Below are 69,502 nucleotides of genomic sequence, written 5' to 3' on the forward strand. Positions count from 1 at the left end.
CCTGGAATATCCAGAATATTGAGTTTTAAATGTAACAGAGACAGAGAGCAGACAACTCTGTGAAGACTTAAGCTCTTATATAGAGAAGAGATTTTTCCCGTATTAGAAAGGAAAATCTGATGGGTTACATCACGGACTTCTGTGTAAATATTTGAATTTGTGTTTATGTATTGCGATTGTATAAGAGGTATTGATATGTTTCCGGGTTGTTTTCAACTGAAGATTTGTGGTTCTGTTTGTTAGGTATGTTTTCCCGAAGTTTGAACTTTGCTGGGCGACACTGCTAGGTCTACCTGTCCGTGTTCCGTGTCCAACATCACCATACATAGAGGCTAATTATGGCAAGGATTGGTTTACACCCAACCAGAAGTGGGATTGGAGTCGAAGCCCCAACAATGTACAGAAAAATGGCTTCTGGCCCAAGGACCAATGGAAAGATGTTATACGGGTTTTTTTCTAAGCGATCTCGGGGCATGGAGTGCGAGATGGATGCAAGAAACTAAGACAACATATATCTTGTATAAATGTCTTTAAGTCATAATTACGAAACTACTTACTTATAATTACGATATAATTAACTCGTAATTTGGAGATATCTATGTCATAATTACACCATGATAAATCGAAATTATGAGATAATTCGTAATTACGATATGTCAAGTCGTATTTACGATAGTGGCACTAACTGGTTCCGAAGAATGCTGTATGGGTGTGCTCTTATACAAGTATTATAACAGGAAGTGCACCTTCCAATCTGGATTTATTTTTTATTACAGCCAATTTTGATTTACATGTACCTCTGTCTCATAGATTTCAACTTTTAAGGTACATAACATTACTAACAAGTCCTAAAAGGACAAAGCATGAGACGGCTTTGTGGATTGTATGTTACTCTTAATTTATATTGAAAGGTGTTTTTATTTGCTTCAGAAATTTAAGGCTTATTATGTATCAATCGTGATGAAATCATAAGTGTTAATGTGATTTGACAAATTGTTTAAAGAGATGTTATATGCACATAGCATATTTTGATAAAATCTTTGATTTGTCTGAAATACATAATATTTCATCCAATATACAGCTATCAAATACAGATATTTCGATAGAATATCGTCCATATCCTGCAAAATATCTGATAGAGAAATTAATTCCAGGAAGTGTTACACGTAATTAATTAATATAGAGGTTTAAAATGTGTTTAAGATATATTTGTTACCTGTATCCGATGCCTTATTTTACATAGAATATAATATTTCTACCATGCCTTGGTGCCTGCCTTTCGTTTTGAACGATGTAAAGAACATGAAAGGTTGTTTTGATATCAAATCTGTAAAGACGGTGATAGAATTAGTCTAAATCAGTAGAAACCATCAAACGCAAAGTATTGCAACTGAACTCTTTGTTCCTTCCATAGATTGAATTTTGCCCTTCGTTCTGTTATTTATTTGATTTTTCAGTTTTTTACCCACCAGCTGACAGTGATTCCCATCTTCATTGACAGCAGCATAGCAGTTTTTTTTCTGTTTTTTCGTGATGAAAATTTGGAGTAAGTTTAATGAGAGCGGCCTGTAAAATTCATTACATCCTCCTGACTTCTTTTTGAGGTTTTTGGATATTAGTCACCATGTCAGGAAAACAAGTCAAAATAAATACAATATAATGTGTGTATTCAAAAAGTGACCTCTGGAGGACTTGCAGTATTTATCTAATGACGAAAATGGTAAAACCAACAAAAGAATGGGTGTAACAATTTTATTTTTCAACTAATAATGCACATAACTTTCATTTTATATATAATATACATAGAGTAACTATAAATATAAACATGTTGTTAAAAATAAGCAGAATCTGCAAGAACACACTTTACAACCATCACAGGAAAGACTTATTTGTGGTCTTTTAGTTATTATATATAACTATGATATTGACAAATAACAGTTGTTTTACTTGAATGTATATTGTAACACCATATATAGACACAGTTGCACTTAACTTAATTGTTCTTTGTCAGTTTCTTTGTATATATGTAACTCTAAACTAAGAGGAGAGACAGAAAAAATAATTTTCATCAATCATGAGTTTAAATCATTAAGAGGCAGAACACTTAGTCAAATGTCATCAAAAATAAAATACATTGGAACATGTCTGTTAAATTGCTCTATCGAATAAGGCACACTTAAATTGGTTTCATGGTAAAAAATCATCTTGTTCATATTTCTGTGCAACAATAGTTGTTTATATTGCCAATAAATTATCAAACACTTGACTTTGGTTGTCCAAATATCAAAATAACCAAGATATGAGCAGTATTATTTACAAACTGTAGTAGTTATGAAACTGCTTGAAAATGTGTGAGATCACATCAAGTTAAGATTCTTCAAATTATCGCCCAACTGATAACAGCAGGGTCTCCGTTTAATAGCAGATGCCTACCTAACTGACCAACATATTGGAGGCCCATCACACGTCATTCAGAGCCATTGGGAACCAGTGTCCCACCAAGGGACATAAACATGTTAGCACAGACCAGTCTGTTTCTTGATCAGCTTCAATGTGTATTGAATTGCACCCCTCTGATCTTCACCTGAGGTTACATAGACCAAAGCTTTCACACTGTGAGCTATCATGATCCCTAATACTGGAGGATCTATTGATGATGCAGCTTATACCTCCTGTTAGTCAATAGTCCAACACAACTATTACTCAAATACAACAGTCTGACTCAATATAGCTCAATACAAACACTCCAAACAAAAGGTAAGAAGAAATCCTAGCACCTAGGTCATTACAGATAATAAAAAAAGCAGTAAAGAATACATATGTGTGAAGCATTAAAGGTCATTATAGACATTTGTGCATTTAACAAAAACATAATTTCATTTCTCCAAATTTTCTGTGGTAGAAAAGACAAAATAGGAATAAACATATCAGTAAAAACAGCACAAGTACAGATACAACAGATTTCAGAACATAAAACGTGCAGGTCCAAACAGGCAGGTTATTATAGAAATAATTATATATTAAAAAATAATATCAGAAATAATTATTGGTGCATAATGCCAACAAAATCATATACTATTTATAGTTAGTTTTTGTTACTTCAAAATTCTCAAAATATGACAATAACACATCAACAGCAGACCAAGAACATCAAACTATCAGCTGTCCTAGGGCCCCACCAGTCAATAACATTCATCCAAGGAACAAAGGTGAAAGGTCAAGGATGTTTTGCTCCTGACAAAATTAACCATTTCATACACCATCAAAATTGAACAGAAAAAAAAAATTTAAGAAAATAAGTTCCCTAGCAAGTCCTCTTGGAAAAATGGACAATCTATTGTTAAGTCGGAACTGCTCATATTAAAGTTTTCATGAGTGAAGAGAACCCATAATCATACATACAAAATCAGGTATGAAAAACTCATTGAAGCAATCTTTATCATTTCTTTTTCAAAGAAGACAATTAAGTGCATTTCTTATTGAATTCATCAAAATCAAGGTACATGTTAGACTAGATATTTCTGGTTCACAAAGTTTAATGCTTAGCTTTTGAAAATACTCAGAACACTGGTTGGTACTGATATAGGGAAATGAACACACTGGATTTCACTGAAGTATTTTACATTCCAGGACAGAATTAACAACTGTATAAGAGAACAGAAATATTTATACTAATATCGTAAAGGAATCTATCTGTATAAACTACAATTTGATACCATGGTTCATCAGGTTTGCTATGCTTCAAGACACATTGCACTCTACTTAGAAAACATGATACAGCTACAGTATATTAGAATTCCTTTTCAAACCATGTGCCAGGTTTTATGCATTGTGGTTTAAGGTGGACATGAATTGTATTGTCTGCGAATCGGTATGGTGTATCTAGGCATGGACAGGGCAGTGCTAATGATGATATCTCACAGGGCTGGAAGTTGATATTGTTTTATGTGTAAGAGTCCATCCTGATTTGTATTGTAACAGAAATCCTGTTTATAGATAAATACTTCAGACAGCAAATTCATCGGAGTTTCTGACAGCTGTGACTTTCTGTGTAATTTTAAAGCAATCTACTTTCATGGGATCAGGCACTCACTCCCATGACACATACTTTATGAGAAAAACATACACTCCTGTACTACAATATCAGACATAAAAAACAGGCCCAAGGGGCCTGCATCACTCTACTGGCTAATTCAGCTATTTAGCCATTCAAAAAAGAATTTCAAATATGATCAATAATTTTTATATGATTTCCCAATTTGGTTCCATCCCTGTGGTCAAACAGAAGTCAGATTTAATATTAATAAAAATTGCTTTACACCAAACTTGGACAATACATTTGTACTGAAGAAGGAATTTCATTTTAAGAAGTTACATTTCCCCAATAAGGCCTCCACGCCAGGGGGCTGGGATGAACCATTCATACAGAAATGGTTCCCTTTCAGTTAAGAGTACTTCAGGCCAAATTTTGGAAATATCCATTCATTCCTACAGAGTAGGATTTTAAATAAGTTACTCTATTTCTTCTGTTTGGCCCCATCCCTGCCACCTAAGGAGGCCAAGACCATAGGTCTGTATAAAACTGATTCCCTTCCTCCGAGAATACTTCAGACCACATTTGGGTAATATCAATTCATTCTAACAGGAGCAGTAGAATTTTTAAGAATTTTTGGGCCTCATCTCTCCTGCCCAAAAGGGGCCGAGACCAATAGTTTCCACAAAACTGATTACCCTTTACTTAACAATGCTTCTGACAAAATTTGGTTAAAATCCGCTCAGTTGTTCATGACTAGTAGCAATTTGTAGAAAAAGTTGACAGATGGACAGACGATGGAGGCCGTGGTATGCTAAAAGCTCACTTGGCTCTTTACGCCAGGTGAGCTAATAACAATTACATTACCCTGTCAATACACTTTACACTTACAATGAATAATTTCTGTCTAACATATATTATTGATATACTCATTTGATAAAACTGATTATTCCAATATACAAATTCATAAAATATGATTGATTACGCAGCATGGACTTATCACAGTAGTTGTTAGTACTGACACAAACAAATATGGAGAGAAATAGTATTTTTTAAGATTTTACCCCATTTCTTTCACCTCCTGACAATCTGACAATCCTGACAGTTGATTTAGGGACACTGTTCCTGATTGAAATTTAATGTCATAATTTATGAACCTTGTTTTTCTTTTTCTCAGTGGTATCTTTTTGCAAATAATAACTTGAGACAATATTTCATAGTGGTCAAGGATGGCCTTTAACATTTAGTAAAATGATTATAAATTCTTATCTGGTATAGACCTTGGTGGTATGATGCTATGATGTGAATATAAACCAAATCTTTTCAGGAACTCATGAGAAATCTTGTACAAAACGTTATCACAGATACACACACTCAGGAGATAAAGTGATTACTATATACCCCTATTACCTAAGTGGGACTTATTAATGACCATAATGAGTTTCAAGACAGGTCATAATTCACTCTAGCTGGTTTGATATTTTCTTTTTTAAATACAGTACAAAAGTACAATCAAATTTAGCATCACAAAACTTGATATAAAATGAGATATGTTATAGATTTGGTCTAAATCTCAAGCAAAATAGTTGCCATGGTCCCATCAATTTTCTAATGAAAATATGCATTCTATAGCGACCTTATTTACTTTTTTGTGCTATGATGTTATTAGAACTACTTACTGATAGCTTTCTGTGGTGTATAGGTATAATAATCTTCAGTGAAGCGTGCTTGAAAAGCATCAAAATCTACAGAATCTACGATGCCTTATTCTGTCTTCATCAGCGGTAGCTCTCATAAATTGTTTTTGGTATCCACACTTGAACAGTACTATCACTTCCAGCAGTGGCCAAAGTTCCATTTTGATATGACAACTGAAAAGTTCCAAAAGTATAAAGATCAGTGTATCTTCTGTATACATATGATGAGTTGAAATTATATCTCAAACATTTCCTTGAGAAAAAAAAAAAAACATAGAATAGCAAAATACTTGAATGTGACTGTGTTTAACATCTATGAATTTACATCTACATTTAAATGTTCTTGACAATAATATGAACAGAAAAATATTCTTTATAATGAAAATGACATCAGAATGAAGAAAACTCCTCAATGAACAAAGTGAAGAACAAGAATTTATACAAATGATTATACGTAACATTACACGACTGTTTATCATTTACCATTTGGCCGTCTCGGCTCTGACTCGTGTCTGATAAAAAGATCACTTACCCTTGCCACTTCGCCTGTGTGGCTGTCTAGTGTTGTGATAACATCAGGGTTCCTGGTCGGCTCTAGTACTTTCACTGTTTTGTCTGTAGAGGAGGTGAATAGTGCTCCAGTTGAGTACTGTATACAAGTCACCTTACCAGTGTGGCCCACATCATAGGACTGACAACCCAAGAAATTTGTTAGTAATAATGAATACACTTTAGCAGTCTATGGTCATATCACAAATAAAGACTGCAAATCAATCTGACAGACCTCTATCTGAAATACTTGAATGATAATAAATTTATTGCAATGGTTATTAATTCTACACTATGTTATTGACAAAACTTACATGTCAAGTATTGTAAATCCTAAGTCAACTTCTCCCAAAAGTCTACCAAATACTGTAAAGTTGGTAATATTCATGAGAGACTTAATTTTGCTTTATTCACAATCAATTGATGTGCTTAATTAAATACCAAGCAAATATATCTACAGTGAATGAAAATCACCAAACTATCTGTTATCCCTGTATATATTGACACCAGCTCACAGACATACACAAACTCCTTGGGAACCACCTCAAACCTGGGCAACCCCACAGTATTATACAATCATTCAATTAAAGCTAGCTGTAAAGTCAGATTCAGTACACTAAGTAGGCAACATCTGATGATAGATATTTGGGAAAAATTAACTTATAAATGAAATCAAACAAGATTTCATTATTACTTAACAATACAACATTACATTTCTCTATATCCAATGATTTCACATCTAGAAAGCATCAACACAATATCTTAGTTACCCACCTCAACTTTCTCAAAACTTCCATATGTGGTGTCAAACAGGTGTACCTGTCCTTCTTTATCACCCATCCACAGCTGGTTGTGTCCATAACTCAGGCCCATAGCATAGCTGTCTGTCTGTATAATTCAATACAATCATGCTTATAATAATGATAGCTTCTGTTAATATACAGCTCTGACAACATTATAATTGTTATTATACTGTATTGTCTAGAGCTACAAAGTGCCAAAATGCCTCTACTGGAGAACAACCAATAGTGTTCATTCTAAACATTTTTTAACATACTAGTAATTATCGGTATTGTATACATGATACACTGTTTCTGTACTGCAATAAGCCCAGGGGCCAACATGTTACTTCCTACTCAAGGAATGGACATTTTACAGGAACAATGAAATGGCATATGTTTTATATACTTAGGTACTTTAGATGATCAACATGCACTTGGATGGGTTTTTTGGCTTACTGTTGAGTGCTGGAAATAAATAAATGACAAGAGGCCCATACAGCTTGTATCGTTTACCTGTATTTGCTTGACTGAAATTGCTTCATCAAAACTTAGGAAACATATCTATTTTCACATTGTGCCCCAAACTCTCTGTGGGGGGAGAGAAGGTGGTTCAGTAAAAAAACATTCATGCTTCAGACCAAACTTGAGACAGAATCCACCCATTCCTACAGAAGAGGGACTTTAAAGATTTGTTCTCTCTCCCTAAAATGGGTCCTGCCTCTCTTGCACTAGGGTGTCAAGACCCACTATTTATTCTTATTCAAAATCGATTCCCCTTCACCCTTCAGACCAAATTTGGACAAAATCCAACCATTCCTATCAGAGGAGTAGGATTTTAAAGACTTTATTCTATTTCCCCTATTGAATCCCACCCCTGCAGCCCAAAGGGGCAGAGACTCACAGTTAATACAAATTAATTCCCCTTTACCAAGGAATGCTTCAGAAAGTTTTTGGCAATATCCAATGATTCCTATAGGAGAAGTAGGAATTTAACGAATTTGCTCTATTTCCCCTATGGGGCCTCACCCCTCAGGCCTCTGGGGGATGGCCCCACAGTTTATACAAAATTTGCTCTGTCTTCCCTCCAGGGTGCTTCTGTCTGACCAACTTTGGTCAAAATCTGCAAAGTGGTCCACAATGACTAGTAATAATTCGTAGAAAAAGTTGACAGATGGTCAAACTGATGCCTGTGATATGGTATATAAGCTCACTGGTCCTGTGGATCATGTGAACTAAAGATTATCTATTATTTCAAAAATGCATGAAACAAACCTGTAATTGATCAGTGTTTTCAAACAATCACCACTGAATTAACCAATGATCAACAGTTTTTATTTCCAATAACCTATAATAAAGTAAAACCTTAACCCTAAAGAAAATTATTTCATCAGTAAGAGTGAGTAAGTATCACTCATTGGACATGTACTGTTCTCAGCTGCGTCCAAGGTGAACATCAATAGTCAGAACTGATAATGAATACTGGTGATCACCATCACCTTAGCACTAGTCCAAGGTATGTCCATGGTAAGTAACCTAGAACATGCAGCTACTATATAGTGATGACAAGGTATGTGATGGATGAACAGACAGACTTACTGACAGATAGTGGGACCTTACTGGCAAAAACATTACCTGCTTCATATTCTATGGGTTATCAACATACTGTATTTTAAGTACACCTCTTTCTTTAATACATAATCAGAACTCATGTATATATCAGAGTTTTCAACTACTATGGAAAACTACACTGAACAATATAAGTAACTATATAATTTAGATTCAGTTTACAGCATACAGATGCCTACTAACCTGAATAGTTTTGTAAACACGACCAGCCCTTCTATCATAGATTGCCATGGTTTTGTCTTCACTGCCGCTAATTACATATTTTTCATCTGCAACCACACACAACACTGGACTACGATGAAACTTTTTTTTCTCTCCACTTCCATTTCGGGGGTCGATCATATATAGAAACTGATTGTACCCAGCACCCACCAGCCAATTGGGCTCTGCATGGAGGCCAAGAATAGCAGACTTGCACCTGTAAAAGTCCAATTACAATTACTTGTAAACTAAGTCCTACATACTCCCACGCTACAGAAAAGTTATATCTTCTGCACTGCTAGGCAATATTTCTAACACTTTGATGATGGTAATAAAAGCAATATATAAGTAAATTATGTTTTCATGAATGAATGTGGTGTATGTAAATATGTTCCTATGGTATTTTATGTTCTTCAACTTTAAAATCGATTAGTTATATTGGTATATGTACGACTCATTACAAACAAATATTCTCTTAATCTCACCATGGAAATACTTGAAGCATACAGCTAAGACTCATACAATCAGGCTACATTGTAAGTTCTTCATAGAAAGTTTGTAAAATAAGTGTACCATTTTGTATGCAATGAGATTTTTTCTTGTTTACAAATTATTGTTCTTACTTGAACTTGTTGATTTCTGCCAAGTCAGCATTTAAATCCCACATCTTAATGTAACAATCCCAGGATCCTGAACACAAAGTATCATCATAGGATGCCAGTGACCAAATCCATCCCTATAACAAAGTTCCTTATTGTTTTTTATCCAAGTATAATAATTTTTTTACAGAGCAATTCTTCAAAACTATAACATATGTATAGTTTAATTAATTTCTTGTTTTATTGTTGTATTTTACTTTGAAAAAGCAAGATTTCACAATGCTATACCTTAAATGAGCATTTTAAATTGGAATGACAAAGGAATTGTATTCATATAAGTCATCTAGATTTTTGTGAAGTTTTTAAGTTAGAACTTTTTCTCATCACCATGACCTCACCATGGCACAGACAAATGTGACTAGTATACGATACACTATCTTAATCCTAATGCACATATCAACAAAAAAATGCACAATGTTCTACACAATTCATAAGTACTATTCAAGATAAGATCAAAATGGTTAAATGTATGAAGTGACTGTTATATTTACTGTCACTTTTTAGCAAACAATTTATGCTCCTAGCAAGGTGATAGGGACAACCTGCTGGTGTGTATATGTAAGCCACTAAAAAAAAACTTTTCTCACTTCAATCTGGGCTGATAAGAGTTATACTTGTTTTGCAATTGTTGTAAAAGAAATAAAGTTCATAGAAATTTTGCTCATATGAAACTGAACAATAAATCAATAAAGTTTCTCAAAATCTTGTTTTTTATAAATATGTATATGAAGATATTTGATATAATTCATGATTGCATATATATTTAGACTTATATATATATATATGAAAGACTATAGCAAAGACTTGAAAACAATATTAGTACTTAGTCTAATGATAAATTGTGCAAAATTGAAATAGATCTACATGCATGATGGCCTGATTGTTTGTCAATTCAATATATTATATGGATTTATCAACGGAAATCTTATTCAATACCAATTATTCTGCTCTGACGGATTTAACTATGTAAAACTTACTGCAAACCTGACATCAGCAGTTGCTAAGTATTCATCTTTTTCTTTTACCTAATGTTAACAACAGAAAATCTCTTTGCCTGCATTCATATAAAAAGAGTCTAACAAATTTAATACCTTATGTTTTTTGTCACTAGAGACAATGCTCATTAACTTCTTGCTTGCTGCAGGGTCTTCTTCATCATATTTGGTCAAGTCTAACAAGTTGAGGAATCTGTCTCGTGATCCAGTAGCCAGAAGTTTCCCTCCCTGTTCACAATCAATCACTTATGAAATGTATACATCTATACAATCAATCGCAATGTAAAACAGACTACTATACAGAAATCTATACAACAGTGTTAAAATGAACTCTGTATTTTAATAAAAAAAGACAGAAACGGTACAGAGTCAAATAATTCCTGAAATAAAATTTTCACCGATCCTACCATTCCATACTAGAGATGCAGTACCTTCATCAGATGAACAGTGTCCACAGAGGCATATATTTCCTCTTTGTAGGATATATGGGCACATGTTTCCTTTGCCTTGTTCCAAATCCGGTGTTGTTCCTCACGTTCTACACATGCCTCAATCCAGTTAAAATTTTCCTCTGAAAAAAATATAAAACACTTTTTGTTCCATATTTTAAGGGTTCGAAATCCCTATGTCTATGTTGGTATTTGAACACAAGGTTACTATCCTCTATAGTGACACTCTGAAGAAATAACAACAATGGTGATGTAATTTAAAACAAGGAATAGTATATCATAAATGATTAGGATGACAGAAAATGAAAATTATATACCATTTTCACATTATCATTACCTCATCAGTAGCAATATTTTGATATTAATCATATTTTCATCAATACAATATTGATAACTAAATACGCTGTAATTATTTTTTATTTACCATAAACTGGAGGATATTGTTTTGGCCATCTTTTACTTATTCTTGTCTTCCAGTAAGTTTCTCTGCTGAATAGATCCTTAAAGCGAACACAAACATTTCCAAGAACTTCAACAATGACTTTGGCATCAAGGAACTGGAAAATGTGCATCAGAATTTCAGCAGGGAGAGTTTCTAGTGTAAGGCAACCAGCCTCCAAATCTTTCAATAGTGTAAAACTGTCATTCTGATCCCCATCTTCACCAACAGATTCTTGTAACAGTTTACTAATTTCATCATTTTCATTCTGTTGAAGCTGTGCATTCTTTATAGGACATTGAGAATTTGATTTTGTTGCATTGATCTGGTCTCCATAAGCTGATTTTTGACTTGATGCCATCCTTAAGGAAGCTCTGCAGAAAACATTACACTGTTTTCAAAATAGAAATGTAATTCAATTTTCAAAACAAATGTAATTCATTGTGAGCAATCAAATGTGAAGAGTGCATTGCATAAGTAATATTTATAATGAACACTAAAGAAAATTTCTAATTAGGTAAATAACAAACAGTAATGAAAAATGTACTAAAGTCTTATTACTTTAATGAGGAATGTCACATCACATTGCAATGTATACATACTGTACATGTACCTGTCAAAATAATATGTAGGGATATTGTGCACGTTCATAGTCTCAGTAATAATCTTTTGCAATGTGATGTGGTGAAATTAAAATTCTTATGATATGTTTTCCAGATTACAATAATGGCCACAATCATCAAATCCCATGCCTTTGATCCTGTGCGACAACATCATCTGATTGTATCACAACAGTTATAAACTGCTGGTCAGAGCTACGTGTCTGGGATATTGAGACACAATAACAAGTACTACTCCTTGCATTTGTGTTGCTTTGACGTTGACATAGCATGTAAAGACATTGGATAGGTAGATACGTACAGTGTGATTACTTGTCAAGCAGACGACTACCGACTGACTGCAAAATCTAAAAAACAAGTTCGTCAAAATGTGTGCTTTTCTTTATCTACGACGTTTCAGGTTTCCATCAAGAAATATCAACCAGCTGCTTTACGAAGCTCGAGCACAAAATATATCAGGTATAACAGTTTTAGGAATGAAAAGTCTTCAAATGAATAATTCACGAATATATCTTATTACTCATCCGTCTATTTGTTGCTGGAAGTAAACAGAATTAAAAAATTGTTTCCGGAACTAGAGATCTTTGTAAGGGAGATAATTCTTCATTACCAGGATATTGAATTAAAGATTAAAGATGCATGAGCATTAGCATACTCTCTCTCTCTCTCTATATGTGTGTATATATATATACTCAACAAAAAAAGAAAGGTTAACATGTTTCCTTGGGAAATACCTGTAAATGAGTGAAAACAAAATGACGTTCGTGCAATATTAGAAAATGGTAATGTTTTACATTACAAAATCCAAGGGGGTTACCAAAATCATTCATGCGTAAAAGTCTGTATTAGCGAAAGAGCTGCCGAGGTTTTCTGCGACTAACTTGAATCTTCGCTTGAATTTCATAAACATTCAAACTGACAACTGTTCCTTAGATCCTTAGGACTTAGAAATCACCGAATCTTGCTATCTATCAACTTTATCATTATGCCCCGGCTGTCACAAGTACAGAGAGAAAGGGCTGTAGGCATGATCCAGGCTGGGAAGTCTCGCCGTCGAGTTGCACGGCATTTTGGTTGCAGTGTTAAGATTATTTGCCAGTTGGTAAGTCGTTTAAAGCAAACTGGGTCAACATCCGATCGTCCCCGAAGCGGCCGACCCCGTAAAACGACCGCCAGGGATGACCGTCGTATACGATTGATACACTTGCGCAATTGATTCGTAACCGCAGTAGAGACTACAAGGACATTGTTTGGGCGTCGTGTGTCTCCCCAAACAGTCCGCAACAGGTTGAGGGCCTACCAATTGAAAGCGCGGCGTCCCTACACTGGACACAATTTATTGCGACGTCACCGTAATAATCGGCGTAACTGGACCCGTGTTCACCGTCGTTGGACCTTACGACAATGGAACAATGTTCTGTTTTCAGATGAGTTCAGGTTTTGTCTGCAACACGGTGACGGAAGGCGCAGAGTGTGGAGGCGACGAGGGGAGCGTTTTGCGAACTGCTGCGTCGCAGAACGGGATCGCTTTGGCGGCGGAAGTGTAATGATTTGGGGTGGTATTTGTGGGGGGACTCGTACCAGGCTTGTTATGTTAAATGGCAATTTAACCGGCATTCGATATCGGGACGAAATTTTAAGACCAGTGGTTCTGCCATTCTTAAGACGCCATGGCGTTGGCGCCATTTTTCAACAGGATAACGCACCAGCGCACACCAGTCGCGTCAGCAGAACTTTCTTTGCAGCAGAATAACGTACAGGTGTTAGATTGGCCATCTAAATCACCTGATTTGTCACCGATTGAGCATGTCTGGGACGTTCTTGGGCGACGCGTGAGAGAACGTCAAAATCAGCCGTCAAACTTGCAAGAGTTGGCCCAAGCCTTGATCACTGAATGGAACAACATCTCTCCTCGAATTATCCGCCGGTTTACGAGTTCCATGCGACGACGCTGCAATGCTGTTTACTTCGCAAACGGTGGCCATACCCGTTACTAATGATGTTACCTTTGAAATTGACCCCAACGTCCTTTACAGTCGAATAAAATCAACTGAACGCAAAGTTTTATAATGAACCATGACTGCAGTTTTATCAGAATTGATCAATTACTTTATTCGTACATGATTGGTAAGGATTTATGAAGGGGTTAATTAATTAATCACAGAATAAAGTAGTGTTACCTTTCTCTTTTTGTTTAGTATATATTTATAATTTTAAAAGATAAAAAAAACTTTGTGTATCGTATAAGTGATTAATTTTCTCTGTATATACGATACACAAAAAGTGATTAATTCTCTCTCTCTCTCTCTCTCTCTCTCTCTCTCTCTCTATATATATATATATATATATATATATATATATATATATATACCACTAACCACAACACGCAAGAATATTAGACATGGACATTTAAATAGCCAATAAAAAAATACTATCGGTCGTTTTAACAGCGAGTTAATTTCTTGTGTATAAAAAATTGCACTAGGCTATTTAAAAATTATGCCAAGAAACGTTTCATTTAAATTTCATAATATTTAATGACAAACGGCTACTTTAGGTTTCGACAATGCAAGTGTTCTTATCGTGATTTCTTGGAAATTCTAGAGTGGGTTTTTTTTTCTACAATTAGTATGACGGTTCCCTCGGTGCCAATAAAGTTGTAACATTATGATTTTGGGACCGATAAGGAAAAAAAAAAACAGATCGCTGACGAACGACTTTCTTGGATTTGGATAATAAATGTTAGTATAGCTGTTCCTTAAGAAGTATTTTATAGTTCTTTATAAAATTTAATATGTACGTTCCGTTGGTTATAAGTTTTGATTTTGGAACTGATCAGTTAAAAACAAAATGGCTCACAGACAGTCGTCTTGGACTTGATGGTTTATTTAAGCTTAAGAGGAATTTTCACATATGAGACATGTTTCATCAAGAAAAAAACAAACGGGGATAAAACAATGATATTGGACGCCAGTATATATTGTTTAAGGATAACGAAACCAAATGTATGTTTACGATAATTTGTAAAAGAGATATAGACAAAAAGGACATGCCTCAAAGATTTCATATTTGCCCCCTGTGTTAGGGATGGTGGAAGGGAATTCGAGTCAATAATGATCATGAGAAAGAAAAAGAATGGTATATCAATCTTATCTGGAACAAGTTGTTTTAACTTTTATCCTCTCATGCCCCCACCCACCCTCTTTCTGTTTATACCCAACAATCTGTTTATGCCCCAACCTCACCCTCTGTTTATGCCCCTCTCCTCTTTCTGTTTATGTCCTCACCCATCCTCTGTTTATGCCCCCACCCCACCCTCTGTTTATGCCCCTCTCCTCTTTCTGTTTATGCCCCCACCCATCCTCTGATTATGCCCCCACCCATCCTCTGTTTATGCCCTAAACCATCCACTGTTTATGCCCCCACCCATCCTCTGTTTATGCCCCCACCCCACTCTCTGTTTATGCCCCTCTCCTCTTTCTGTTTATGCCCCCACCCATCCTCTGATTATGCCCCCACCCATCCTCTGTTTATGCCCTAAACCATCCACTGTTTATGCCCCCACCCATCCTCTATTTATGCTCCCACCCCACCCTCTGTTTATACCCCCACCCATCCTCTGTTTATGCCCCCACCCATCCTCTGTTTATGCCCCCACCCATCCTTTGTTTTTGCCCCACCCATCCTCTGTTTATGCCCCCACCCATCCTCTGTTTATACCCCCACAGCTGTTTATGCTCCCACCCCATTCTCTGTTTATGCCCCCACCCATCCTCTGTTTATGCCCCCACCCATCCTCTGATTATGCCTTCACCTCACCCTCTGTTTATGGTCCGTAGTTACCCTCTGTTTATACCCCCACCCATCCTCTGTTTATGCCCCCACCCACCCTCTGTTTATGCCCCCACCCATCCTTTGTTTATGCCCCCACAACATCCTCTGTTTATGCCTTCACCCCACCCTCTGTTTATGCCGCCATCCCACCCTCTGTTTAAGATATGGATGGCTACATTAGATAATCACTTGCTGCTGTGTATAATTGTTTAGAAGATAAATTTGTAAACAGTCTGGTCTGAATTTTAAAGAGAGTTGGATTGGAATGGAAAAAGAACTTGGTACACAGACCAATAAAACATTAAAGCTTGCTATCATTCGAAAGGAGTATGCAACTTCCCATGTCGTTATCTTTTGAATAAAATGGCAGAGGTACGATTTTTTGTTCACATTTGATTCATAGACCTTTATCTTAAACAATGTATCTTAAACAAGTAAGATTTCTTGAAACAGTTTTGTATTTCGTTCCGTTACAATATATGAAGGTAGTGATGGGATTTGGACGGTTGTTAGCAATACTGACATTCGACCGACCAATATACAATAATAAATTGTAGTAATCTCTCTAATGACATCAATACAATTCACGAAACCAACATCTGCAAATGATAAATGGAAATAACATCACTGAAATTTACATGTATAACGTAACGAACATCTGTATACTCTTTATCATTAATCAGCTCTGCTATTTGTCACAATGTTGACGTTTAGGCAGAATTGATATTGTTCATAAAATGTCTTCAGTCTTTATAACTTAGTTATAGGATAAGATTAAGAGTATAGTTATGGTCTGCAGATACGATAAATCGAGTCGAATTTTCCATTAATAAAAGACTTATAATGGTAGAAGATTTTATTGCCATATAGCTACTCTATACGTCCAACGATTATGCAGTAGCTTAAAAAAGAACGAATAAAAATTAAAAGGATTTTATGCGGATCTCTTCACATATATTAGACGATTATCAAAAATGGATGTAAATATCGAAATTTATTTAATTGTTGGACTATTGAACCTTTCCATCTAGATGTTTTCCCAAGTCGCCTTTAAGGCTTTAAAATTTAGACCCCTAGTGTCAATTCCATGTCCAAGAAGGGCGAAATAGCTGTACTGTGTAGCATGCTTCTTTAATTGACTCTACTGTACCTAATTTTGTTTTTTGATACGTATTTGATTGTTTATAAACAGAAAAGACCCATTTATTCTTCTCTTAAATAAATACATATAGTAACATTTTACAAAAGAATCTGAAAACAACAAAATATGCAAATGACGAATGTAAAGTTGATATGACAAATATAGATTGTAAATGATAAAAAAAACAGGAAACAGAGTGCCGGGGATAAAGAGGTGAGATAGGGACAGGGAAATAGAATTTATAGAACATAATTAAGTTATAAATGTATTAAATATGTATATATATCTAAACTGCTGTTCAATATTGTATCCGTTCCTCCAATTCATCCAGTCTACCTATCAAAGTCTATAATATTTCAATGCCATCATTCCACGTCTCACTCAGCTCCAGTGAATCCAGTCTACCTATCTAAGTCTATAATATATCAATGCCATCATTCCACGTCTCACTCAGCTCCAGTGAATCCACTCTACCTATCTAAGTCTATAATATATCAATGCCATATTATTCCACGTCTCACTCATCTCCTCCGTAGTAATTCGATGTACTTGTATCACAACGTTGCACAGCCAATATAGCATAATATTACAAAAATACAGTATTTTAGAACGAAAAACTATGGGATATTGAGATTTTGGATTTTTGGATGTTTGTGATACCAGTGTAGCCCGATCTCTGATCAGGGAAGGATTGAAATATTGTGATACTAGTGTAACATAATCTCTGATCTGTGAAGGGGTGAAATATTGTGTTAGTAGTGTAGCTCAATCTCTGATCAGAGAAGGGCTGAAATATTGTGTTACTAGTGTAGCGAAATCTCTGATCCGAGAAGAGATGAAATATTGTGATACCAGTGTAGCGCAATCTCTGACCAGTGAAGGGCTGAAATATTGTGTTACTAGTGTAGCGAAATCTCTGATCAGTGAAGGGCTGAAATATTGTGTTACTAGTGTAGCGAAATCTCTGATCAGAGAAGGGCTGAAATATTGTGATACCAGTGTAGCTCAATCTCTGATCAGTGAAGGGGTGAAATATTGTGTTAGTAGTGTAGCTCAATCTCTGATCAGAGAAGGGCTGAAATATTGTGTTACTAGTGTAGCGAAATCTCTGATCAGAGAAGGGCTGAAATATTGTGTTGCTAGTGTAGCTCAATCTCTGATCAGTGAAGGGGTGAAATATTGTGTTACTAGTGTAGCGAAATCTCTGATCAGTGAAGGGCTGAAATATTGTGATACCAGTGTAGCGCAATCTCTGATCAGTGAAGGGCTGAAAATATTGTGTTACTAGTGTAGCGAAATCTCTGATCAGTGAAGGGGTGAAATATTGTGTTAGTAGTGTAGCTCAATCTCTGATCAGAGAAGGGCTGAAATATTGTGTTACTAGTGTAGCGAAATCTCTGATCAGAGAAGGGCTGAAATATTGTGTTGCTAGTGTAGCTCAATCTCTGATCAGTGAAGGGGTGAAATATTGTGTTACTAGTGTAGCGAAATCTCTGATCAGTGAAGGGCTGAAATATTGTGATACCAGTGTAGCGCAATCTCTGATCAGTGAAGGGCTGAAAATATTGTGTTACTAGTGTAGCGAAATCTCTGATCAGTGAAGGGCTGAAAATATTGTGTTACTAGTGTAGCGAGTGAAAATCAAAATAAGTGAACTTCCTCCAAGCTTGTGGTGAAAAATATTCAATTTTCTCACGCTAAATTTATAAAATAGATGACGTTTATTGGGAAGAAATGATAACTGAACTGGTTTATCGCTGGCTTGGTTTTTTTTTAAACTGGAGATAAATTATTCCACAGATTGCATATACTTGGGGAAATAAGGAACTTGTAAGTTGCAGTCTATTGAAAAATAATGATTATGATTTCGATTTCGTAAGTTGTATCTCGAAAACTCTGAGATAGTAGAAGGTAATAAAGACAAAGGATATTTCGGGGCATTCCCGGCGTGGATATAATAAAACATGGTAAAATTTCTGTTTCCCTATCTCTATTCCAGGGATTGCCATTTAAGTTCTTTATAACGAAAACCTTTTGTAGTAAAGCTTGGAAGTACAGCTACAATACGGGGATGTCACATACTGAATATTTTCTAGTTTTGTTGCATTTAAAATTCCACAATTATCCCAGATTTCACATGCCTATTCAAGTATATGGCGTATGTAAACCTGGTCAGAATTTTCCCCAGTTTTTTTCTGCTAAAGATATAAACTTAGTGGTGTTTTATAACAATTCATCATCCATATTTATTTATATGAATATTCCACTTTGCATCACTGTTGATTTAAACACCAAGATGTTTGTGATGATCTTCAATAGGCGCAATGGTATCAACACAGTAAAAATGTAGCATGAAATATAATATTTTATAAGCATTGTTTCTGTTTTCTCGAGATTAAAATTCATGAATCACTTTTAAGACCAAATGTCTACCTCATAAAGATCATTATTCACGACATGGAATGATCTAGTGTAGTATCATTGACAAAGAGTCTCGTAATAGAAAGGAAAATGTCAGAAACACTATTTAAGGAGCGGCCCAATGACAGAGAGCCCTGGTGACACCAGCTTTCTGTTTCAGACGAAAGGGTGTTGTTCAGAACAACCGACTGAGTTTTTTTCAATTACATTTCAACATTTTCATTTGTTTATCAAGTTTAATAACATACCTCTCTGCCAAACTGATCAAATGCCTGGGAAAAATAACAAAAAATCAATACTGCATTATGTGTCTTTAGTACACTCTTCAAGATTAGAGACGAGCTTTCAGTCTCCACGAGTTTCTTCAACCTAGTTGGCTACGTTTCAATTTATAAACATGTACACAATGTACATGACGTTCTCCAGAAATAATCTGTTATGTAAAAATTACGAAACTTAATGAATTATGGAGCTAGTGCACCTCCCCATCTAGTTTTCTATTGATACTTCTAATTTTCTTCTTAAGCACTTCACTGAAGAGTCCTACAAGTACGAAACAGCTGTATGATAGTTTAATTAATTTTTGATTCCGTAACTTTTGCCAATTTATAAGTGAATTTGACCACAATAAGACATGCCCTTTATAACAGAAAAAATACATCAGGTTACGTATGTACTACGATATAACATGAAATTTCACTGTAGATACAACATGGAGGGGATATGCTTTCTTTTCTTTGGAAATACAGATATAACAAGCTATATAAAGTATCATTACTCAAAAGTATGTTCATCTTTGACATAAACAGCAATTGAAAACTGTTTTGACAAGATTTTGAGAACGTCTGGTCTTTCCCTTGTTAAGCAGAGATTGAAAATGACAGTTCATTATCGTGTTTTCGTCCTAATAGCGCCCTTCTTCAGACAGTCTGTTAACATACAACAAAAGGTGAAGCTGAAGGGGACGAAGAGTCATGATATGTGAAACTTGTACGCAATGGTGCCTTAATTTATTGTAGAGTAATGAAAACCCGGTGGATAGATGATGTGCCACATAGTCCATACCATGCAGGACGTTGTTCGCTTATTATTGAAACTTCAATACAAACTTGTTTCTAAAAAAATGAAAGTTTAATATTCAAAATCATCGTCTGCACTATCCATTGTGAATGAACATATGACGCTTGGGGTACAACTACGACGGGTAATTAAAATCTGGACCCTTCGGATCAACAACATAGCTGTATGCCATGTATTGTGTTAATGTATTGAAATTTTGGACATATATTTATACTGAAACTGTAATATCGTACTGACAAATATATTTTAAAGGAAACATACTGAAGTTTGAAGGAGGTCAAATAAAGGAGCACAGTTTGATATCTTTCAATATACCACTAAGTAACGTAAAAACCACCCGTTCGAGCCTCCTTGCTTAAGTTTCACCTCAATGTTCTGATTTTTATTTCACTCTACGTTTATAGACAGTGAGCCTCCCTTATGTACATGAATATGTAAAATAGTTGAATATCTTCACTTTATAGCCGAGATCAAAGTCACTCTATTTTATGCGCGGACAATAGAATTGATATCGTAGCCTTTCAGAAGTCAATGGATATGCAAATTAAGATAAAATCCCCCATGGCAGATATAAGAACTATCCTTTGACACTGACATATCGATTGACAATACCAAATGCAATGTTGCTGTCCTAGTGTTTCAATACAGATCAATATTACTTTCATTTAGTCTCTCCAGGATAAAATTGTTCACAAAATTACCTGAAATATTCATCTACTTCCTACATGCATGTCTGCCCATTTCTGATAGGTTTTGTTTAATGCCATATAAAGCATTATCATATTACGTTTGATTGGATGGTTAAAAGTGGGTTTTTTTTTCTGTCACCCTAATTACTTGTGTTAATTAACGATGGGTATTGTATTCGTGAGATTATTTCGCAAGTTGGTTCTTATTACGTGCTGAAAAACACCACATGACATTGTATTTATGAATCCATGAGTCTTATTTCATTTCTTTTAATTATGCTGTTTACTAAAGATTGCAGGAAACATCACGAATGAGTCCGTCAGCCACCACAAATAACATGAGCAATAACGACTGGTAGAAATGCTGTGTTTACAACGCGAGCTCATTAATCTGTTAGTGGTGCGATAATAGTGATCCTATGACTTAATATACATACTAATTTGTGATGGAAACAACCCATGTTTCATATTGACATTTGTAAATTACTTTCCATGTCGATTTGATGAATTATAAATATATCATTACCGTCTTTATCGCAGGATTATACGACATCATCCAATTATACGTTGGGATGAGTAGAAATTATCACAGTGAGTTCGGAGATCATATTTCTGGCAACATTTCATAATTCTCAGCTTTTGTCATAACAATATATAATGATGGAAATCTCTACATCTTGACTGATATATCGATAGGCTTAGCCAATGGAGATATTCTAACTTGGTAAAATGCTGGTATCGGCAGGTTCGTCGATTCCAATCACTGAAAAATAATAGCCTTAGTTAGAATAGGGATATTTGAAGTGATGTGGGACTGATATTTCATGCTAACATGTACTTCAACGATCAACAACGAATTATGTGTGTTCTTATCATGGTATTCTTTTATACCGTAGAAATAAAGTGTTCACGAACAATCGTTTTTTTATACAGTAAACTGTTGCACTTCCTTTCCGCCCCGATTCCAGATACAACAGCAACGGAACTTCATGAGACATCTGCTCTGGAGTCTAATCACCATTATACTAACAACATGTACCTATTAGTCTTGGGTGTATATGTTATGTTGTAGGATTAGCATTACTGGAGTCAGTTTCGATGTGTTTACAGAGATATATATTAATATTGATGTAATTCTCTGCATGAACACTGTGCCCCTGTGCGCAAGGTATATCAATCAGACCGTGATGAATCATTGACAAGCATGTTAAGTAATACTTTTATTTTTCATTTTAATTATGTGACTTGTTTATGAAAAAAATAGTCATTTGTGTACAACATCAACAAATCATGTCTGAATGGTTTCAAACTGTAATCTGACAGACGATATAAATAAAGCGGCGGTTTGGTTGTGAATTGAATTGTTTTACGTCATGTAAATAGCTATGGTCAGAGAGGAAGGTGGAAAGATGCGATATGTTGTTGTAAGCTGCCCTGTGATAGATTGGAACTAAACCCGATATCATAGTGCTAGCACACCGAATTGTACTGCCGGAAAACCCAACAAAGCTCTTTATCATGACAACAGACAGAGTACTCATTGCTACCACACTTAACTCTAGATTCTTAAAGACTCTGGTATGTCATACCCAGGGGACTGAACTAAAAAGCTTTCCTCACAACTACAGACGCTCAGCTAAAGGCCCAAAGTGAGGCAGTGTCAATAGAGACTTTAGGAGAAATCCCAAATTTAGTCGCCTATTACCATCATACAATGGGACAACTACCCTAACAGCAAGTCATGTAAAAGGTATCGTTTATCGATTATATGGAGACATTCTCTCGTGTATTGCAGGTTTAGAATATGACAGTTATTAACCTGTAAACAATCAGATGTACATTACAACATACCATTAATGGGACATTTCTGCTGTTAAAGTTTGGATGGTGATTGATGGGAAATAGCTACATTGTACAAGGGTATAATATCAATAAAACGATTTTAAGTTACAAACTGAATGACACACAACACTAGTTTGCACGTAATGTTTATGCCGATTGATGGACGTCCTGATCCGGAGTCGTCAACTGAACTATCTCTGCCATATTAGAATTGCTTCACCTTGCATTTGATAGTTACAGAAGAAAGAGAGAGAATCTCGCTTTCGCTCTTCAACTCATTTGGCAGATAGGATTGCGATTAAAAATTGAATCCAGCGGTATGATCCTACATTTAATCTGTGGCTAAGGAAACGACGTACACATGTACTAGGTGTGGTGCTTTTACCATGACTGGAAAATGCATTAAGTTCATTTTTAATGGTTCTGGTATCCATGCAACAAATATTTGGAAAGACAACATTTGAACACTTTTTTTTAGAAAAGTATTAACCAAGCACAATTTGTGTAATAGAACGACTACACAGGTGTGAGCAAGGCGAGTGTAATGAAATAATATCCCATATTGTCTTCGTGTTAAAAGGCGGTTTTACCGTTCCCCTTATCATTATCTCACCCTGGAATACTAATAGAGTCAATTATCATGAGAACAAAGCTTATCGGAATATTGGTTAGTCTCCAAATAGCAATACATGTACATGTATATAACTCCGCCATATTGAATTATAATCTTTATTGGACGACATAGAACATTGGAAAAATCAATAAAAGTCTATCAACTTTCTGATACAAAACCAGAATATGGCTGTCAAATTGATGGATTTGATGATTTAGGAAAGGGACTAGTTTAAAATGCGTTTGTCTCTCTTGCACTAGAAGTAAATAATTAGTGCTAGTCCAAATGATTGATGTTACAAGCCCACGTGATGGAAGTTCTATATGCACATTTGGAGACGATCGTTCGGTTTAATGATGTCTAATAATAACAAGGATCCCGGTACTACCTACCTGGGTAGATATTCGGTAGTAATATTGAACTATTAATCAAATACATTCTTCTAAAGACGAAAGTCGTTAGACATTAAGAACAGTTGAACCTTGATAGACGAATTATAATACAATACTGCATCATGGGAAACCCACGGGACTGCTGTCTTTGACCTAACGACAGTCTTGTGGGTTTCCGACGATGGCAATGCTGTTGCCGAACTACTTTCTTAGTCTTAGGACATCGGCATAACTTCTGTATTTTTTGTAGTGAATGTTTCATCACCTAAATATTGTGCTGTGATATGGAGATAATTACTGAGATATCCTGGTAGTCGTTAAGAGATCGTAGTCTAAGATATCAAACTGCCAGTTATTTTCGCAGGGATATGTTCGCCATTTCATGAAATTTCACCGCAAAAATTTATTCCGTGACATAAATAAGACATGTGTTTATTAAAATGTCCTTCATATCGTTTTAAATTAAAATCGCGAAAATTTGAACCGTGAAATCTACCCGTTGTACGGTATAATGAGTCCCTACTGAGAAAATGACTCTTTCGTAGTTTAATTGATTTTTTTAGAGGCGAAACGACATGAAAATACAGTTTTCTAAAAGGTGACATAACACGGCAAAGTTTTTTTTAAAAAGGATTTTGTTCAACTTTTAATAGTTATATCATGATGATAATGAAATAATTAATCATGATATAAAGTGAAATATTTTTTCATCCGTAGTTGATAGAACATCGCCATTGACGTCACCAAACATCCTGAACACTTTGAAAAACGCAATGTTTTATCGACAAACCCTGAGCTAATTTTCTGTTCGTCTTATAACAACACAAACCTGTTATGACGCAATCAGGGCCGCAGGAATGTTAGTAAATCTATCTTGAGGTATATGATTTCCATAATAACTTTAGTAGATGATTTTGTGCAGTTTCTTTTCAATAGCATCCCATGAAATCCTAACTGGTGCTGCATTCCCCTTTAACTGCTCTGTGGTTTACGATGTGTTGGAAAATGTGTGATGACGCACGCAACGTCCTTGTGATCTTCATACAAAACAAACACGTTGATGCAGTATAAGATATGGCAATGTCTTAATTAGCAATCTAATGTCATTTTTACTATGCGCTGTTAAACCGCGGCAGATTGATAATCTCGGCAGCCAGTGGGATTTTCACTAAACGTCATAATCTTTTTTCCTGTCAATACCAGGTACACGCGAACGTAAACTCAAACATATACAAGGTCAGAGCCAAAGTAGGAGTCTGCGAGCAACTGACTGTCGGTAAATATATATCGATCCTACAATCTTGTTGTGGTTATGTAATTTCGTAAAAGGGAAGCAAAGACAACCGTCCTAGAAAATATTCTAGAGTTAGAGATCAAAATAACTAGACTTGTTGAAGGACCCGCCTTTATTATCATTTCGTGTAAAATACTAGCGTAAACAAATGATCAAGTGTAGCAGAATGAAGCCACAAAATCTATAAACATCAATATCCATTTAACAGTATTTCACAAATACGATAGAATAACCAATAAGAACACTATGACCACTACTTATTTAATTAGAAATATTTATAAAAAAAAAAAAAAAAAACGCTGTTTTTTTTTGACACCAGTCGTTAATTGCCCTTCAGGCAAATCGATGAGCACAAAAGCACTAATTCTTTTACATCCGTTACACTTCGTGTAAAAACATTTCCGGTTCCGTTCTAATTGTATGCCTGTTTTCCGTCTTGGAAATAGCAAAACGAATCCAAAGAATGGAAACATGTCTATACTGAACTCGACACAAACACATATACTATATATTATACTTTGTACCGACTTAATGACAATATTTGTCAGTAACTCTCAGAATTAAAGATTTCAAAGAGGAACGTGCAATTTTCGAGAAGAATATGCAACTATCAGGGTATTGTGTTTACAATAACGATAAAAACAAAATATTCATACCCAAGGAAAATGAGGACAGAAAAAATATTTAATAACACTAAAGATTCTTGTGAATATTGATTATTTAGTAACTGGCTTAGTCAATGAAGAATTGTCGAAGCACGATGACCAACTGACAGAGAACACCAGATTGGGTATGAGGTTCCTATTACATGTGTATCATTAGGTCTCTATTACATGTGTATTATAAGGTCTCTATTACATGTGTATTATTAGGTCTCTATTACATGTGTATTATTAGGTCTCTATTACATGTGTATTATTAGGTCTCTATTACATGTGTATTGTTAGGTCTCTATTACATGTGTATTATTAGGTCTCTATTACATGTGTATTGTTAGGTCTCTATTACATGTGTATCATAAGGTCTCTATTACATGTGTATTGTTAGGTCTCTATTACATGTGTATTGTTAGGTCTCTATTACATGTGTATTGTTAGGTCTCTATTACATGTGTATTGTTAGGTCTCTATTACAGGTGTATTATAAGGTCTCTATTACATGTGTACTATTAGGTCTCTATTACATGTGTATTATAAGGTCTCTATTACATGTGTATTATTAGGTCTCTATTACATGTACTATTGGGTCTCTATTACATGTGAATCATTAGGTCTCTATTACATGTGAATCATTAGGTCTCTATTACATGTGTATTATTAGGTCTCTATTACATGTGTATTATTAGGTCTCTATTACATGTACTATTAGGTTCCTATTACATGTGTATCATTAGGTCTCTATTACATGTGTATCATTAGGTCTCTATTACATGTGAATTATTAGGTCTCTATTACATGTGAATTATTAGGTCTCTATTACATGTGAATTAGTAGGTCTCCATTACATGTTATCATTAGGTCTCTATTACATGTGTATCATTACATGTGTCTAGGTCTATTACATGTGTCTCCATTACAATCATTAGGTCTCTATTACATGTGAATCATTAGGTCTCTATTACATGTGTATTATTAGGTCTCTATTACATGTGTATCATTAGGTCTCTATTACATGTGTATCATTAGGTCTCTATTACATGTGTATCATTAGGTCTCTATTACATGTGTATCATTAGGTCTCTATTACATGTGTATCATTAGGTCTCTATTACATGTGTATTATTAGGTCTCTATTACATGTGAATTATTAGGTCTCTATTACATGTGAATTAGTAGGTCTCCATTACATGTTATCATTAGGTCTCTATTATGTGTATCATTAGGTCCTATTACATGTTAGGTCTCTATACATGTGTATCATTAGGTCTCTATTACATGTGTATCATTAGGTCTCTATTACATGTGAATCATTAGGTCTCTATTACATGTGTATTATTAGGTCTCTATTACATGTGTATTATTAGGTCTCTATTACATGTGTATCATTATCTATTAGGTCTCTATTACATGTGTATCATTAGGTCTCTATTACATGTGAATTATTAGGTCTCTATTACATGTCTCTATTACATGTACTATTGTCTCTATTACATTATTAGGTCTCTATTACATGTGAATTAGTAGGTCTCCATTACATGTGTATCATTAGGTCTCTATTACATGTGTATCATTAGGTCTCTATTACATGTGTATCATTAGGTCTCTATTACATGTGTATTATTAGGTCTCTATTACATGTGTATTATTAGGTCTCTATTACATGTGTATCATTAGGTCTCTATTACATGTACTATTAGGTTCCTATTACATGTGTATCATTAGGTCTCTATTACATGTGAATTATTAGGTCTCTATTACATGTACTATTAGGTCTCTATTACATGTGTATTATTAGGTCTCTATTACATGTACTATTAGGTCTCTATTACATGTACTATTAGGTCTCTATTACATGTGAATTATTAAATTTGCTACCTGAATTCGTTATCAATTGCGAGAGCACAGTGCGTTTCCCCTAATATATTAGACCGTGCAGATTGGTGGTGTGACGTCATTCAACGGTTGTTGCATATTTTCTTATAGAGTAACATTAAATATATAATCAATATTTTCAACTACTTGATACAAACAAGGCATGATCATGAAGATCGGCTTTGTCCATGTTTGTATCGGTTTTGTTAATGTCATTCTGGATATTTGAATCGGCGAGTTACTGGCTGAAGTAATCGATGTCATCCTCCATGACATGCAAAATAGCAAATACAGATTATCCAATCAATGCTAATGACGTCCACATTTAAGCCATCCCCCAAAATGTGCGTTTCCTGTCAACAATATGTGATGCTACTGCTTCCGGAGCCATCAACCGATCAAATGCTGAAAAATGATATTAGTTCTTGGTTTGGAAGTTTTGATTTGCCAAAGTTTTAAGATGAGGTTGCAGTAGAAATAACACATTGGAAAAAAAAACCAACAGCATTTCTATCAGTGGGGAAATGTGGTATAAAATTGTTTTATTATTGTACAAAATATGGAAAAACGGTAATCTGTTTGGTGAATAATCTGAATTGAAATGCAGACATGTTTTACAATACCTGTATTTTGAAATCGATCCAATATGACTCCAATGAGAGAGATGCAATATTTTCGATATCTTTGCAAATGAGTTGTTTCACAATATTTAATATGTCGACATATCAATTACGCTTTCTCACTACTTTAGGGATGAACGTCTTGTAACACAAATTTCCATTTGGTACAACGTCCTGACACTGAACATTTGACTATCTATTATATATTTCAGTGTTCAAAATCTCCACATTACTACGACCACGTCGTGCTAATATTTTATTTGACAAATCAAACAGGATTGGACACATGTTAACAAAACTTGTCAACGTCCTCTCCCATTAACGTAAGTACAGGTGATACAAATGACAGCAAAATGCACTAATGCACATTAACACGATGTGGTTTTACAGATAAATATAATATGAAGTGATTGATGCTAGCACCCAAAGCACCTGTTATCAATTTTGAGAATGACGCAGAAAGTACAATAGTAATACAGTTCTAAGATTTTAGCCCATGTATACTTACGTTAATATTGAATCTGTATCTATTGAAACACGATGAAATCCACGTGATTTAACAACAACTAACCTTAAACGTTCTATCTAATCAAATGTCCGTAGCACCACTCCTCATCAACAGGTTATCCTTAGGTCATCCTAATCATCTTCTGACATCTGACAGATCCGATCCAAACTGACCCAATTCAAGAGATAATTATATTGATCTCGTTATAGCCTGTGTTTTTATCAGCTTCCTCCTTCTAGTATAACCCGTGCTATCATCATCTTCCTAACTGAATATACACTGATAACAACAACTTCCTCATTGTAGTATAATCTTTCACTATACATGTTCTCATTCTAGTATAGCCTGTGTCACCATCAGCTCCCTCATTCTAGTATAAACTGTTCAACATCAGCTCATTCATTCTAGTATAGCTAGTGTTACCATCAGCTCCCTCATTCTAGTATAACCTGTGTCACCATCAGCTCCCTCATTCTAGTATAGCCTGTGTCACCATCAGCTCCCTCATTCTAGTATAACCTGTGTCACCTTCAGCTCACTCATTCTAGTATAACTTGTGTCACCATCAGCTCCTTCATTCTAATATAACCTGTGTCACCATCAGCTCCCTCATTCTAGTATAGCCTGTGTCACCATCAGCTCCTTCATTCTAATATAACCTGTGTCACCATCAGCTCCCTCATTCTAGTATAGCCTGTGTCACCATCAGCTCCCTCATTCTAGTATAAACTGTTCAACATCAGCTCCCTCACTCTAGTATAAGCTGTGTCATCATCAGCTCCCTCATTCTAGTATAACCTGTGTCACCATCAGCTCCCTCATTCTAGTATAACCTGTTTCAACATCAGCTCCCTCATTCTAGTAAAGCCTGTGTCATCATCAGCTCCTTCATTCTAGTATAGCGTTTGTCACCATCAGCTCCTTCATTCCAGTATAACCTGTGTCACCATAAGCTCCTTCATTCTAGTATAACCTTTGTCATCATCAGCTCTCTCATTCTAGTATAGCTAGTGTTACCATCAGCTCCCTCATTCTAGTATAACCTGTGTCACCACCAGCTTCATCATTCTAGCTGTGTCACCATCATCATTCTAGTATAACATGTGTCACCATCAGCTTCATCATTCTAGTATAACCTGTGTCACCATCAGCTTCATCATTCTAGTATAACATGTGTCACCATCAGCTTCATCATTCTAGTATAACCTGTGTCACCATCAGCTTCATCATTCTAGTATAACCTGTGTCACCATCAGCTTCATCATTCTAGTATAACCTGTGTCACCATCAGCTTCATCATTCTAGTATAACCTGTGTCACCATCAGCTTCATCATTCTAGTATAACCTGTGTCACCATCAGCTCCCTCATTCTAGTATAACTTGAGTCACCATCAGCTTCATCATTCTAGTATAACATGTGTCACCATCAGCTTCATCATTCTAGTATAACCTGTGTCATCATCAGCTCCCTCATTCTAGTATAGCCTGTGTTACCATCAGCTCCCTCATTCTAGTATAACCTGTGTCACCATCAGCTCCCTCATTCTACCATAACCTGTCACCATCAGCTCCCTCATTCTAGTATAGCTAGTGTTACCATCAGCTCCCTCATTCTAGAATAACCTGTGTCACCATCAGCTCCCTCATTCTAGTATAGCTAGTGTTACCATCAGCTACCTCATTCTAGTATAACCTGTGTCACCATCAGCTCCCTCATTCTACTATAACCTGTGTCACCATCAGCTCCCTCATTCTAGTGTAGCCTGTGTCACCATCAGCTCCCTCATTCTAGTATAACTTGAGTCACCATCAGCTCCCTCATTCTAGTATAGCCTGTGTCACCATCAGCTACCTCATTCTAGTATAAACTGTTTCACCATCAGCTCCTTCATTCTAGTATAACCTGTGTCACCATCAGCTCCTTCATTCTACTATAACCTGTGTCACCATCAGCTCCCTCACTCTAGTATAAGCTGTGTCACCATCAGCTCCCTCATTCTAGTATAACCTGTGTCACCATCAGCTCCCTCATTCTAGTATAACCTGTTTCAACATCAGCTCCCTCATTCTAGTAAAGCCTGTGTCATCATCAGCTCCTTCATTCTAGTATAGCCTTTGTCACCATCAGCTCCATCATTCTAGTATAACCTGTGTCACCATAAGCTCCTTCATTCTAGTATAACATTTGCCATCATCAGCTCTCTCATTCTAGTATAACCTGTGTCACCATAAGCTCCCTCATTCTAGTATAACCTTTGCCATCATCAGCTCTCTCATTCTAGTATAACCTGTCACCATCAGCTCTCTCATTTTAGTATAAACTGTGTCACCATCAGCTCCCTCATTCTAGTATAAGCTGTGTCACCATCAGCTCCCTCATTCTACTATAATCAGTTTCAACATCAGCTCCCTCATTCTAGTATAACCTTTGTCACCATCAGCTCTCTCATTCTTGTATAACCTGTGTCACCATCAGCTACCTCATTCTAGTATAGCTAGTGTTACCATCAGCTCCATCATTCTAGTATAACTTGTGTCACCATCAGCTACCTCATTCTAGTATAACCTGTGTCACCATCAGCTCCCTCATTCTAGTATAACTTGTGTCACCATCAGCTCCCTCATTCTAGTATAGCCTGTGTCACCATCAGCTCCCTCATTCTAGTATAACCTGTATCACCATCAGCTCTCTCATTCTAGTATAACTTGTGTCACCATCATCTCCTTCATTTTAGTATAGCCTGTGTCACCATCAGCTCCTTCATTCTAGTATAACCTGTGTCACCATCAGCTCCTTCATTCTAGTACAACCTGTGTCACCATCAGCTCTCTCATTCTAGTATAACCTGTGCCACCATCAGCTCCCTTATTCTAGTATAACCTTTGTCATCATCAGCTCTCTCATTCTAGTATAACCTGTGTCACCATCAGCTCCCTTATTCTAGTATAACCTTTGTCATCATCGGCTCCCTCATTCTAGTACAACCTGTCATCATCAGCTCTCTCATTCTAGTATAACCTGTGTCACCATCAGCTCCCTTATTCTAGTATAACCTTTGTCATCATCGGCTCCCTCATTCTAGTACAACCTGTCATCATCAGCTCCATCATTCTAGTATAACCTGTGTCACCATCAGCTCCTTCATTCTACTATAATCAGTGTCACCATCAGATCCCTTATTCTAGTTTAACTTGTGTCACCATCAGCTCCCTCATTCTAGTATAGCTAGTGTTACCATCAGCTTCTTCATGTTGGTATAATAAAATATATTACCTGCAACTGAAGGAGATTGGGGTATCTCAGTCGAGGGCTTAGATCCTGTAATATAGTCCCAGCCGAGGTGTTGGTATGCTAAACATTCTAGATTTGAACTGCTTCTTAGGAAGACACAAGTACATGTACTTAAAACCTAACAAATTTCTAAAAAAATAAGCCTATCACACAGGAAAACTTAGGAACAAAAGCAAAAGTAAATGAATTCACAGACAATGTCATGTAATATGTCTTACCACATTATTGAAAAACATGAAATGAAATGACAAACCACAAATAAATAATATAAATATCTTTATTTTAAAAACTAGAATTTCAAACTCCAGATATCCATAACATATACATGGTGTATGCAAACTATTTATACAAATTTCTGAATTTGCAAGACAAGTTAACATATTTATGACTAGAAACTTGTTTCCTTCAATCATCACATATAAGTTCTGCAAGTAGGATTTCTTGAGATATATGAAATAACTAATACCCATATCAATTACACAAACTGATATACCTGTAAGATATCAGTAAGTTCTGATTACCACTCTTTATAATGTACATGTATTACCTGTATTGTACATTCTATACAAATTCATTCATAAACCCTATCTTGTGTTTCATAGGTTGACATCTTTTTATAAAAAATACCTTTGAGAGGTAATTGTAAAATGAAAAAAATCTATTAAAGAAAAAGAGTTCCTTCTAAAATGGGCATTATTCAATGAAAATAAGTTGCTCTCGAGCCTCAGAGCATTTATATAACTTTTCTCTGCTTCAAACACCAGATTGTTTCCTCAAAATAAGAAAATATCATACTGAACATTTAACTGTTTTCAAATTCACAGAACAAATATTTTATGAGCACATCTATTTACTGAAGCATTTATGTTTGAAATACTTGAAATAGGAGGAATTAATTACATTGTAGGAAACTGACTCATGATAATGGTTGAAAAATTGTAGCATCTAAAAGGTAAATGTACATAAAAAAAAGAAAAAAAAAAGAAAATGAAGACATAACCAGGACTACCTGTGGTAATTTAAGATAATTCTGAAATGATTGTAAATCACAATTTTTTTTGTAAATGTTTTCTTCTGGGTGATTGCCATTTAAATATATTTGTGAACAGTTGAATTCATGAAAGGAACAATTTGAGATGCAAATGTAGGATTACATATGTTCTCTTATTTTGAGAATGAAATAGAAAATATGCAAGTTTCAAAAATATGTTAGACGTTAGTACTATAGCTATATCTATGAAAGGAACATCATAATTGCCAGGGGAAAGTTTATTGGTTTAAAAGCCTGTGAACAGCCAGTGTCACACAAGGTCTCTTTGTATAGTGACTACCATCCTAAACATCATGCTGGAGGCATGCTGCATGCTTCCCAGAGCATTCAGAGCAAACTGTCTTACTGAAGGACACAATAGAATTCCACTGGATGGTCAGTGATCTCAGCTTCTCAAGAAACACAAACCATTGAAAATCAACAAACTATCAGATTCCAGCAAAATCAATGAAGCAAGGACTTATGTAAATGAAGTCATCACATTAATCTTTGTACCTGTTTACCTGCCGTCATTAAATAACAAATAAAAACAGTATTTTGGCATCATAAATATACCACAGCTACTGATACTAGCATTTACCGGTAACAAGATTCCAGTGGCACCCACAATTCAATGATCTTCATCAGTCCTATGCAAGACCGATTTTTTTCCTTTCTTTTCCCTTTTCCTCTTTTAAATCATTTGATAACAAGGGAACCCTTTATATAAAATCTAAGAAAGACCTAACAATAACTGGAAAATAGTGAAAACAGACTTCAACTGTCAAAATCCAAGATGATCTCTGGTTAGCCATTTTATTTCTCCACCAGTAGCATAGCATTATAATTAGCTTAAAGATGGACAATGGATGCAGGACAATATGAATAGCACATCATCTGATGATGGTAGACTAAATATCAAGTTAAAAGAAAAAAACACTGTAATATTAATTAATAATACTGAAAAAGTGTTGTAAACTTGAAATACAGGATTTAAGAAAAATTTCTCAACATAAGTATAACTAAACTGCCAACTCTTAAATTAAAGAAGGCAGATTTTCAACGAGATATGGACGGATTCTAGCAAAATATAACCAGATACGATAATCATGAATAAAGCATTTACCAAGTGTATAAATATGTTCATGGCTGTATTAGAATACACCTAATTACTCAATACAGCACTAATTTCACGTGGTCATTTTCATCAAAAACCTTTCAATCTTAACAGTGAAGTGCACTATTTCTTATGGTTTTCAGCCAATGAGGACTTCTCTAATGTGCACATTAAGGGGTCGATGAATCAGTCTGTAGTAACTGCTGTTTCCTGGAACCTTACAATTCTAAAATAGTAAAAGGTTTAGTTAATGTTCCGCAGCAATCTTAATTTTTTACTTTTCATAATGACGGGACAATAATGGGATAAAACTGATTATCTCCCTGATCTTTTAACCTCATCTGATGCAATGATTGCTTATAATCTGAAATACTCAATCTTCTGTACAAAATTCATGTGATAAAGATGCCATTTGCCAATGATATTCATTTTTATATAATTTACAAGTGATCTATGAATATTGAACACACAGCCAGCTGAGTATGTATTCAATTAACTATACAGCCAAAAGCCCTACCCAATTTTAACCAATAATCAATTGCAGATTAAACCAATTTCCCACCATGAACTTTTCATGAAAATACGTGAGGGATTATATCTTTGAATTCATATAGTTTGACTTCAATTAAGCTTGTGCAATCGAATGATTTGAACCTGCAGCCATGTAGGTCTTTGAATATAGTAACAAATGCAGTGAGTTAGATTTTTATCCAAAGACAATAAAAGAGTTACATTTTTTTTTAGAAAAAATAAGTCCTACTGAAGTAAAAAAAATCAATTACATATTCACTACATTTGATTATAAAAAGAAAATCACTTTTAGTAATCACACTGAAAACATTTACAACAAAGATCAACTTATATATTATCTAACAATTCCATGATCCAAAATAACATCTGTATTTTGAAAAAAATCTGTTTTCTTTATTCTCCATTTCAAATGGTGTAAAATATAAACTTTGGAAAATCTTTCCATGCAGTTTTGGTTTGTTATTCCCAAACCATTTACATTTGTAATGTACAAAACCATAAGAATATAATATCTACATAACATATCTATAACCATTATGTTGTGTCAACCTGTGTCAGGGTCAATCACACTCATAATATCTAGAACCATTATGTTGTGTCAACCTGTGTCGGGGTCAATCACACTCATAATATCTATAACCATTATGTTGTGTCAACCTGTGTCGGGGTCAATCACACTCATAATATCTATAACCATTATGTTGTGTCAACCTGTGTCGGGGTCAATCACACTCATAATATCTATAACCATCATGTTGTGTCAACCTGTGTCGGGGTCAATCACACTCATAGTATCTATAACCATTATGTTGTGTCAACCTGTGTCGTGGTCAATCACACTCATAATATCTATAACCATTATGTTGTGTCAACCTGTGTCGGGGTCAATCACACTCATAATATCTATAACCATTATGTTGTGTCAACCTGTGTCGGGGTCAATCACACTCATAATATCTATAACCATTATGTTGTGTCAACCTGTGTCGGGGTCAATCACACTCATAATATCTATAACCATTATGTTGTGTCAACCTGTGTCGGGGTCAATCACACTCATAATATCTATAACCATTATGTTGTGTCAACCTGTGTCGGGGTCAATCACACTCATAATATCTATAACCATTATACTGATATGTCAACGTGGGTGGGCAATGTCATACTATCTATAACCATTATATTTATGTGTCAATCTGTGTGGGCAATCAGTCATAATATCTACAACCATTATACTGATATGTCATTGTGTGTGGGCAATCAGTCATAATATCTATAACCATTATACTGACATGTCAATATGTGTGGGCAATCAGTCATAATATCTATAACCATTATACTGATGTGTCAATCTGTGTGGGCAATCGGTCATAATATCTATAACCATTATACTGATGTGTCATTATGTGTGGGCAATCAGTCATAATATCTATAACCATTATACTGATATGTCAACGTGGGTGGGCAATGTCATACTATCTATAACCATTATACTGATATGTCAATCTGTGTGGGCAATCGGTCATAATATCTATAACCATTATACTGATGTTTCATTATGTGTGGGCAATCAGTCATAATATCTATAACCATTATACTGACATGTCAATATGTGTGGGCAATCAGTCATAATATCTATAACCATTATACTGATGTGTCAATCTGTGTGGGCAATCAGTCATAATATCTATAACCATTATATTTATGTGTCAATCTGTGTGGGCAATTAGTCATAATATATGTAACCATTCTATTGATGTGTCAATCTGTGTGGGTAATCAGTTATAATATCTATAACCATTATACTGATGTCTTGATCTGTCTCAGTAATCAGTTATAACCATTATACTGATGTCTTGATCTGTCTGAGTAATCAGTTATAACCATTATACTGATGTCTTGATCTGTCTGAGTAATCAGTTATAACCATTATACTGATGTCTTGATCTGTCTCAGTAATCAGTTATAACCATTATACTGATGTCTTGATCTGTCTCAGTAATCAGTTATAACCATTATACTGATGTCTTGATCTGTCTCAGTAATCAGTTATAACCATTATACTGATGTGTTATCTTTATGTCAATTTCAATTTTTTTTCAAGAGACTGATCATCTACATTTTATAAGTTGATAAAACTTCAATTATTGACAGCCCTGAAGAATGGGATTTGAGTTTTACCTGTGTACCCCATTTTCCACATCTTTCTTAGCCTGTTGATGAAAACTTCTTTCTCCCTAACACCTTACCTGGCAATGCCTTTCTATAGAGTATGCACCCAAGTGAGGAAAGTTGTCTAAAAAACTAGCGTTTGAATATACAGCACATAACACTACCAAGCATATTCAAGTCTGGAAAACAATTATGCCCTGACCAAACAAACTATTCTCTATATTGAAATCTAAACCAATGTCCTTGACCTTGGTGTCAGTGTCGTCAAAATGACCAATGTTTAAGTGACTAGTAATGGTTGATATTACGTTTTATAAAACCAAACCTTAACACAATAAGCACTGTAAAGGGCTGACGGTTCATTGTAGGAGTTTGAAATATCAGGTTTAGTTTAGGAATTCTTTCACAACAAGAAAATATGAACAGGTGGGATAGAGTGTCTTGTCAAAATAGGTACACAATATATATTAGTGACTATTCTTTTAATCAGAATGTCAAAGGAATAGAGCAGAGCACTAGAAATACTTAGCACTTGACGTAGACATAAAACAAGGAATTGGTACTGGAAAATAAACATATAAATACATAAAAACAATGAATCACCTAACTTAATCACTACCACAGAAAAACTGAAAATATCGCATTAAAAGTGAGTTCAATATTGTGAAATTAGGAGCAAAAAATTGTTGTATAATTCTGTTAAGAAAATAAATTTTTTGACAGGTTGACAATAAATATCAGGAATGTTTGAAATGATGTCAGGTTTGGAGAGTTGACAAATGTTTTACTGCGAACATAGATATTTTTATGAAAACATTCATTTAAAAGTTGGACTTTTAATGTTTAGTCATTTAGAACATAAAAAAGGGGGCTCTAGCTTTTTATGTTGGAGGAAGACATCTGAGATGTAATTCTGTTTCCTTCTCATGTTATTAAAATGTTTAGTATATGATGTGAGAAAAGTATCACAGTGTTGACCATGTCTTGATTTCATACCCAATTTAATTACAAGATTGGCCATATTTGGCCTATTAGTGCTCTGTAAGATGATATATAAGACATGAAAAACTTACATAACTAATTACAAAAATGAAAACTTCCATGTAAAATCTGTTAAGACATGGAGCTTTAGCAGAAAAATATTACTTATTGGTTCAGAATATGGAGTGGAGTTGACCCCTTTTGCAGGCATTCCAAAATAGGGTGGGTCAGGTGTACTTATTTAGTTGAATATGGTTCATGTATTATTTTGTTCCATTTCAATGAAAGACTAATGGTGTGCATTAATCTGTATATTATCAACATGATGTCATTTAGAATTCTGTTATTTCTCAATGCCTTACATTTGTACAGAAATGTAGGAGTCTCTGATTTCTATTAAAATACATTGTATGAAACGATGTACTTTACAAGGTTAGGTCTCAGTGGAGGATCCATTATTCTTGGAAGAAAACAGTAGGAATACACAGAAACTGTATCAGAAAGGTTTGACTGTACATAGAACGGACAGATAGGGAAACACATATCACAGCAGGGAAATCCAAAACACAATATTATCATGATTTCATAGTATTTGGAGAAATTTTGCTAATTACTTATAACATCAATACCAAACATTCAACTTTAACATGAGCATAATAAAAGGTATGTAGCAAGCATGTCAATGTCCATTTGGGAATCACATTGAAAATATGAATACATTTGTAACTATCTCATACATCACAATATTGAAAGTGGAGCTAGCTCAATCTTTCATGTGTGGAATGTGGTGAGGAATACAGGACGAATTTAAAAAATGAAATAAAATAGTTGAAAAGGTTGGTCAGTAATGCTTGGACAAGCAATTTTTTCAAATTATTTCAAGATGAATCTAGACACTGTAACTTTGACTTGAATGCATGACAATGCTTTGCAAATGACATTAAGAAAAAATTGTCAAAAATACTTGTACATGATTTAAGCAATCAAACAGTTGAAACACACAACAAATATTTATATTTTGAGTATGCATGGATCAAATGGATTTATAGCAGACTTATAATGTTATAATTTCAAAAAAGTGAAATTCATTTACGAGTAAAGACCTAAAAGATGGCTAAGAAAAGTGTAAAGAGAAAAAAAATAATAATAAAAATATGGAGAAATAATAAAGATTTTTAAAAATGCTTTTAATTCAATAAATCATGTGTTTGTTTGCACATGTGTTGATAGTATTGATATCTTATGAAGTACACTATGTCCACATCTTATCAACTATGTATAACAATGTTCAAATCATTCTGGCATTATCTATATCACAAAACATAGCAGAAAAGTTGACTCAATCATGGACATTTGCATGTATATATGTACAGAACAAAATAGGCATTTTGTTTTCATCACAGATCACATAATCACGAAATTGACATAAAAATCAAAACAAAACAGTAAACCTTTATTTTTTTCTCTGTTACTGTAGTTATTCTAAAAGCTATCAAAACAACAATGGAAAATTCATCTGATAAAACAAAATCAACTACAAGTTCTATATTCTAGCTTCCAAAGCATTCTATAACAGTATTAAAATAGAGCTTCAATTTTCATAAAGGAAAGACCCAATAATTGAATTTTTATCGCAAAATCAAAATCATTGATTTTTTTTCAAAGCTGAACAAATGTGCTTACATTAGCATTCCAAATCAATTAATAATGAAAAATATGGTGATGCTAGCAATTTCCCGACTAAAGCCTTTTTGACTGTTTAATGAAAATGAAAAAAAGAAAATATAATTTTGTGAACACAAGATATTGGTAAATTGCACTAGTGAACATGTTTTGTGTGTGTCTGGTTATCATTTTAAACCATATACAAACTTTCTGATAACAAATCACAATTTTGGGACCTTTGGGAAATTGACAATTACATGTGTATAGCACCTAAAAACACAGATAAAAATCACTGAAAATCATACCAGTGAGGTGTCAAAATCATAGATAACTTTCGAGCAACACAGTAAACATCTTCGAAACTTATATTGTCATATTTTTATTTAATTCCATCATTTAATGATAATCTATATATGTATCTTTTATCATTTTTTAAAGATTTTATTTTCCTCTAAAAGATTGTAGACGGTGAAAAAAAATTAAGTAGTGCATGTATTTTTACAATGAACATACTTCAATTTTGATCATTTTATATAATCTAACATATTATTATTCTGGGATCCCAATAGCTATGAAATGAAACATTGCTGTGCAACTGGTTATTATTATTGTATGAATAATGAACTTCTATTTGAGCACTTCTGCTGTTCAATGAAATTTATAAATGTATCATGACTTGGAGAGAATAGAATCCTGAGTTTCCTCTTTTTATCATATTACATCAGAAATTTCATCTTCCTGAAATACGTCCTGTCTCAGTAAAACCTACTGTCAGCCAGGAGAAATTTCATTTTGGAAATTCTGAGGTGTACCCAGCCAAAACATGTGACTGGAATGGAATTTTAGAATAACTGCGGTAACAGATTTTGAAGCTATGAATGTACATTATTAAAGAATGACACAAAACTTGGATTCTTGTTGAGGTTTCGGTGGGTACCGTTCTCTGTTGTTATTACCAGAATCATCTGATTTCCCAAAGTTTTCCATACCGATATCATCTACTCCAGAATTCTTTTTCTGAACACGATGTAACAATATTCTGTAGGTCCCCGTTATACTACTCCGTGAATCTCTATGTCCTGAACCTTTCAAATGTTCTTCACCTATTCCAAGATCTTGTAACATGACACGAGCTTCCTTTTCATCTGAAGACAGTGTGGATGTATCAGATCCTGGCAGCAGGTTATAAGGTTGAAGGGCTTCCGGAAAATCCTGTCCATCCAACCAATCACTATTGCGGATTTCTCGTATAGAAAATCTGTCATGCGGAACTGGTTTCATGATACTCCTAATAAGGAATTGCCCACTGTCTGATATGTATGAGGGAATTATGTAATTTCCCTCAAGGATACACTTTTTTAATTTGGCTACAGTGTCTGCTCTAAATGGCATAACTCCAGTCACCATAAAGTACAGCATGATTCCTAGAGCCCATATATCCACATACACACCACAATAGCTTTCATCCTTAAAGAGTTCGGGAGCTGCGTAAGGTGGTGACCCACAAAATGTGTTCAGAGTCTGATCTATTTTGCTTATTGTACTGAATCCAAAATCACCAATTTTCACACTCTTTGGTCCATTGTAGAATATATTCTCTGCTTTCAGATCTCTGTGAATGATATTATGTTTGTGCTGCAAAGGAAAATGAAAAAAAAAAAAGAATTAACGTTATTTTAGGTTTTGTTGCAATTTTCTGATCCGTATAAGTATAATGGTACAATGATTTAAACTTGCTTTTTGATTGACTATTGGTTAAATTATGAAAGAGCGCGCGCGCACACGCACGCACGCACGCACCCACCCACACACACACATGTATTCTCAAACTATCATATGACTATTAACACAGAGACAAAACACAAATTATTTGACTATTTGCTATGACACTGACATTTGAAGGACTAAATGAATTCTCTACTTCCATTTAAGTATTGTTTCCAGAAAGGTGTGAATTTTTATTGATTGAAAATTGACCATCCCAGGGAATTACTCACCTGCCATTTCATAGTTATGTTGTGGTAATGGTTGAAAACAAATACAAATAGGTCAATTTATCTCATGTTTTATAAAGCATAATGCTGTTGGCTGATTAGACTCTTGTACATCTGTGACCTTCAAAGTGAATCAATGTGATACCTTCCTCAATTTTTTTTTTTTATAAAATGCAAACAATTCAACACCATCAATGTCCTTCCATGAATCAAAACTGGTGAGCTAATAACTTAATGTTGGAAGAAGGACAGAAACTGACTAACATTGGATTGTTTTGCTTAATTTCATTTATTTATTACTATATTTGTATTCAAATCACTGGAAGTATTGGTAAATATTTTGAGAAAAAAATCATATATTTCATAATGAGGAAGCAGAAAGGTAAAAAACACTGCAGTCGAATGTAATTTCCACCTGTAAGCAATACTACTTCTGTTGATGAACACCCGACATGGAACCAATCACAATAATAGGCAAAGAAGCTACAATTAATTAGAAATGGAGCGGATACAATGTTCACACAGATCTATATAATCAACATATTGCAGAGAGCTGTGGACTCCTGCTGATCAGAGTTTCACTGAAGATACTGAGGTGAAATACTGAGTTTGGTGTTATACCAAATGTACTGAATCCTCTTTGAATTTATATACAGACAAAATCAATCGCTTGTTCTTTATTAACTTATCTGATAAAATCTATGAGTGATTTGACGTTTTCAAAAATAAATCTTTGTAACAAGTAAAGAAAGAGAACCATGCATCTTGAAATAATTTCTATCAATAAGTCCAGACACCTGATCCATTTCTATTGACTTGGTTTAGATTTCCACTTTGATTCTATAAACCTGTCTACAGACATGCTCTCAGAACATATTACCAACATATAACCTACCGATCAATATTGAATGGTTACCCTTTTTAATTTAAATATAAACAGATTGTGACAAAAAATGCCTCCAAAACCCATCAACATCTCATGCATCACATGCTGTAATTTACCTGATAAACTCAGTATAATTGTTTTGTGGAAATTTATCTGATATACCTAAGGGTTATCCTAGAACTTGATTACTTTGATCTGTGGGACAGATTTTTGTTACTACATATTTTCCGATAAGAGAATATTTGGGCTATAAAAATGAACCTAATATTACAAAACAACAATTAATGGAAAAATTTGACTCTAGCTCTTCATATATACTTATTCCATAAAGGATAGAGACAGTGATCATATCTAAAGGACTTAGAAAGACATTACATTGTATCTATAGTTTTGATAGTTATAGAAATAGCAATGAAAATATTGTAATATAACAGAGAGATCACCAGAGAGCTGGTTGGGCACCCACCATTGAAAATTCACAAAAAGTTGTGTATTTGTTCTTTAAGAAATTGATCTGTTCCCTATTTTCGTTTTTTTTTTGCTCTAAATGACATGTAATTTGAACATTCCTTTGCAGAAAAAGTGGCAATAATCTATAACTGCTAAATCAAAGATGGATGCCTGTCAGCCATTTTGTTTTTCTAATCAGTCACAAAATAACACCGGTAAAACTAGGGACAAAGGGAAACCTATTTGAGAAAGATCTATCCAGTGCTTCTCAAGAAATAGCGCTAACAAACTTTCAAAGTCAAAATGAAAGATGGCCACCCAGTCGTCCCTATTATTTTTCTAATCAGTTCCAAAATAAAATGGGCACAACTAGAGACAAAGAAGAACCTACACATGAAATTTGAAAAAGATCCAACCAGTACTTCTTGATAAAGAAATAGCTGAAAACAAACTTCATTGCAATAATCAAAGATGGCCACCTATTTGCAATTTTGTGTCTCTGATCAGACCCAAAATCAAGGTTTTACAGCAGACAACATACCTGATACCACTAGGTAGTAACTGGGTACTGTTGTATAACAATTTTGAGACAACATATGATACCATATGTACTTTTATAACAAATAGCAATGAAAATATTGTTTATGAACAGACGATGAGGATACCACGGATTGAAAATTTCAGTTGACAACATTGATACCACTAGGTAGACAACTGAGTAATGTATAAAATTCACAAAAACAAGATAATGTGTGTTGACAGTCTTGCCTGATAATTCTATTCTTAAGTAAATGATGTAACAAACTTAAGCATAAAACTTTCTTGGTGTGACATTTCAGATAATTTTAAATGACAGCAGAGACAATCACCATACTGAGCGCTAGTGTAATATGGTTTGCTTGCTTGTTTTGACCATAAATACCATTGAAACAGTTCAATAATCATATTTACATGATGCTGTCTTATGCTGATACTAATCTAATCATACTATAAAAATATTCATTACCAACAGTGTCTTTAAATCCTTCAAGTGGTACAGCTAATTGTATTGGCAAGCTGTTGCTGGTTGACCATGCCAATAATGTTAGCATACCTTAACTCACACTTGGTTCTAGTTAGATCATATTTTGTAAAGGTTATGCAAACAGTGTTGATACTTGAACAATGCAATGTAGCTTGACCTTTTGGCAAATTACATGAGACCTGATATCACTAGGACGTCACTGGATACTGTTGTATAACAAGGTTTTACTGCAGACAACATACCTGATACCACTAGGTAGTCGCTGGATACTGTTATATAACAAGGTTTTACAGCAGACAACATACCTGATACCACTATGTAGTCGCTGGATACTGGCATATAACAAGGTTTTACAGCAGACAACATACCTAATGCCACTAGGTAGTCACTGGATACTGTTGTATAACAAGGTTTTACAGCAGACAACATACCTGATACCACTCGGTAGTCACTGGATACTGTTGTATAACAAGGTTTTACAGCAGACAACATACCTGATACCACTAGGTAGTAACTGGATACTGTTGTATAACAAGGTTTTACAGCAGACAACATACCTGATACCACTAGGTAGTAACTGGATACTGTTATATAACAAGGTTTTACAGCAGACAACATACCTGATACCACTAGGTAGTAACTGGATACTGTTGTATAACAAGGTTTTACAGCAGACAACATACCTGATACCACTAGGTAGTAACTGGATACTGTTGTATAACAAGGTTTTACAGCAGACAACATAACATCATATACTAACCATGTGTTCTACTCCTGCAATCACTTGAGCAAATATATGTTTGGCTTCCTGTTCAGGCATTTTGCCTTCGTTGGAGATTTTTGTGAAGAGTTCGCCTCCTCCTGCATATTCCATGACTATATGCAGTTTAGCTAGGGTTTCAAGCACCTCATATAGACGGATAATGTTAGGATGGTGAAGCTTCTCCATGCTTGAGATCTCTCTGGACAAAAGTCGCTGAGTCTTCTGATCCAATTTTGTTTTATCAAGGATCTTTATTGCCACTTTCTCTGTGGAAGACAAAAATTCAAACAGTCAGATTTTGTATGTATTCTTTAAATTCCAGACAAGTTCTAGAGTACTAGCTGACATATATCAGAAAGGCCCACCCACCAACCAACATTGTGTCATACCCTAAATCTGTGTGTTACATTGATACACTTATATTGAATGTTTGATCTTTGCTTTACAAATACAATAATTTGCTTGTGAAACAGAAATAAATATCTCAAATATGAACTTCACCTTTGATCAGACCTTAGGTTGGGCTACTTCTCATTTGATATCAACTAATTATGCTTTATTGTATCATAAACAATATTTATGTGTAACAAGAGGCCCATGGGCCTTAACAGTCATCTGACATAAAATACAAGATTTCAAATTTTGAACTTGAGAAGAAGTCGAAAATGTGTTTTCAAGATGGCAGACATGGCGGCCATGTTGGATTTTGGACCAACCTGAAATTAACAAACTTTGGTCAGGATCATGTCACAATCATTTCAGGTAAGTTTCAGCTCAATGAGACATGTAGAACTTGAGAAGAAGTTGAAAATGTTTACGACGGACGACGAACGCCGCCGGACAAAAGGTGATCGCAATATGTCATCAGACCCTTGGGTCAGATGACCTAAAAACTTGAGGACCTTGACCTGCAGATTTGTGACCTCTCATTAAATTTGATTTTAGTCAGTTATACTTCATATATGACATAGTAATAATGACCTTGACCTTCGATCACAAAAAGCAATAGAGAGGTAGCATTGTCAGCAAAATATCAATTGAGAAATTAAAAGCGTAATCATCCAAAATAAATTGAAGATATTTTGTAGAAACCAATTTTCTATCAATAGAAATAGTGACCATGACCTTTGACCTCAGGACCCGATAATTAATAAATGGAGCCCACATCTTCAATGTTGGGCCCTGCAGGTCCCTAATCAATTACTTGGATTATTATCACTGTGATAGCAATTCACTTCAACAAATTTTCAGCAAAAATGAAGTGTATGTGATGTGTATTGCTGTCCTTGTGTTGTTTATATCAACAAACAGTTTAAGTAATACAAACATTTTCTTGTAAGAATTTAAGGAAACCTTAAAATGAACCGCCTCCTCACCATATTAAATGTGATTTATCTGTATATTCATATTTAACAAAAACCTGAAGTATACTTAAAGATATTTAAGAAATCACACAATTTAATTCTATGTTCTATTTGCCTCATATGTACCTACTAAATGAAAATACAGGACATTTCTTATCCTTACGCAATGTTTTTCAAAATTGATTTATATTTTATATCAAATTTATCATTGAAATGTGTTTTTCACTATTCCTTCATAATTACACTGAAATAATAAGTGATTAACACCACACTTCAGTTTATCAACTAGTAATCTTTAAATGTCAAAATGTGTAACGAGAGTTCATTCAAATTACACTGACTTGTGTTTTAAATAAACACCCCGATATTCATGACAAAACCACATGTGTATATAAGTTTATTCAAAAGGCTAACCTGTCTGAACCTTTCAATAGAAATGTCTATTCAAACCCATTGAACTCACCATTATTTCTACAACACGATAAACTATTAATAGGTTTGTACACACATAAATCAAACGACTGATATAACATGCTACCTGAGCTAATATGTAGCATATGAAGACAAATTTAACATTGTTTCTGATGTACTGTTTCCACCTTTCATATCTCTTTCATGAAGAAAATTAAGTTTCATTTTCTTGGAGTTTAAAACCTATCTACATGTAATCACAATAAGCTCATGCCTGGCAATACTCATTAGTATCCTTATTCAGGAGTATTACCAACAAATAATACTTCAATGACTGCTAATTGAATTAATTGAATGAGAAACAAGTTATTCCAATTCAATTAATCACACTGGTTGCTTGGATAGAACGTGTTAGAACTCTGTGGAAGGAAATCAGAGTACCCATGGAAACCCATGTGTCTAGTAATAAGCCCAACTCCTGACTTAGAGTTAAAGAAACATATTGTCCCTATGGGTTTGTTGCTGGATGAATATGTCAACTAATTTTTCCGACGAATCAATTTTGTTAATTTTATCACAAGATGGTCTCAGCCAACAAAGTGCCCATCTTGGATTTCAAACTTTAGTAAGTGTACTTCTGACATCACTTTATATCATTTCTTAGTTCCTGGTAGTATCACTGCAAAGGCTTCATTTCTACTAGTACAAAATGACTGAGATTCTCTTCAGTGCCGTACTGCACACTTCATTTGTACCAAAATTAAGAAATATCATCTGTACTCATGACACTTATTAAAACACATATTCACAATGAAATATTAACATGTGAAACTCATACATCTAATGGCATATAAACATTTGATTAGGCTCCAGTCCACCTATAAAAGTACAACATATATTTTTATCTTGTGAAACATAAATGATTGTAAGGTATATATTAGTCTCTAAAACCAATCAAAATTAGAACTTGTTCACATCCAAATGATTAAAGCAGATTTATTACATTCACAACCATCCGACTTACTGCTAATGACACCCATACACACAGTATTTCACAAACTGAATATATGGATGAAAATCCCAATAAAATAGATCTATTTACTGTTTGGCTAAATTAAGAATAAGAGAACCATGGCTAATATTACAGAAATTTCATTTTATATCAATCCATTCATTAATATCAAATGGAGTCGTAGCTGTTTTGTGTCCATTTTATTGTACATAAAGGGATGTATCAAGAATCACTCAGGTGATATGTCATAAGCTGCCAGTATCATTCAAAATCTGCTTTTGTTTGGAGATTATACATGAATAATGGTGATATGAGATCGCATTGTTTAGAGACTGTATTCAATGCCGTATTGCCATGAGTTGACGTGCTAAGCAACAGCACAACACCTGTGTATCAGATACACAATATGTTCTGAATGCCACAGGCATGACTTGTCAATCACTTTTAAATAAAAACATGAACTCTGGATCTTGGAGAATATTTGTTTTGGTTCAAGATATGGGACAAGTAAAACTACAAGTGTTACCAATATTTAGTGGTTATAGTCACTATTATTACCAAAGTGATTACAAACAATGAGGTCAAGAAATCTTTATAATTTAGACTTTGTCTGTTGCTTTCATGTAAGTTGTAATTTTGAGGTCAAGGTTTTGACAAAAATTATACAATCATTTTCATGGTATTTAAAGGTTTACATATGTCATGCCTTAAGATTTTAAATAACATTGTTTATGTAGACAATCATACATTGAGACTAAATCACGGTCTCAAGGTTCACCAGAATTGTACATATATCTTTTGTACGATTACTTAGAAAATATCTTGTTTAGAATTGTTTTTTAATTATGTAAAGACAATATCGATATGGTTAAAGATTTTTTCACTTAATAATTAACATGGAGTTTAAAAATACTGATCTAACAAGGAATACTAAATGTAACTAAAGTATTAGTGAAACCACATAGGGCTTCATGAGCTTGCAACAGAACCACGGGTGGTGTCCAACACATCTGCCTACAGCTCTACATCTCTGAGGACAATTCCAGATATCATGATATATCACATTCAAAACAAAACTAAACCATCAAAACAATACTAAACCATCAAAACAAAACTAAACCATCAAAACAATACTAAACCATTAAAACAATACAAAACCATCAAAACAATACCAAACCATCAAAACAATACAAAACCAGCAAAACAATACAAAACCATCAAAACAATACAAAACCATCAAAACAATACAAAACCAGCAAAACAATACAAAACCAGCAAAACAATACAAAACCATCAGTGTTCATGACTGGTAGATGTAACATTCTTCAGAAAAAGTTGACTGATAAATGTATTTTCATTTTGTAATGCAAAACGGCCCAAAGAAATTGATGGTAACAATAAATAATGCTGTATATCTACCATCAAAGACCACTGGAATTGCAAACCTATATCTCCATCTATAGTGGACACATTCTTCAACACATGTTAAACACTGTTAACATTGTACCAACATCACCACCAAAATAAATATTGATAAAAATGAAACACTTCAGATGGGATTTTATTGGACAATAAACTACTTCACTTAATTAAATAAGAAAAGATATCAACTTGGACCGTGACAATAAACACATTAAGTCATTATCTTATTGTTTACCTTTCTCAGGGTCTAGCAGTAGGACTGAACAAAGGTCACATACATTTAATAGCAACAGGTTTCATATTGTTTCCATTGATATCATTATGTGGTTTTTATAATCAATAAAATATTCCTCAAAAATAAATCCTATGCTCAAATAGGAGCACATTCTTGTTATCTGGGTCACTACAACTGAAGGTCGTTTCAGTTCTATAGGTATTAAGCACAAGTGGAATAGTTTTATTTGAAGTAGATATTTGTGGTAAGCTGGTCACAATGAACACTTTTTATGACCACCAAACAATAAATGAGTTATTGTATTCATGAAATTATACATAGCAAAGGTTAACAATACAATGGCTACAACGTGTATTACCCAAACATCAGAGCACCGTCTACTGAAGTACATGTATAACCTAAATATCAGGGAACCGTCTACTTAAGTACATGTATAACCTAAACATCAGGGCACCGTCTACTGAAGTACATGTATTACCCAAACATCAGGGCACCGTCTACAGATACATGTATAACCCAAACATCAGGGCACCGTCTACTGAAGTACATGTATAACCCAAACATCAGGGCACCGTCTACTGAAGTACATGTATTACCCAAACATCAGGGCACCGTCTACTGAAGTACATGTATTACCCAAACATCAGGGCACCGTCTACAGATACATGTATAACCCAAACATCAGGGCACCGTCTACTGAAGTACATGTATAACCCAAACATCAGGGCACCGTCTACTGAAGTACATGTATAACCCAAACATCAGGGCACCGTCTTCTTAAGTACATGTATAACCTAAATATCAGGGAACCGTCTACTCAAGTACATGTATAACCTAAATATCAGGGAACCGTCTACTGAAGTACATGTATAACCTAAATATCAGGGAACCGTCTACTGAAGTACATGTATTACCCAAACATCAGGGCACCGTCTACTGAAGTACATGTATAACCCAAACATCAGGGCACCGTCTACTGAAGTACATGTATAACCCAAACATCAGGGGACCGTCTACTGAAGTACATGTATAACCCAAATATCAGGGCACCGTCTACTTAAGTACATGTATAACCCAAATATCAGGGCACCGTCTACTTAAGTACATGTATAACCTAAATATCAGGGCCCATCTACTGAAGTACATGTATAACCCAAATATAAGGGCACCGTCTACTGAAGTACATGTATAACCTAAATATCAGGGCCCATCTACTGAAGTACATGTATAACCAAACATCAGGGCACCGTCTACTGAAGTACATGTATAACCTAAATATCAGGGAACCGTCTACTGAAGTACATGTATAACCCAAACACCAGGGCACCGTCTACTGAAGTACATGTATAACCTAAATATCAGGGGACCGTCTACTGAAGTACATGTATAACCCAAACATCAGGGGACCGTCTACTGAAGTACATGTATAACCCAAACACCAGGGCCCATCTACTGAAGTACATGTATAACCCAAACATCAGGGCCCATCTACTGAAGTACATGTATAACCCAAACATCAGGGCACCGTCTACTGAAGTACATGTAACACCCAAACATCAGGGCACCGTCTACTGAAGTACATGTATAACCCAAACATCAGGGGACCGTCTACTGAAGTACATGTAACACCCAAACATCAGGGGACCGTCTACTGAAGTACATGTATAACCCAAACATCAGGGCACCGTCTACTGAAGTACATGTATAACCCAAACATCAGAGCACCGTCTACTGAAGTACATGTATAACCCAAACATCAGGGCACCATCTACTGAAGTACATGTATAACCCAAACATCAGGGCACCGTCTTCTTAAGTACATGTATAACCAAACATCAGGGCACCGTCTACTGAAGTACATGTATAAATATGTGTATTATAAATTGTTAAAAATGCCACCATCAGCACAGCATTAATTGAAATATCACTGCAATTGTACAAGTCTCCAACATCAGGGCACTCTTCAATGAATATATGTATTACAACATGTACAAAACTCCAACATCAGGGCACTACTTGTTAAGTATATATTTGACAAATTATACAAAACACATTATTCTGTGAATTATATAAACAATGAATTGCACAAAATTCCAACATCAGGGCATCATTCTGTGAATTATATATGCGATGAACTGTACAAAGCTCCAACATCAGGGCACTATACATTGAAGTATGTACACTACAAATATACAATGCTCAAACATATATTCTATCAAGGTAACATTGATTGTTCAAAGAATAAATACTACAGTTATATAAAGTTCTTACTACAGGGCAGAAGATGTTTGCTGATTGAACATAATTATCATAATGATGCAAGAAGTAAAGTAAAGTTCATTTAAGACTTTATTGCAAAATCCTGATGCAGGTAAAACTGAAATAAGTGTGTAAAAATTTACAATATCAACAGTTTTATCATGACAAGTCAGTAAAGTTCAAGTTTCTACGTGTTTTTTTATTGCAATGGAATCCAACATCCATTACAAGACTGATTTAACTGATGCGTGTGGCTTTTCTGTTTGTTGTATTACTAGGTGAAACAGTATTACACAACTGACTTCTGTTTGTTGTATTACTAGGTGAAACAGTATTACACAACTGACTTCTGTTTGTTGTATTACTAGGTGAAACAGTATTACACAACTGACTTCTGTTTGTTGTATTACTAGGTGAAACAGTATTACACAACTGACTTCTGTTTGTTGTATTACTAGGTGAAACAGTATTACACAACTGACTTCTGTTTGTTGTATTACTAGGTGAAACAGTATTACACAACTGACTTCTGTTTGTTGTATTACTAGGTGAAACAGTATTACACAACTGACTTCTGTTTGTTGCATTACTAGGTGAAACAGTATTACACAACTGACTATCACAATGGTCCAATAAACTACATCCCATATTACCTTTATTGAAATCAATCATGTCTTATATACATTCTTTTGATTGAATTATAGTTTACTTAATTTTCTTTTCTGATACAGGATATTATGATCCTCTTCAGCAAATTAAAAAAATTAACTGAAGTGTAACATCATGTTATCTATTAAACCTGCATGATAGCTCTATTTACCAATCATACAAACAGCCCTCGTTCACCTAGTGTTTATCTAGTCTGTTTTTGAGTGTATTTATATAAGGTGCTGATCTCCTGGTAGCTGGGCAATTCCACGTCTAAACAACTCCTGAAGAAAATTAATGTTTTCTTACGCTCGACTACTATGGATACAGTATCTTAGTGTGGCCAGAGTTCCGTGCTGATGGGATTCATTCTGTATTGGGTATTGATACTTTCTTATCATACATATCACTGGCTACCTTGAAAACATCCAGCATATCTCCTTGTAACCTTCTTTAGCTCAATGTTGGCAGTTTTAGCATTCTGCGCCCCTCCACATACGAGAGCTCTCCAAACCCAGGTAACTATTTGTTTGCCCTTCTCTGAATTTGTTCCAACATTTCAAAATGTTTTACTTTATCGGTATGTGGCTGCAATACAGCATTTGCATAATCCAAACGCCTCCATACAAGAGACTTATTTAGTGACACAAATATTTCATTATTTAGATAATGAAAAGTTCTACTGATATATATTTGCCTTTTCAGTTTGTTTAAACATGTGATTCTCAAATACAAGGGTATTATCATCCCTTTCACAAGATACATATCTAAGAAAGTATGATTCTCCAATGTCCGACCAATATGCATGGCTTTGCTCTTTCCTGTATGAAAATGTAAGAACGACTTGCTGCTCCATTCTGTGAGCCTGTCTTGCTCTATAAGATATAATGTTTAATAACATAGGCCTATTTACACTTAGTTACTTACTGCAGATGTCAAACTGAAAGGCCTGTAATTTCCTGGTTTGCATTAATTGCCTTTTTTTCAAAGGCATTGATTTGTGCTTTTTTCCGTTTGTTTGGTATTGTTCCCAATCTTGATGAGAGATTGGAAAATAGAGTTAGTAAATAGAGGTGTAATTAGCAACTTTCTTTCTTGGATTACAGCTGTACTATATAGACCTTAAGAATTGTCAACATGTAATTCTTTCAGCTTGTTTATATCCATTAGTCTACAGGGTATCAACTTGTCTATTTGTTAATTCCAAGCTTCTATAATTAATCAGCTCTCTTACAAAACACTGCAGTTATTACATATATATTACTGCTAATAACCTGGAATACCAGTTAGTTTAGATTTACCTGTAAATCTACCTGGTAGTGGTAATTAACTTCTTAACCATTCTAAACTTTTTACTGAAGCAGACCTATTCTTATATATTGTCACTGGAGTTAATGCAAGTCTTTTAACCAATTTAATTTATCTAGAAGGCATTTGCAGAGATAATTACTAGTGTATTGTAATTTAGGATGTATGTCTTACAGCTTCACACAAGTTGTCATCAATCAGTCTGTGTAGTTCCCTGAGGAAGAATGACCTTATCTTTGTTTTATTGTTATTCCAATACCAATGCCATAATCTGTATTATATTGCAAGAACCATAATCTCAGGGAAATTACTCTCAGGCACTTAATATTAAGCTTATGGATAATCCGAGTCAGCAGAACATGAAGCCTTACCTTTTTATCATATTTATCCTGAAAAGGTTTTTATAGCTCAGTCAGTCGCATTAGCTTGTGTAACCTCTAGTAAAGATCAGTGGTGTGTGGTTCAGTACTTGTGGCTAGTCTGTGATGCCATAGTTGTGTAACTGGGCAAGATATTTAACCTAGTTGCTCTGTATGGCATGTGATGGGTCTCCTGTATGTTGTTCAGTGAGGTAAGTGACCAGCTACTACAAGAGAACTTCACCTCAAAAAGATCCTTGCTGTTTAGAGGGCAATACTTACATAAACTCATGGAGGCCAAAACAACGCTTCAGACACAATTTATGAGGAGGGACTTAAAACAAGACATTATATAACATTTGCTGACATACATATTCTAAAACTGTTATCAATATCCGATTCAGACATGGTGCTATAGGTAGGATAAAAATGGTAAGCATCAACCTCTTTGTATTGTTTTGATTGTATGATAGAGATGTATAGCTCAATGCTATTTTCAGAGCCCATCCTCATCACTAAACACTTCATTGATAATAAAATCAAGTATACTTGTTCATAGATCACCAGGAGAAACTGCTTATGTCATACACATGTTTGTCAGAATTAATACTGGGTACAAATGAACAGCATTGATAAAGGATTGTTAAATTGTTTCATTGTCTATACGGGGAATTTTATACAATTCCAAAGAAACCTAGTCCTTTAATGGACACAGTTTCAAAACAATGAAAGAAAATGAAGGGCAATAACTCTGATAAATTCACAGAATCTCATGTTATGCCCTGGGCCAAAATCAGTATGGCCTGAACATACTGACAGATCCATTGTTCCAGCAATCTTGCCAACTACTTTGGGCTAAGTGCAAGGATTTAAAAGGTAACGGCAGTTGCCGTAGCCAGGTAGATGCACTCCACAAGGAGGAACTGGGTATCTTGTATGACAACTTGGCACCAGTTTACACTAAAACTCCAATAAATCTGGAATTCAATCAATAGTGTCAGTAGACCCTATATCAAACAATTGTATCAGTAGACCCTATATCAAACAATAGTGTCTGTAGACCTTATATCAAACAATTGTATCAGTAGACCCTATATCAAACAATAGTGTCTGTAGACCCTATATCAAACAATTGTATCAGTAGACCCTATATCAAACAATAGTGTCTGTAGACCCTATATCAAACAATTGTATCAGTAGACCCTATATCAAACAATAGTGTCTGTAGACCCTATATCAAACAATTGTATCAGTAGACCCTATATCAAACAATAGTGTCTGTAGACCCTATATCAAACAATTGTATCAGTAGAACCTATATCAAACAATAGTGTCTGTAGATCCTATATCAAACAATAGTGTCTGTAGATCCTATATCAAACAATTGTGTCTGTAGACCCTATATCAAACAATAGTGTCTGTAGACCCTATATCAAACAATTGTGTCTGTAGACCCTATATCAAACAATAGTGTCTGTAGACCCTATATCAAACAATTGTATCAGTAGACCCTATATCAAACAATAGTGTCTGTAGATCCTATATCAAACAATTATGTCAGTAGACCCTATATCAAACAATAGTGTCTGTAGATCCTGTAGACCCTATATCAAACAATTGTATCAGTAGACCCTATATCAAACAATTGTATCAGTAGACCCTATATCAAACAATTGTATCAGTAGACCCTATATCAAACAATAGTGTCTGTAGACCCTATATCAAACAATTGTATCAGTAGACCCTATATCAAACAATAGTGTCTGTAGACCCTATATCAAACAATAGTGTCTGTAGACCCTATATCAAACAATAGTGTCTGTAGACCCTATATCAAACAATAGTGTCTGTAGACCCTATATCAAACAATTGTATCAGCAGACCCTATATCAAACAATAGTGTCTGTAGACCCTATACCAAACAATTATGTCAGTAGACCCTATATCAAACAATTGTGTCAGTAGACCCTATATCAAACAATAGTGTCTGTAGACCCTATATCAAACAATTGTATCAGTAGACCCTATATCAAACAATAGTGTCTGTAGACCCTATATCAAACAATTATGTCAGTAGACCCTATATCAAACAATTGTGTCAGTAGACCCTATATCAAACAATAGTGTCAGTAGACCCTATATCAAACAATTGTATCAGTAGACCCTATATCAAACAATAGTGTCTGTAGACCCTATATCAAACAATTGTGTCAGTAGTCCCTAGATCAAACAATAGTGTCTGTAGACCCTATATCAAACAATTGTATCAGTAGACCCTATATCAAACAATTGTGTCAGTAGACCCTATATCAAACACATTGTGTCAGTAGACCCTATATCAAACAATTGTGTCAGTAGTCCCTAGATCAAACAATAGTGTCTGTAGACCCTATATCAAACAATTGTATCAGTAGACCCTATATCAAACAATTGTGTCAGTAGACCCTATATCAAACACATTGTGTCAGTAGACCCTATATCAAACAATTGTGTCAGTAGACCCTGTATCAAACAATTGTATCAGTAGACCTTATGTAAAACAATTTTGTCAGTGGTCCATATTTCAAACAATTGCATAACATAATCTAGTCTGACACGTTTGCTGTGAATGTGTACACTGTACTGTAATATCAATAAAAGTACTGAGTAACATTACAGAAAACTGAATTACTGTTTTGTTATTTCAAATAAAACTTGAAAACTGAAACTATTGCTGAAAATAAAAGACATATTATGAAATTTGATGTGCCAATTATTAGCCTGAGGCCTGATATCAGCTCAAAGGCCATACAAAAATGGTCATATCATAAAGTCTGATAATACTCTATAGAGATGAGCATGGAAAAACAACAATTAACTAATGCTTAAATCTGCAACAAATGCAACAAAGAGAGCTAAGTGTAGGTATACAGATTTAAACTAAAATAAAAGATCCTACAATAATTTCCTTATTGTGCATATTTGTGGACATATATATAAATGTATGCTGATGTGCCTTTCTCAGGTAGACTTGTATGATATTCCTACCTATACCTTCATCACAGTATGACTAAGTCATTGATTTTTTGTTAAGAAGACCTGCCTAGCAATATTATCACCACTATTGATAACTGCTAACATGTTATGGATGTATAGTATGTATTAAAGCAGGTTTTCCTGTAACACATAGTTACTGTTGTTCTCACCTAACAAAAGGTATATCATTTATATACATGTACACACTTTGTGTGCCTCTTGGAAAACAAAAAAAAATAAAATGATTCAGATCAGTTTAAAGCCAGTTAGTATGTAATTGCCGCTAGATTCATATCCTACCTTTTTTGTCAATCACATGATCAACATAAGGATTTTACAAATCCTGAGCAGTTCATCTTTATTAGCATGTGGTCATCAGTAGCAAAATACTTTGGAATAATTGTGTTAATTTTGGTCAGAAAAATCAATGGCTTAAGCCCAAGGTAGGGATGCAACGATTCTATACTTCGAAGTAATGACCTCATTACTTAGCAGTAAGGCCATAAGTAGCTGCTTATACACATTGCCTGAATAGTAAATGTACAACTGAATGTTGTTCTAGAGCAAATAAAACCACGACTACAAAGAATGAAATATTAATGTCAATAATACACCATTGTCTTGTACATAAGCAGGTGGGAACCTTAACCAATTAAATATTTATACCACTTAAGTTTTTGTAAGTACATGTAATATCTTTGATAAATGTTCTCAAAACAGTTCTACCTTGACGATCTAAATAAAAAAAATAAAAATTTTAAAAGATATAGATCTCTGGTTTTTAAATTACTGAACAGGAGCAGAGATGGCTTATTTGACTGCTGAATGTATCAATTCATGAACATCCAGGATAATTTTGAGGAAGGGTCTCTTTGTAGTAGCTGAATATCATGCAGAAACCCAATCTCAGGCTATCTGTAAGAAATTGGGATCAAGTGTCCTAACTCTGTGACACAAGTTCAACAGGAAAGTTTTTTCATTAATCTCAAGCAGCAACATGGATAGTAGAGATGGATTTTAAAGCAAGGAAATTGGCAAATTATGAAGTTCACATTTTGTACCACTTTTGCCGTTTTGTATTTGGTCTATGTTTGAATTTGGTTTATTAGGAAACAAATAACGTAATATTTTCTACTGACCAGAAGGCGACCTGAAATAGTGTGGAAACACAGATATGTTAAGGTGAAATAAGGGGAAAAATAGTTTCTTCACCAGGTGGCACCATGCACATATTATGGTGGCTAAATTAAGATCGAAGAGAAAACAATGTTAAGTTCCTTGACAACATTGGATACATTTATTCTGGTCTGAGATAATGTACGTCAGACTTTGTTCTGCTTCCCTAATCAATAGATCAATCAGCTGACATATTAGCGCATGAAAGATTTCTTATCAAACATACAACCTTGATACCATGTTACAGAAGGTATATTAATGGGGTGATTAAACATTAATTTCCTGATGATCAATTTTCTTCACCCTTATATTCATACAGTACAGTTGACTAAAATTCACACAAGTACTTAAATATAAATGTGTAATTGCTGCAACTCTGTGTGTCTGAATCAATGCTGATAAATTTAGAAACTTCATGACACAATCTAAGTTAGCAGTCATGTCAAAATATATAATTGTCAGATTGTTTCCTTTCCAGTATGATGCTTTGCCTTACATGACAACCATTATTTCACCACACTGGTCTCATTCAGCTCCTACGGCATCAATTAATCATTACAACTGATGTACATATTCAACAAACATACCACACAAGGAATAAACTCTTAACCTGTTTTGGTTGGCTTTGAAGGGTGCTTCATGCACTTGCAGAAATTAAAATGCGCAGTAAGCTGGATTAGATTTACATTAAACATTATTGATTTTATTGCTTTGAAATACAATAAAACAAAATAGTCATTAACTTCGCTTGATTTGTTAATATTTTCATGTATTTCTGGATTTGTCAGTTTTGCAAATTAATTAGCAGTATTTCACTTTAGGTCATATCATAAATAAAGCTCTAATTATGTATATATATCTGAACTGTCTGAATACTTCTTTTATTTTGATAAGAAAAGGTCCCAAAAACTCATGGTTGCTGTATATGGTATATATTCTATTTTCATTAATTATTTTTCTAAAGTTATTAAAAACATGACTTTTAGTTAAATGACTCATAAGAGTGGAATAAATACCATACAACAACTACTTATTATGTAACCTCTATTCATAAAACTTAATGTGCCCCTTTTAATAGCAAGGAATCATTAATACCAAAGAATGTTTCAAATAATTTTTCCAGGGGAAATAAAAAAAATAAAGTACTTGCAGAATTAATGACAAAGTAACTAAGGTAACAGCAGTGGCATAATTCATTATATAAGTGCTAAAATGTGTTAGGTGCTGTGTTGGTATCACCCTACCAAAGCCCCTATCAATAAACTTTCAGCATTGTAATTAGAGATTTTGACAGCTCCTAAAAGGCCGCAGGTGTAAAAAAACATCTCCTTTCTAGGTCTATGCAGTATATCAATTAGCGTGCATATTTAATGTAATTGAGGTATTAGGTCAAAGATATACAAGGTAAAAGAGTATTTTTATTTGGCTTGTTAAGATGATTGTAAATACAAAACAGAGATATTATTTCACTTGGCCTGCTGATCAAGAAACAAATCCCAAAGGGAGGCTGTACTAACAGAAGTAATTTTGTCTGTAAGCTTCTGATCCAGGACAATGTACTCATTAATTATTCAATAGTGTAACTTATTGAAAAGGTTTACCATTAAACACCACAGTAACAACAATTCTTTCCGTCAGAGATTGTATGGTACACAACACAAACTTGCCTTGCTAGTCTTCAATGTACAGTCCCATTCACTTCAAGAATCAGTTTCCATCACTCAAACCTATCTTGAAAGTAGTAAAACTTGTCTAATGAGGCCTCTTTTGAGTTACATTGCTATTGCAATGTATAATACAGTTGTATGGTTACTATTCTTATCCTGCAGTCAGCTTTAGTCTCGACCAACACAGGACTCAAAGCAAGAGAATGGGCTTATTGCTGGCAGAATTCACAGCATTTGTTGGGATATCCACTTAAATTGTAAATACCCTTTGGTAGATGATGGTGGGAGCAAGCATGAACAAGCTGAACATTAAAAGGTACCATGCCATTTGAAAAGGCAGATAAATTTCATTACCTTAAAGCCTGGCTGGTAACATATTGCTTGAGTACATACATGTAGGTCTGTAGAGCTACTTTCATCTTATTATCTTGTTCTATCGTTATATCAACTACATGTACAGCAATCTAGTTAATTTACATAATATACCAGGACCAATTTTTAAGGATAAGATACAATCATGTTATCTTTCTGAGTGAATTTTCAACAAATTCAACTACATTTTCAGTATCTAAGATAAGCATGCCTGAATGAGCAACTAGGTGCCAAAGACTAAAACAAAATATACCTTCAGTGAAAAAAAAAAAAAAAAGATTTGAAGAAAAACAACAAAAATAAAACCTTACCTTTTGTTAGGGCGTGTATACCCATTTTCACTTGAGAGAAGTTGCCACTTCCTAGCTCCCCACGAATTCTGTAAAATCCAATTCTTTTACCTAAAGTTATTTCCTTCAAGCACTTTTGATCATTACTGAGATCTAAAGATAGCTTTTGAAATGGTGTCATCCGTTCGTGTTTATCTTCAGTAGGTTCACTGACCGAAGAATCCCGAAGCATCCTCCCTTCTCCATTGGGAAGATCCGACACCTCCTTCATTGTTATGTGAATTTCAGATCCTAAAAAGTTTAGTCCATTGTTCTCTTCACTAGTTCATCAACTGCCACAGGACAAAATTATAAATGAAATTCACATAGTGCAGTTTCAATGCCAACTTTTCTCATTTTGTGGTTCATCTTGTTTGCAGTTTTCCACCTGTAATTAATAAAAATTCAAAATGTATACCTGTAGTTTATATTTGTACTAAAGGATTAAACCAGTATTTACATTGCTGTTATCTATTCTAAGTACAATTTTCAAAATAACAATAGACAAATTAGTCCAAATAATTCTAATCAGGAGCTCAGGTTGTTTCTATTTTCATGTTAGCTTTGAAACACATTCAGGTATCATTCTGTTTTTATATTTTCAAGATATCTACAAAAGTAGTGTTTTATGTAAATGGTGATAATTCAAAAGCAAAGAGTTCAGATTTTTTTGTTTTTCGTGATTTCATTATATTATTGAAAAATATAAATCAAAATTGTATCATATGTATCATTAAGCTTAAAATGCTTGAAGAATATAGATACTGTATCACGTGCTTGAAACAACCTGTTTAATGATATCATGATATTTAATCTGGCATGGCTCGATGATCTGTACAAACATGTAATCTTATATTGCAAGCCAGAAAAGAAAAGACAATCACAAGAATTGAAATGTCTGTAAAACTAGTGGAGTATCACTTGACAGCAAAATATCCATGACAATAGTTCTAACATTTTACAATCAGAAGACAGAAGACATATAATTATTTGGTACTTCTCCATGCCTTCAATTTGATCTCTCACCACTTTGGAAATACCATATGGCCTAGCTAATTCAAAGAGAGTTCCACATCTGCAAAATGCAAGAAAACTTAAAAGAATCCTATTTAAGAACTTAAATATTACCATAGATATCTGCGTATTGTGCTAACTCATATATATATATGAAAGTGATCTTTAAGGAAAAACTAAAAACTTAAAGGAAAAGTTCGATTTGCCACCTTTTTTTAAACTCAATGTCCAAATGAGAAAAAGAATACAAAATACATCCAAACACAATGTTTTGAAATTGGATCGAAGAGAGGAAGTTAATCTTGTCAAACTCCTACTGTATACATTACTACTGGCACACTTTGTCAGTCAGTGTTAGTTTGTAACTTGTCTTTTTATTTCCATAATAAACATTTAAGCATCTGTTTTATGTGGGATGTCATCCTTGAACCAGCACTCTAGCCATAACAACTTAACTCTGTGTCATAACTCTATTATTTAGCCGAGAAAATATGTTTAATCCTAAGTGATGGGTAGAAATATTTCTAGGAGATGCCTTTCTCTTCTTTAATACTGAAAGGAAAGAAGACGTAAATCAAGTCTTTTAAAGGTTGAGGTTTTGAAATACTGGATTTACTGATAATTAATGAATTGCATACCTGAGCCAGCACTAGTCCATTCATTCCATAGTTTCATCTTAAACTAATATTCCAAAAGAGTTTATTTTTTAGGTTTTCATACAGAATGCTTTTTTATCTCCAAAAATCTTTCCTTTTGCTGCAAATAAGGTCAAGAAAATAAAGATTATTTCTAACTGGATCAACTTTGTAGTCTGATACTAATCTCTTGTGTAACTCTGAAAAGGAGATTTTTTTAAAAACTACATTGGCAAGACTTAACATAATAAAATACAGATTAACCAAAACTCAATAGGAACACTGACACTAAAAAATTATCACCATATTGCTAAGAAACATCATAATGTTGAACATATTGGCTTTTGTGGCATTTTGTAAGTCTTGAATTTATCAACATTAATATTGATACCAAGTATAATTATGATTTATGAAACTTCAAAGTTTGATGGTGGGGCTGATTGTAAGTTGTTTTCCAGATTGATGGGTATTTTATTTAACACATTAAGATTTTAGCAACATCTTCAGAAAATGCTGAAAAGTGTATTAAATAATTTTTTATGCAAGATATCCTTAGCTGAAAAAGCCATCTTAATTAAGATATCTGCAAATAATGAGTGAAGTATAGTTGATCAGATCTGCACCTCATGTAACTTTGACGGTTAAAAATGGCAAAGTTCAAGATTGTGAAGAAGTGCAAGAGCAGAATATGAATACTTTTTTTGTGTTTTATCCAATAAGCTAAATCTTACAACCATAACCTGGTCCTCTTGATTGAGGGAAATGAAGATTCAATTGATATCTTTCATTTGAACAAAAAAAAAAAAAAAAAAAAAATGATCATTTCACTCAATACTACAGAATGGGAGATACGTTACTTTCAATAAAATGTTATTGGTGTGTTTGACTTAAAAATCTATTTCATAAAAATATCCATATTATTACTGCTTTACCATCAAAATCACATGAAGAAATGGACTAATTATTTGCAAGATATCATTAAAAAATCACATACTTTCATGGCCATATTTTCGTTGTTGTAGCAAAGGTGCCTTACCTTTAGAACTTTGTAAATTAGTATTTCAAGTATGTGCCACACATTTGCTTGTCCTTTTTCAAATTACATGTTTCAGAAATGAGTATCAAGGTATATTATTTGATTTGGGCATAAGATAACATTAAATCAACTCAAATGGCCAGGTAAGATGGTTTCGAATGAGAATATATCATTTACCATGAGTCAATGTATGTATTTGACCAGAGAGCCTTGAACTTTGTGCCCATCATCCCTTGGTCCTGTTTTTATAAATATTGGATATTTCTCCTTCTTTTTTCATCTTTCTTCTGTTTTTGTACTTAACTATATGAAATTTGAAAATTAATGAGATAATAATCTTTAACTGTCACATCAAAGATGCTTGTCTGTCAGCCATTTGTTTTACTGATCAGGCCAGAGTTCAAAACTTCTTAAACAATTTTGATAGTGAAATATTTTTTCAATGCAATACTTCTGTTTGGTAAATGACTACTATGTTTCACTTTCAGTAAAGTTAATTTCATATATCCGGTATTGTAAAAGAGGTTGTAGATATCACACTCCTCAAGTGGTTAAATATGTGATTTTCTTCAATAAATAGAAGTGTAAAAGAGGTTGTAGATATCACACTCCACAAGTGGTTAGATATGTGATTTTCTTCAACAAATGGAAAGTCAATATCATTTCAGGGGACTATTTTTCCTGTTATAATACTGATAACTACCATGCCTTACAAATAAAAAAGAATGATAATAAACAGATTAATTCTGTTGCAAGTAGTTTGGGGTAATAGTTATTTTTTATAGTAAAATGACTAGACTACACAGTAAAGTCTGGAGCACTTAACTGAGTAAGCTTTGATAAAAACTGACGATGTCAAGCTTTCAAGTTATTGTCCATAAAATCCTTTGTGATCAATAGGGCACTCTATAATCAGTCTTTCCTTCCTGAGAGAGATAAGGACAATCTCATCAAAAGGATGTTTGATTACAATCAATAGATTCCTAAAATACTTTGTCAGGATTTTGCAATCTGTCTTACTTAAAAAACTGCATTTTAATTTCCATATCATTTTCATACTGATATATAATGAATTAAAAGCTCATCAACAAGTCTGAACTTTTTCTAATGTGTTTTAAAACTAAGTATTTCAGTTTATTAAAACAATTCATTACATTTTCACAAGTGAAATTCTAATTGGGTAAAATGAGTTATTTTTCACCACATTTAGTGAAAAATAACACATCAACCACTGAAAACAGAGAAAATGATTTGTCCAGTAAAATTTACCAATCAAAAAACCTGATAGAAAATCACAAAAAAAATCCAAACAAACCTATATAAAGTCAATAGTGTTTTTAGAAATAATACAAACATTTTGCTGGCATCACAAATACTTTGGGATCTTCCCATCCACACTGCGAAAATTATAAAGTATCTTTCAAGAAAAATACTCTAACTGTTCTATTACATGTACTAGCTGCAAATAAGTTTGATTTAATATAAAAGAAACACTTAATGATATTGAGCCCTTTTGAAGAGTTCCACCCTACCACCATTATTACTGTTTTGTTCACAATATAATCATGTGCTCCTTATATTGGTATAACCAGTTTGTACATTCTTTTAACTTGACCCTCTTTAGGGACAAAAGATTACGTAAATCTAGCTTTTGTTCAAATATAGCTCCATGGTATTGAAAAGTTGATCACGCCAAAGGCATTCAGTACTTAACAGGGACAAAAATTAAAAAATTATTTAAATAATATTGTTCTTTACTAAAATGTTGTTTGAATAACAGCAAGCACCATGAATGAATTTCTAGAATACAAGTCTAAAGACATGATTCAATGAAATGGCAAAAAAAAGAGAAGTGTTTATTGGAAACTAATTTTGATTTCACTCCTTCAATGATGTATAGAAAACATCAATATGAATTTAAGTGTTATCCATCCATCATCTTTTTTTTCTCAATTTTCTTTTGGAATATATACCATTTACTTATGTGTGCATTGGATTTTCATGAAAAGCATGGTGTGAAGGTGAATTAAAGTTGCATGTGATTGTGGGCTACAGCGTGCAGACAAATTCCTTTCACCAACTATGTATCTCTGCATGTATATTCAGGTGTTCATATTTTTTTTATCTAATGTACCTGTGAATTATATTGTTTTGACTGTTGCCATGGGGAGCACAGGTAAATAGACAGTTCTGGAATATAATCCCTGTGTAAAATAACCTCTACCAAAGGAATATACAAAGAGTCACTTACCATTACAACTTGAAACAAGAAGTTCAACAGGCCTTTATCATTAATCTGTGACCTTAGCTGTACTAGCGCAGATGATGCAATACCACTCAAATATAGATTAATTAAAAAAAAAATCATTTCTAGATATCTTATAGACCCTTAACAATTAGCAAAAAATGATACAGACCCATACAGCCAGTCACTCAATCAATTTCAGAATTAGGGAAAAAAACCTAACATCATATCCAGTTTGTGGATTTACAAAATATCAATGAGGGAATTTAATGTGTCAGAAATATTTTACTGCAAACTGATGCTGTAAGGATGATCTCTCCTATAGTAGACTGCGGTATCCAACATTACACCTCTGTAAACAGTTCATGCCATTTCAAGATTCTTGAAAAACGTATCAGTGTCAAATAAGAAATCATTTCATCATTTTTTTGTTGTGTTATCTGTATCAGTATTTTGAAAATAAATGCTTTTTTTTCCACCTGGAAAATGATTACATTAATTAAAGTAGCTATAAACCTTATATTGTGGATGAATTATGGTGAGCCTAAAGCAGTTACTAACCATCATGTTTACATTTTGTACTCTCTGAGACTTATGTTCATATACTGTGACATCAGTGCTAATTGATGGTAATTTCCCCCAACGCCACAAATGTTTTTGCATTAATGCTAATTGATGGTATATTTAAATAATTTACAGGTTTTTCCTTCGTTGGTGTGATCAGATATGTGCCATAATTTTGTTGATGTCAAACTGTGACCCTGGGCGCGAGTTAAACTATTGGTTGACTGTGAGCGGTTTACAGAGCTGTATTGTGACTTAGAAGGAATAACAACTTTGATAGAGACTGGCTGTAAGACACAAATTAAGAGATGTTACCACATATCAGACCTGTTTCTTTTATTTCAAGCTCTGCAAACAATCCAATTACTCAAAAGAAAATGTGTCAGGAAATATACATTGGAAACTGACAGAAAGCTTTGGACAAAATTAAGATCATGAAAAAAACAAGTGATATCTCTTCCAAGAAGTTGAATCTAAATATTTAATAATTAGAAAAAACGCAACTTTCTGTATCATGTTGATTAAACCTCTCAAGTTTTAAAAAGACAGAAAACAGGGAGGAGATAAAGTTTATGGCAGATGTATATATGGACAACACCATATCCATAATGCATCACATGAAAATTCTAAATGGGCATAAAAAATATAAAGAGATTAACAGAGTAATATTTCCAATCATTTTCTAATAATTTTACAAGTTACTTGACAACTTGAGTGTGCAGCAATTTTGAAAGGGCAAAGTACTCAAAGCAGTTGTGTTGTTTTCTGCTATCTGGTCAAATAACCCATTGTCAAATTCAATGAAAAGTGGAGTGTTATTTCCCACAGTTGTATATCTTAATCTTAAACAGCAATCCATTATCATATCTCTTCTTCTTTTTATCTAGTAATTAAAGCCAACCCTCATTTGGTGCAGTTTCAGCAGAAATACTTATAAATGGTAAATCATTGCTCTGTGCATCATGGTTTCCAATATTGATTTCATTTTGCAGCTGTGATTTCTCACAATTTTATGTTATCCTTTAAAAAAAGGAAAAAGAAACCTTACAGCACTCTGAGACATCTTCAATGACAGTGTGTGGTACTGATGCAATACAGATTTTACAGGCATCTCGCCAACGCACTGAGCTCAAACTTAAGTACACATACCCTGAAAATTTCTCCATATCAAAATCCAAGACAGAGTTAGATGTATCTAATCATTTTGTTCTTTTATCTTAAAATGTTTCTTTTGATTTAACAATGATAACTTTGTACATTTTTTAATGATTCATAATAATACATAGCTATATCAGGATGCCAGCCAACTCCAGCTTACCTTGCATCAATTCTAGCTATATAGATCTACTTCCTTATCACGACAGGCACTTACCTCAACTCTTGTTGATTGATGGTAGGTTGCTACATGTTTAACAGAATCAATGATTGTATATAGGTCTAGATACGGTACGGGAAGTAGTTACCATTGTATTGATTCACAGGTAGATTCATTACATACCTAGTAACAGAATGGTATTTAGTGTCCAAGCTATAAGGGCAGGTTAAACCTAAGGAACAGAAATTTCATTAGCATTCCTAAGTGCCTTAGAAAACCTGGCCACAGAAATGTCATTTACTGTTGCAGGTCATTTGAAAGCTAGTACACTGTAACAGAAATGTCACTTAGTGTCATAGATCATTTAAAAGCTAGTGCACTGTAACAGAATTGTCACTTAGTGTCATAGACCATTTAAAAGCTAGTACATTGTAACAGAATTGTCACTTAGTGTCATAGATCATTTAAAAGCTAGTGCACTGTAACAGAAATGTCACTTAGTGTTCTAGACCATTTAAAAGCTAGTACATTGTAACAGAAATGTCACATAGTTTGTGTTCTAGATCACTTAAAAGCTAGTGCCCTGTAACAGAAATGTCACTCAGTGTCACAGGTCATTTTAAAGCTAGTGCACTGTAACAGAAATGTCACATAGTGTTCTACTTCATTTAAAAGCTAGTGCCCTGTAACAGAAATGTCACTCAGTGTCACAGGTCATTTTAAAGCTAGTGCACTGTAACAGAAATGTCACTCTGTGTCACAGGTCATTTAAAAGCTAGTGCACTGTAACAGAAATGTCACTCAGTGTCACAGGTCATTTAAACCTAGTAAAAGAAATGTCCCAGGTTACTAAATTACTAGTAACAGATATATCGCAGTGCTGCAGGTCATTTTAATCTTAGTAATGGAAATGTAATTTAGTCTTCAAGCTAATTGAAAGCTCTCGTAACTGAAATATCATCAGATTACAGATTTGTCATTGGTGTCATAGAAATTCAAGTGACTATTAAGAATTCTCATTTCTTAGTGTCAAAGGTCATTAAAACTCTAGTAACAGAAATTTTCACTATTGTCCCTTATCATAAAAACCAAGTAACGGTGAGGTCATCAGTTTCCCTCAGATTATATTAACCTCATAAAGAAAAACATTCAAGTGTCTCAAGTCGTTGAAAACATCCTAAGAGAAATGTCATTTAGCATCAAAAGTCATTGAAACCTTAGGTGCAACAGAAATATCATTTGTGTCCCAGGTCACTGAAACCCTTGGTTACATTTGTAACAGAAATATAATTTGTGCATGTCCTAGGTCATCCAAACCATAACAACAGAAATATCATTTGATATCCAAGATCATTATGAACTCAGTAACAGATGTGCCATTGGTCCAGGTCAAGAAAAAACTTATATAAATGTGTTAAGTCCCGTTGGTCATTGAACAAACTTCGAGATCAAAGATCCCGTATGAAATCTAAAACACAGAAACTGGGCAAATTTCATGAAACACTTGCAAGCTTTCGACATATGTAACACTCAAAATAAGCTGGACAGACTGTCCAGTAGTGTGATGTTAAACAAAACCAATAATCATTGTCCAGCTTGTTAACACTTACTTTGTGGCTCATTAGATGACAGCTCATAAACAAGAACTGTTGGAAAATAATATTGCTTAATGTATTAGTAGAGAATTAAAACAAAAGTCTCAATAGCCAAACAGACCAATAGTAAACAACACAATGTCTGCAACGATTGCTGTGCAGCAAGATACATGTATTTTCATCAGATTGTCCAATGGCTACTGTCAATCATCTAAATGTTATCTGAAATTGTCACAATTCTGATAAAAAAAACTTTGAACCACTCGAGAACAATGTGAAATAGGATTAATATCTCAATGCCTTCATGATATGACTCTTTGTTGAAAGATCTTAACTTGTGCTATTCATACGACCTTAAAAAATTACACATCTGATGCTGATGAACCTCACAACCCTTAATTACCCTTAGACATTCAGTTAGATTAAACTTAATCACCATGGCCTTGAATATTGGATCTAGAGATTGTACAAGACACACAGCTGAATAGCACCTTTTCATACAAATTAAGAGTTAGATACAATAGAGTCAAACAATGAATTAAACTGCGTCATACAGCTGTTTCTTCCTTCTATGAGTTGTCAGTGATGCTAATTATTAGC

The 69,502-nt window shown here is 34.3% G+C and overlaps 2 protein-coding genes across 2 annotated transcripts; both read right to left on the bottom strand.

The window, feature by feature from the left end:
- Positions 1-5,058: 5,058 nt before the first annotated feature.
- Positions 5,059-12,404, bottom strand: LOC132565340 (F-box/WD repeat-containing protein 9-like). The gene is made up of 9 exons (XM_060229987.1): positions 12,352-12,404; positions 11,416-11,804; positions 10,974-11,113; positions 10,639-10,770; positions 9,512-9,624; positions 8,871-9,105; positions 7,054-7,167; positions 6,263-6,421; positions 5,059-5,904 (listed from the first exon to the last, which is right to left on the bottom strand). Exons 2-9 carry the CDS (start codon positions 11,789-11,791, stop codon positions 5,812-5,814), a joined length of 1,362 nt encoding a protein of 453 aa, XP_060085970.1. The 5' UTR covers positions 11,792-11,804; positions 12,352-12,404; the 3' UTR covers positions 5,059-5,811.
- Positions 12,405-40,692: 28,288 nt separating this feature from the next.
- Positions 40,693-60,730, bottom strand: LOC132565342 (serine/threonine-protein kinase NIM1-like). Its single transcript, XM_060229989.1, has 3 exons — positions 60,481-60,730; positions 44,919-45,187; positions 40,693-41,439 (listed from the first exon to the last, which is right to left on the bottom strand). The coding sequence occupies exons 1-3, from the start codon at positions 60,728-60,730 to the stop codon at positions 40,693-40,695; spliced, it is 1,266 nt and encodes a 421-aa protein (XP_060085972.1).
- Between the last annotated feature and the right edge of the window lie 8,772 nt (positions 60,731-69,502).

This window comes from Ylistrum balloti, unplaced genomic scaffold (genome assembly GCF_031769215.1).
Source record: "Ylistrum balloti isolate Yb309-2 unplaced genomic scaffold, AGI_CSIRO_Ybal_v1 Utg369716, whole genome shotgun sequence".
Lineage (NCBI taxonomy): Eukaryota > Metazoa > Mollusca > Bivalvia > Pectinida > Pectinidae > Ylistrum > Ylistrum balloti.

Coding starts and splice junctions, on each gene's coding strand:
- LOC132565340 (XM_060229987.1), bottom strand. CDS start 11,791: ATGGCATCAAGTCAAAAATCAGCTTATGGAGACCAGATCAATGCAACA. Junction 10,771..10,973: donor ACACTGTTCATCTGATGAAG/GTACTGCATCTC, acceptor GATTGTGAACAG/GGAGGGAAACTTCTGGCTAC. Junction 7,168..8,870: donor GTGTTTACAAAACTATTCAG/GTTAGTAGGCAT, acceptor TGAATTATACAG/ACAGACAGCTATGCTATGGG.
- LOC132565342 (XM_060229989.1), bottom strand. CDS start 60,730: ATGAAGGAGGTGTCGGATCTTCCCAATGGAGAAGGGAGGATGCTTCGG. Junction 45,188..60,480: donor TATACACGCCCTAACAAAAG/GTAAGGTTTTAT, acceptor TGTCTTCCACAG/AGAAAGTGGCAATAAAGATC. Junction 41,440..44,918: donor TTGCAGGAGTAGAACACATG/GTTAGTATATGA, acceptor TTTCCTTTGCAG/CACAAACATAATATCATTCA.